Below are 71,476 nucleotides of genomic sequence, written 5' to 3'. Positions count from 1 at the left end.
GATCTGCTCCTTAATATAATAAAATCTAAAATAAAAAGAGATCATTGTTGAGCAACATCATATAGAACAATTCTATCATTTTCTGCTCCAGCATCTCTTAATACAATTGTACATGGATTTGTAGCAAGAAAACAATATGATAACAGCAATATTTGTGCTTCTCAACATTGAACAGTGTTTTATACACATTTTATACACAGATTTACTTCAGTTATGTAACAGAAGATGAAAGTGAAACTCACTGATGTTACTGGAGCTCATACAATTAATAATTACATTCATATTTAAACCAATCTCATTATTTATTGTTACACATTACAATTAATGTTTATAGAACAAACACAGAGTATTTATAATAAAATATTATACCTGTTTTTCAAGGTCTCTTCATGCTTAGACGTTTCTTTCCTTGTTTCCAACATGCAAGCAACTGAAGTTTTTGGGTGGAGTCGAGAAAAAAAAAAAAAAAAAAAAACTGTTTCTGTCTGTCTGGTCTGACAACAAATGCAGCAAAAAGTTCAAGCTATGTTTCCTGTGAGAATGATGAATAATTTGTGTAAATGACAAAGCCAGAAAGAAAAAGACCTTAAAGTCGTTCAACAACAAAAACAGATACAGATGGAGTAAAATCTGTCTATTCATTTTTATTAGAGAGTTTTCAGTGATATTGTGATAATTGATGACTGATGACTAGTTTGTGTTCTGTATATCATCTGACAGGTGTCCACTTTTCACATTGTCTTGTTTGAATATTAAATTTCTTCATGAGTAAAATCAGCAGAAAAACACGAGGAGAACAAGTGAGATGGACGTGAAGTCTTTTGATTCTCAGGTAATTATTACTTCAATTACACCAGTAAACAGAACGAAAAGCCCAATTAAGTTTCCTGCACATGAACCTTTTTAGTTTTGTATAAGACATTTTATATAAATCACTCATGCTTTAAATAAAAGAAAACCAAGTGTCATAACTGTAATGTTTAAGTTGCAAATAATGAAAGTGAAATAATGAAAATTTGCTCACTTGTGGTGAAGCTGTGGAACTGAAGCTCCAGATATTATAGTAGAAAAGCCTGCAGTTACACATAATGCAGTCATTATTCATTCACCACTAAAGTAACCGCTCTCTCATTATTTTTGATATCGTATAGCATGTTTTGTTATAGGACTATAATATGAATGTCTTACAGACAGAAGTGGAAAGAGTTCAATTGTTTTAAATGATAAATTCCAGTTATTTATGCTCATTATTTTTCTAGTTTTTAACATAGTCACTACTGAATCAGAAGTGTTGTACATTCAAAAAATAATAATAAAATAAGCTTCATAAAGCACTATTCATGTGGCTGTTGCATAATAGTTGTGTACTAGTGATGACTGACAGTATTTTTTTTATAAGGTGTCTGTACAGTGTAATTAAGTACTGAGTACTCTGTTAGGCCCTCTGCTATTTTCAATATATATGCTGCTATTATTAGAAAACATGGAATTAGTTTCCACTGCTATGCTGATGATACTCAGTTATATATTTCATCATGACCAGATGAAATCTCTAAATTATCCAAATTAACAGAGTGTATTAAAGAAGTAAAACATTGGATGACCAGTCACTTTCTTCTATTAAATTCAGATAAGACTGAAGTATTACTTATTGGGCCAAAAACCTGTACACAGAATCTCTCAGACTACAATCTGCATTTAGAAGGATGTGCTGTTACTCCATCCTCGACAGTTAAAGACCTGGGTGTTATATTAGACAGCAACTTGTGCTTTGAAAATCATTTCATATGTTACAAAAACAGCCTTCTTCCACCTCAGAAACATTGCTAAAATACGGAATATGTTATCTGTTTCTGATGCAGAAAAGTTAGTTCATGCTTTCATGACATCTCGACTAGATTAATGCATTATTAGCTGGTTGTCCTGCTTCCTCAATAAACAAGCTACAATTAGTACAAAATGCAGCTGCTAGAGTTCTTACCAGGTCAAGAAAATATGATCATATAACACCAATTTTATCATCTCTACACTGGTTACCCATTAAGCTCTGTATCGATTATAAAGTATTGCTAATGACCTATTAGACTCTAAATGGTTTAGCTCCTGTTTGCCAGAGGAGAACCGACTAAGCTTGGTTTCTCCCAAGGTTTTTTTTCTCCATTTTAACACCTGTTTTAACACTTAACTCACCCCTTATGCCTACAAATGACCACTTTTTAGCCACTTCACAAAAAAAGAAGCAATATACTGTAGATATATTTACAATGATTGTTATCTTAGTTAATATACTATCGTATAAAAAGTATAATTTTAAGCTCCCTACTCCACCCTATAACTTTAAGCATAACCATTTTGATATATTAAGTGTAACAGGCAGATAAATTAGTCACAATCATTTATTTAAAACATTACAAAAAGCAGTAAAAAGAACAGATAAAATGACACATGTGCTACATTACTTTTGGCTAATGTTTTAGATCTTGTTCTTTCTGTGTTTTAATAATTTGATTTGGTCTAGCTTGAGTTTTGTTCTGGGCATGTTTGAATTGTGAAGTCTGGCCAAGGTGGTTTCTCTCTGGGCTCTCTTTGTTACAGATACTTTAAGAAAAAAATGATAAAAGCTTTCACTGTGGTGGTATACCTTTTCAAAAGGTACACTTTTTTACCTTAAGGTACTAATATGTGCATTTGAGCTCAACAGTTTACATACCCTTGATTCTTAATACTTTGTGGTTGTGATCTGGATGATCCATGACTGTTTTTTTTTTTTTTTTTTTTTTTTTTTTGTGATGGTTGTTCATGAGTCTCTTGTTTGTCCTGAGCAGTTAAACTGAGCTCTGTTCTTCAGAAAAATCCTCCATCCATCCTAATAAAAAAGGTTCAAACATTCACTGATGCTCCAGAAGGAAACACGATGCATTAAGAGCCGGGGGTGAAAACCTTTAGAATTGGAAGAACAGGATAAATTGTACTCTTTTTTTGTCTTCTGGGAAATATGTAAGTATCTTCTGTACTTTACAAAGGGCAGTTAAAATAAAAACTGCACATTATCTTTTTGTTCAAAAGTTTTCACCCCGACTACATTGTGTTTTCTTCTGGAGCATCAGTGAATGTTTGAACCTTTTTTAATAGTGTGTTCGAGAACCAAGGATATGTAAACTTTTGAAGTGGGTCATTTTTATAAATTAAGTTTTTTTTTTGTTTGTTTGTTTGTTTTGTTTTGTTTTGTTTTGTTTTTGTTTTTTTGTTTGTTTGTTTTTTGTTTTGTTTGTCTTGGACTTTATATATACATCTGGGGGCAGTCGTGGCCTAATGGATAGAGAGTCAGACTTGTAACCCAAAGGTCATGGGTTCGAGTCTCAGGTCCGGCAGGGATTGTCGGTGAGGGGAGTGAATGTCCAGCGCTCTCCCCACCTTCAATACCATGACTGAGGTGAGACCCTTGAGTAAGGCACCGTACCCCCAACTGCTCCACGGGCGCCGCAGCAATGGCTGCCCACTGCTCTGGGTGTGTGTTCACGGTGTGTGTGTTCACTTGGATGGGTTAAATGCAGAGCACAAATTCTGAGTATGGGTCACCATACTTGGCCACAAGTCACTTCACTTCATCTGTTATGTGAAATCATTTATTCAGGACACTAAATAAAAATAACATTCAATTTTCATGATCCTTCTTATTTTGTTAAAATTATTAACTTTTTTGCATATTCTGCAAGGGGTATGTAAACTTTCAAGCTCAATATAGACCCTTCAGATACAAAGGTGCTGAATTATACCACAAATAACCCACAATGATACTGTAAGTGCACATTATCAGTAGACACAAAGATGGATTTTATTATTGTGATAAGAGCTTCATAATGCACTGTTCTTGCTTGCTATTGAATATGGATTTAAGGGCTTAAATAATAGTGATAGCTAAGTAAACAGCAGTAATTAGTTCAAAGATAATTTCATATATAATGCATAGGTGATCTGGTGATCATCTCTAAACTCTCTCAGTCTCTGATCATGGCTTCATAATCACCATACAAAATCACTGCTGTGAAATAAAAGTCAAATCAGAGTCGAGGAGGTAAACAGAAAGACCTGTGTAGGAAATGTTGAGGTTGAAGGTCACAAGCTAGAAGCTAAACACACACACACACACACACACACACACACACTTACTTTACAGCGTCTATGAGAGTTTTATCAGGTGATAAAATGACTGTAGCAGTGACTTTCTATATGAGTCTTGTTGTTTTATGAGGGGACAGGGGAATTAAACCCTTATAACCGTCTCATGTCTTCCTAACACAAAACTAGTTACACAACATAAAGGTCAGGTCACCTATGCTACATCCACTTTTACAAGATGTTTGGATATAAATGTGTGTTGGCAGTGTGTGAACACAACCACCCTACAATGATAAAAATTCACCCACTACTTTTTTTTTTAATCCCCATTAAACCAAAGCAGTCTCAGTCTCTTTTGATTCTCTGAGTAATGTGGCGTCACATTACTCATGCCCCGCCCCCTGACTGAAAGTTCTACCTTTCTTCCCTCACCAAAGAGTATAGAACCCAAGAGGCGACACTTTGATACTTTTTTGCTAACAGCCACTAGATGGCGCTCTGGTAGCACGGCCGCCATTATGGGGTGAAAATACTAACTGGACCATTGAATCCTTCACAATCCTTCACCCAAAAACGGCGAATTTCACTGCCAAATCAGAAGCGCAATAGAACAGTTTTTTTAAATTAAGACACCAGTAAATTGTATGGCTCCTACAGTAAATGTTGTATTGTCTTATATATGTTTTATTTTAACATTTGTGGAATCCAACCATTCATCCATCTGAGTAACGTAGTTAGCCTACTTTATTGAGTATTTCCATTTTATGCAACTTTACACATTTATTAATAGTAAATTAATAATTAATACATTTAAGATCATCATGTTTGCAGCAAACAATATATTTACAATATATTTCAGACTTAGTGGAGTAATAGTAATATTTAGGTCTGAATTTAAATATATATTGCGCGTTTTAATGGATCACGCTACAAACATAATGATTTTATAATACATGATGCATTGCTGTGTCCGTTATCGCATAATTCATACTTTTGGACACTTTTGCTTCAATGGACATTAGACAACACTGCAAAATCAAGCTGTTATATTCATATATTTATTGTCCAACATTCCCAATTTTTCTGATGCATGTCCTTAATTTAATTTCATATGTTGGTAATAATTCAGTGTTTATAAGCCTTTTAAAGAATTTTAACCCAAACCGACTGGGTTTCTAAAGAGCAAATGTTTTGTGAAAAAAGTGGAAGACTTAAACATAATGTGTGTAAAATAAACTGTTAAAAGGATTTGATGATCACTAGCAGTGCCGGCCCTAGCCTCTTTGCCGCCCTAGGCAAGATTTTTTTTGGCGCCCCCTTATATTGCGATTTATCCAAAGGGGCGAATCTAGAATATTATTTATAGGGTGGCAAAGGGGTGGCATGAGGTCTAAGAGGGGTGGCAACACCAAAGCCAGCGCTCATGCATAGTTTTTGGAGATTTATAGCCTTACACAATTGTGTTCACAAACATTGCATTACCAGAAAGTATCTATATACTGTTTAAAATTAATAAATAACAAAATTTCAATATCCATCTTGGCACCAAGTAAATAAACTATATGAAAAACTTCTAAATGAGTATCACTAAAGGAGATGAGCAGTTTTATCAATATTACACAGGCTACTTCAATGGTATAAATCACATTTTAGTGCAAGAGCAACAGAACAATTTTTGAGTTTCTGTTATTAACAGAGGTGGGAATGTCTGTGTGTGTTCACAAAAATCTTGCCTAGGGCGGCAAAGAGGCTAGGGCCGGCACTGCTAGTGATCATCAAATCCTTTTAACAGTTTATTTTACACACATTATGTTTAAGTTCGTAGTGGGGAAGGAAGTGGTCAGGGACGACGAACAACTGCTGACTGAGTCTTTATTGAATGTCAACAGAAGGACTGTGCAACGCACAACAAACGAAAATAAACAATCCACAAAGGGCTTCACTCCAGGTTCGGCATACGCTATCCACAAGGGCTTCACTCCACGTTGGGCTTACACTATCCACAAGGGCTTCACTCCACGAACCTCGACTCGACTCAGTCAACAGTTCCCCTCTCTCTCCCACACTCCTGCTTCTCACGGCGTTTTGTCCTGTCTCCGCGCCAATCACTGGAATGAGAAACAGGTGTTCGTGATTTGTATTCAACCCACTCACTTACCACGCGTCTCCCGCTATTCTCTCCGGTTGCAGACCTCGCTGAGCCACGCCCCCCTCGCCACATACCCCCACCGCCCGACTCAGGCCGGGGAGCCGTCCGGCCTGCAGCCCCCCCCCCCCCATTTCTGGAGAGGAAATCGGCCACAGCCATCCGAACACCCGGCCTGTGGACCACCTTGAACTTAAAAGGCTGTAGAGCCAGATACCAACGAGTGATCCGCGCGTTGGTATCCTTCATGCGGTGGAGCCACTGCAGGGGAGCATGGTCCGCACAGAGAGTGAATTCCCGTCCCAGGAGATAATAGCGGAGGGTGAGGACGGCCCACCTGATAGCCAGACACTCTTTTTCTACGGTACTGTACTTAGCTTCTCTCTTAGAGAGCTTACGGCTAATGTACAGTACCGGCCGCTCCTCACCCTCTATCTCCTGGGACAGGACAGCACCCAACCCCCTGTCCGACGCGTCAGTCTGCAACAGAAAAGGGAGAGAAAAGTCAGGAGAGTGAAGCAGTGGCCCGCCACACAGAGCAGCCTTTACTTGGGTGAAGGCCTGCTGGCACAGCTCCGTCCACTGGACCGTATCTGGAGCATCCTTTTTAGTTAGATCAGTCAACGAGCTGGTGAGGGCCGAATAGTTAGGTACAAACCTTCTGTAGTATCCCGCCAGCCCGAGGAACTGTCTAACCTCCTTTTTGGTCTTGGGGCGCGGACAGGTCGCAATCGCTGCCGTCTTATCAATTTGGGGACGCACCTGCCCATGCCCCAAGTGGAAGCCCAGATACTTTACCTCCACGCGCCCAATTGCACACTTCTTCGGGTTGGCCGTGAGCCCAGCCCCTCTCAGCGATCTCAGGACGGCTCTCACATGCTGCATATGCCGCTGCCAATCGTTACTATAGATAATAATATCATCTAGGTAGGCAGCCGCATACACAGCATGGGGCCGGAGAATCTTATCCATGAGTCGCTAAAAGGTAGCCGGTGCCCCGAACAGCCCGAACGGAAGCGTAACGAATTGGTGTAATCCGAACGGCGTCGTGAAAGCTGTCTTTTCTTTGGATAAAGGCGACAAGGGGATCTGCCAGTACCCTTTCATTAAGTCCAGTGTCGAATAAAATCGAGCCGCACCTAGCCGGTCAAGCAATTCGTCCACCCGCGGCATTGGATACGCGTCGAATTTCGACACTGCATTCACCCTGCGATAATCCACGCAGAAACGAACCGAGCCGTCGGTCTTAGGAACCAAAACTATCGGGCTCGCCCAGTTACTGCTGGACTCTTCTATTACTCCCATTTTCAGCATTGCCTCTAATTCGTCCTGAACTACCTTTTTTTTGTGTTCAGGTAACCTATACGGCTGGCTGCGAACAACCACGCCCGGCTCCGTCTCGACATGGTGCTGAATGAGGTTCGTACGTCCCGGCAGGGGAGAGAACACGTCTGCAAATTCCTTTTGCAATTTGGATAAATCAGTGAGCTGGGAGGGCGAGAGGTGATCTCCCCCCGGGACCAGAGCGAGAGATTGAGTTTTTACATTCGCCTCTGGTCCGAGATCATCCTCCCCACTAATCACCGTCGCCAGCATCACTGATTCTGCCTCATTCCATTTTTTTAGCAGGTTGAGGTGATAGATTTGACGTGCCCCCCTCCTGTCGGACCATACCACCTCGTAATCGAGCTCGCCGACTTGCCGTGTGACCTCAAAGGGTCCTTGCCACTTTGCAAGTAATTTCGAACTGGAAGTAGGGAGCAATACAAGCACTTTTTCCCCCGGTGCGAATTTACGTAGGTTAGACCGTCTGTTATACAGTTGGCTCTGTCTGTGCTGGGCCTGTAACAAATTCTCCATTGATAGCCGCCCCAAAGTGTGGAGTTTTGATCGCAAGTCCAGCACATACTGAATTTCATTTTTGGCCTGAGATGGTCCATCCTCCCAAGTTTCCCTGAGGACATCCAGCACCCCACGGGGCTGGCGCCCAAAGAGAAGCTCGAAGGGGGAAAACCCCGTGGAGGCTTGCGGGACCTCTCGCACTGCGAATAACAGAGGTTCTAACCACTTATCCCAATTTTTGGCGTCCTCTTGCACGAACTTACGAATCATGGATTTAAGCGTGCGATTAAAACGTTCGACCAGCCCGTCCGTTTGTGGGTGAAAGACGCTGGTACGAACCGATTTAATGCCCAATAATTCGTACAGTTCGCGTAACGTGCGTGACATAAACGCCGTGCCTTGATCAGTGAGGATTTCTTTTGGAATCCCCACCCGGGAGATTAAGCGAAACAGTGCATCCGCAACACTTTTAGCAGAAATGTTGCGGAGAGCCACTGCTTCAGGATATCGTGTTGCATAATCAACAATGACTAATGCAAAGCGATGTCCCCTTGCTGATCGTTCTAATGGCCCGATGAGGTCCATACCAATTCTCTCGAAGGGGACCTGCATTAAGGGAAGTGGGCGCAATGGCGCTTTTGGGGTGGCCGGTGGGTTCACCAACTGGCATTCACGACAAGACGCGCACCACCTGCGTACATTCTCGTGAATGCCCGGCCAGAAAAACCGGGTCATGAGACGATTTAGTGTCGCTGCCTGTCCCAAATGCCCCGCCATTGGATTAGAATGAGCCGCGTGGAAAAGCATTTTCATAATCGCGAAATATGGGTAAGCAAGCGGACGTCCAGGCTGGAGAGGCTGACCATCAATCATCGAGACCCTATCAAAAGCATTCTTTAATGTCTCATCCTGAGACTGCTCCAGGGGAAAATCATCGCGTTCCGGAAGAATTAGTCTTCCGGCTTCACTCAGATCCCCTGCAGCAGAACTCTCCGGTCTCTGATCAGTCTCTCCGACTTGTACTCGCGCTTGCTCACCCCGCGTTCTTTTCCCCCAAGAGGCATCCGAGCATAGACATCCCAATAATTGTTTAAACGCGGGCCAATCCGTCCCCAAAATTATCGGATGCCGGAGGTGCGGGTTAACTGCCACCTCAACACTATGCTTTTGTCCCCTAAATTTAATTATGACGGACATTACGGGATATCTTACCACATCCCCGTGCACGCACCGAACCCCAACCATGCGGCCTGTATCCAATGCCCCGGACGAAATCAGGCTTTGATGGAGAGAGGTTTGGTTACAGCCCGAGTCCACCAAAGCCTGATAGGTACCCCCCTTGATACTCACAGGTATTTGGTACCCGCCAGCCTGACCAGGGGCGGCCTGAGGATCGTCGGGGACCCGGATCACCGTCCCGACCTCCATAACCGGACATTTATCCACAAAATGATCCGGATCCCCGCACCGCCAACAGGCCGGCCCAGACCTGCCCGCCGCTCCAGTGGCAGAGAGTGGGCTGAATACATGGCGCGGAGAAAGGGGAGAAGCAGGAGCGGGGTCCGCCCCGGCAGCAGGGAGTCCCGCCCCCCTGGGCGGGGCTCTGGGTCCGTAGGAAGGTGCCTGTCCCGTTCCGCCCCGCCCTCGGGGCGGAACACGAGGTGGGCCGGGCGGACGAGACCTAGGGAGAGGGACAGGTCTAAAGAGAGAGGGGGACAAAAGAGAGGTAGAGAGAGAGGCAGCTGGAAGGGGTTCGCCGCCCCCTTGGCACACCACCAGATGATCCTCCGCCAGTTGGATGGCTGAGTCCAGCGACGTGGGGCGGTGGCACTGGACCCACTCGGCCGTCTTCTTTGGGAGCCGAGTGATGAATTGCTCCAGCACCACGCGATCGACGACCAGGTCCACGTCGCTTCCCTCAGCCAGCAACCATTTGCGGCACGAGTCCCGGAGCTGCTGGGCCAACGTGAAGGGCCGGCCGGACTCACCCAGGTCGAGGGAGCGGAAGCGCTGTCGGTGCTGCTCCGGGGTCCGACCGACCCGCTGGACGATGGCCCGCCGTAGGTCTTCATAGACCAGGAGGTTCGGGACGGGGAGCTGCTGTGCCGCCACCTGTGCTTCTCCTGAGAGGAGCGGGACCAGCCTCATCGACCACTGGTCCCGCGGCCATTTACACGCCTCCGCGGATCTCTCGAAGAGGTCTAAGAACACCTCTGGATCATCCAGTGGGCCCATCTTATTTAAGGGCAGGTGGACAGGCACAGCGGGCGGTTCGGTGGGCTCCCGGGGAACCTCCCGGTCAATCCAGCTCCGGAACGCCTCGCGGTCCTCCTGCTGGGTCTGTAGAATGGCTTGGAAACACCGCTCCTGGTCGCCTCTTAACTCCAGCAGGGCCTGTTGTTGTTCGCGGTGCAGGACCGCGAGGGACGCGATGATGTCCGCAAATGTGGCGGAGGACGACGATTGCATGACGACGTGCTCACCGACTTCCTTCCCGGGTTTCGGCACCAGTGTAGTAAACTTAAGTTCGTAGTGGGGAAGGAAGTGGTCAGGGACGACGAACAACTGCTGACTGAGTCTTTATTGAATGTCAACAGAAGGACTGTGCAACACACAACAAACGAAAATAAACAATCCACAAAGGGCTTCACTCCAGGTTCGGCATACGCTATCCACAAGGGCTTCACTCCACGTTGGGCTTACACTATCCACAAGGGCTTCACTCCACGAACCTCGACTCGACTCAGTCAACAGTTCCCCTCTCTCTCCCACACTCCTGCTTCTCACGGCGTTTTGTCCTGTCTCCGCGCCAATCACTGGAATGAGAAACAGGTGTTCGTGATTTGTATTCAACCCACTCACTTACCACGCGTCTCCCGCTATTCTCTCCGGTTGCAGACCTCGCTGAACCACGCCCCCCTCGCCACAGATTGGTGCATTGCAGAAATTGGGCATTAGGTTGCACAGTTCAATAATGTGAAAATGGATGTGTGTGAGAGTCTTATTTGAGGGTATGAAGTTCATCCAACAATGTCCAAAGTTGAAGTTGTCCCTTAGCCGATAAATAATCCAACTGCTGGTGATGAATTCACACCACACAATACCAGCTCCAGACTCTTCCGAATCAGGTACAGCCATAAGTAAGCCAAAAGCCACAAACTAACATCCATATGGGCTTCAATAACGTCAAAAAAGTTCAATAACGTCTTGGCAACAAACATCATCAACAGACAAGTGTTTAAATAACAGGAAAGAAAACACATCCTTATTTTAAACTGAGCTTGAAATGGAACATTTCCCAACCAGGACATAGCACAAATTCAGTCAAGCAATGCTTTCTACTGCTGCTACTATGCTAACTTCCTCTACTGCCTCACCTTTACTTAAGTAGCTCATTTAGGCACCATAGCACCCCTATGAGGAAGAAAACGTCTTGGGTTACGAGTGTAACCCTTGTTCCCTGAGTAAGGGAACGAGACGCTACGTCAGTGACGTGATGGGAATCCTCTGCATTTTTGTGTTCGTGAAGCACTATTGTATCTAACCAATGAGAGAACGCGACGTCAGAGGCGGGTGACGTCACGGACCGGAACCTATAAAGCATGCCCGGAAACAAAGAACGCTAGCTTCTGTAATATGTCTGAAGTAAGCGCTCCAGGCATGCTGGAGGTACGGCAACGTGACGTAGCGTCTCGTTCCCTTACTCAGGGAACAAGGGTTACACTCGTAACCCAAGACGTTCCCTTTCGTGGGAACTATCGACGCTACGTCAGTGACGTGATGGGAACGCTGTCCCAACTACGCCGAGCCTCCAGGTGCCTGGCTACTATCTTGTAAAACCAAAGCACCCGGAGTTCTATTCACATTAAAATTATAAAATCTGATGAAGATGTGCTGGGATGACCATCCAGCAGCACCACAAATGTCAGCCAAGGGAACCCCTGACATATGAGCTCTTGAAGCAGCCATACCTCTTGTTGAGTGTGCCCTAACATCCAAGGGGCACGGACGCCCCAGGGCTTTATAAGACAAAGTGATGGCCTCAACCACCCACTTACTCATCCTTTGCTTGGACGCTGGGCCCCCTCGACTCGGGGACCCATAACATACGAACAGCTGATCTGATTTCCTCCACAGGGCAGCTCTGTGGACATATGCGTCCAAGGCCCTCACAGGGCACAGCAAATTAAGTTTTTCCTGATCCGGATTAGTGAACGGAGGGGGATAAAAAGCCTCCAGAACAATAGGACCTGGGACCCTAGTGGGGACCTTAGGTATGTAACCAGGCCTTGTATGTAGAAAGGCCTTAACCATGCCTGGTGCAAACTCTAAACATGATGGTAGAACCGAAAGAGCTTGAAGGTCACCTATCCTTTTCAAGGATGAGACGGCCAATAAAAACACAGTCTTCAATGTGAGCATTTTATCTGACACATCTTCCAAAGGCTCGAAGGGCGCCTTAGCCAGCCCTTGTAACACAATGGCTAAGTCCCAGGTCGGAGATTTTTGGCGTACTGAAGGCCTCAACCTCAGTGCACCACGAAGGAAGCGAACAACTATGGGGTCTCGACCTACCGAGACACCACCCACAGGAATGTGATAAGCTGAAATAGCAGCCACATACACTTTTAGTGTGGAATGAGTTAAGCCTTCTGAAAGCTTTTCTTGAAGGAATCGAAGCACACAGCTGATAGAAGAATGGACAGGGTCCACCTTAAGATGACTACACCATGTAGAGAACACCTTCCACTTATACATATAAAGCTTCCTCGTAGACGGAGCTCTGGACTGAAGGATGGTCTCCACAACCTCGGTTGGGAGACCAGATTCTATGAGCCTTGCCCCCTCAGGGGCCAGGCCCACAGTTTCCACATTTCTGGACGGGGATGTAAAATCATGCCGCCCGCTTGGGACAGGAGATCCTGTCTGACTGGAAGCTCCAGAGGAGAGCCGTGAAGAAGCGATACTAGGTCCGCAAACCATATTCTCGTTGGCCAGAAAGGAGCCACCAATATCAGGTCTACCCCTTCCTGACGGACTTTGTCCAGAACCCCCGGGAGCAGAGAGACTGGGGGAAAAGCATACAGGCGTCGCCTCGGCCACGTCTGTAACATGGCATCCAACCCCAGAGGAGCTGGATGCCTCAGAGAGTACCACAGAGGGCATTGAGTTGACTCCTCTGAGGCAAAAAGATCGACTTCCGCTCGACCGAATGTTCTCCATATGAGCTCCACTACCTCTGAGTGAAGCTTCCATTCCCCCGGACTCGCGCTCTGCCTCGACAGAGCGTCCGCCCCCATATTCAAATACCCCGGAATATACGCCGCCCTTAGCGAGAGTAATTTCCCTTGGGTCCACAGGAGGATGTGACTGACCAGTTTGCATAGTGGACGAGACCGCAATCCCCCTTGGTGATTTATGTAGGAGACCACCGTAGTGTTGTCTGTCTGAACCAACACATGGTGGCCCCTCAGGTCGGGGAGGAAGTGCTTCAGAGCCTGAAACACTGCCAGCATCTCCAGCCGATTTATGTGCCAGGAGAGCTGGTGTACCTCCCAGTGACCTTGAGCTGAGCGACCACTCATGATCGCTCCCCAGCCCATGAGGGACGCATCTGTCGTAAGCATTACGCGACGACATGAAGTTCCCAACACGGGTCCCTGGGACAGGAACCAAGGCTTTTTCCACATGACCAGAGCACGAAGGCACCGCCGTGTGACTTTGATCATGCGAAAAGGATTTCCCCTCGGAGAAAACCCCTTGGTCCTGAGCCACCACTGTAAGGGTCTCATGTGCAGAAGGCCAAAAGTAACAACGTTGGACGCAGCTGCCATCAGACCCAACAGTCTCTGAAACTGTTTTACAGTGAGTGACCGGCCTAACTTCACCCCATTCACGGCCCCGAGAATGGAAGTCACACGAGCGGGAGTCAATTGCGCCCGCATCGTGATCGAATCCCAGATTACCCCAAGATAGTTGGCAACCTGACTCGGAACCAGCACACTTTTCTTGGCGTTGAGCCTCAGCCCAAGCTTCTTCATGTGCGACAACACAACATCTCGATGTTGAGCTGCCAGACGTTCTGTTTGAGCTAAAATCAACCAATCGTCGATATAGTTCAGCACGCGGATGCCCTGGAGTCTCAGAGGAGCCAAGGCTGCATCCACGCACTTCGTGAACGTGCGGGGTGATAGTGATAGGCCGAAGGGAAGAACCTTGTATTGGTATGCTTCGCCCCCGAAAGCAAACCTGAGGAACTTCCTGTGAGAAGGATGGATGGAAATGTGAAAATATGCGTCCTTCAGATCTATCGCCACAAACCAGTCCTCGGATCTGATCTGTGGAATAATCTGTTTGAGTGTAAGCATCTTGAACTTCAACTTCTTTACAGATCGATTTAGTATACGAAGATCTATGATCGGACGCAACCCCCCATCCTTCTTTGGAACAATGAAGTAGCGGCTGTAAAAGCCCGACATTTTGCTGGGAGAGGGAACCCGTTCTATAGCCCCTTTTTGCAAAAGCGTCGTAACCTCTTGTTCCATTACCAGAGACTGCTCTGGAGCTACCACTGTGTGAATCACTCCACTGAACCTGGGCGGACGAGAACCGAACTGAATTCTGTAGCCCTGTTCTACCATGAGCAGCACCCATTTCGAAATATTCGGAAGACATTTCCATTCCTCCAAAAATTCTACTAAGGGAACCAGCCTCTCGAGACTGGTCTCTGGTGTTTTTTGAGCACTTGGCTCGTTTATCTGACGCGGCGCACCGGCAGATAAGCGAATCACGTGCTGGCCGAACCTCCTCGGAGGATCGACAGAGACTGCTGCGCCCTGTCGCACACTGGGTGGCAGGGTTGGCAGAACAGTCCCTTGAGGGCGCCGATGGGGAACGATAGAAATTAATCGTCGAACCCCTTCGGAGGGGGCTGCCCTCAGAAACCCTGGCCCATGAGCGTCAGGATTTCTTTTGGGAAATGTCCTCAGATCCGCCCTACACCCGGAAGGCTTCGGCTGTGCAGCACGCTCTGGTCCCCAAGCTTTCCGCGGGGGAGCACGGGCGGCCACACTAGCCTTTTGCGGGGACCTGTGTCCCGAGGAGCCGGCTATCGGCTGAGGCTGCCCCCGCCCAGCAGCCTCAGGGGGATGAGATTTTCGGGGGAGGAACCTCTGGAACGCCGCTTTCTGCTTTTTCGCCTCCTCGAACCTGTCGACGACAGTATTAACTGCGTCGCCGAACAGGCCCTCGGAGGAAAGCGGCGCATCCATAAGGATGTGTTTATCCTTCTCCTTCATATCAGCTAGGTTGAGCCACAGATGTCTCTCCGTGGCCACCAGGGCTGCCATAGAGCGGCCTACTGACTTGGCCGTCTCCTTGGTGGCACGGAGAGCTAAATCTGTGGCCTTCCTCAACTCCTGAATGGTTTCGAAGGTTACCTCCCCACTTTCGTCAATCTCCCCCAGCAGGTCAGCTTGGTATGCCTGCAGTATTGACATAGTGTGCAGACATGCCGCAGCCTGACCCGCTGCCGAATAAGCCTTGCCCACCAGATTCGATGTTTGCTTTAAAGGTCTGGTGGGCAACGTCGGGGATTTCAGGGACGATGCAGACTCGGGCGAGAGATAGCTCGCAAGCGTCTCTTCAACCCGAGGCATCGCCCCATAACCGTGTTGCTTCAGCCCAGTAATATTGCTGTACATTGATGTCTGTGGGCTGAAGACACGGTACTGCACAGGTCTATTCCACGACCTCAACACCTCGGTGTGGAGGTCGGGAAAGAACGGCAGTCCTCGACGCTGGGGTAGTGACCTAGCTGGGAGGAAGCGTTCATCCAACTTGCTTTTGACTTTAGGAACGCTTTCCTCCGCGTGCCAGCTTATATTTAGTTTCTCTACTGCCCGGGTCACTACCTCCATAAGCTCCTCATGGGCTGGAGATGAGGATGACGGTCCCTCATCACCACCCTCGACACCTTCAACATCAACCTCCTCGGAGGAAGATATATTCAGTGCCGGTGCCTCCCTTTGAGGGGAAGAAACCGCAGCGCGTGCTTCCACCACCAAAGGAGAGACACTAGATCTAGCAGGTAAGGGGAGCGATAAGGCAAAGCCCGTCTCTCCCCCCTCTGCTAGATCCATTTGTGAACCCCACGAGTGCAGCCTTCGCTGTGCCTCGGCAGCAGCGGGACCAGACCCGCGGGGAACACTCGCCGCGGCGCCCTCCTCAAAGAGCGCCCGGCGTGAGCGCAGCGCCCTGAGAGTGAGCCGCTCGCAGTGCACACAGACAGCCCCCTCGAGAGCTGCCTGTGCGTGCTCAACTCCCAGGCACTTCACACACATGTCGTGTGTGTCCCCTGCCACGATGAATCGCGGACAGGGAGGCGCACACTTAGTGAAACGCTGGCTTTCCGTCATTATATATATATATATATATGTATGTGTCTTATTCACTTTCTGGAAACTCTTATCCTCAGACGAAGAGATCACTTTCTGGCGAGATGGTAGACAAACAACAGTAAATAAGACAGACAAGATACAAATAGCGCTTACTGAAGACAACAGAAGCTAGCGTTCTTTGTTTCCGGGCATGCTTTATAGGTTCCGGTCCGTGACGTCACCCGCCTCTGACGTCGCGTTCTCTCATTGGTTAGATACAATAGTGCTTCACGAACACAAAAATGCAGAGGATTCCCATCACGTCACTGACGTAGCGTCGATAGTTCCCACGAAAGGGAACTGCAGACAAAAGACTTAGTAACAAGCTTGTCTGTTACACCCTAAAGCACATTTTTTTAAATGGTAAAGATGATTGACAATTAGCATACAGTTTGTATCGGCGGCGATACTAAAGATTTTCACAGGGTATGATGGCTTTATATAGGCACTGTACACACAATAAGCATATCTGTTAAATCTCATTCTGAACAAATTCAAGCAGGTTAAAAAATGCAATGTTTCTAGGGTAAATAATCTGAAAGGACAGAAAAAGGTCTTTGTTCATTGCTGATCTAGGTTCATAACCAAACAGAGTTGTCAATGATTCTTCCTATTGAAAAGTTGTGTAATGTGTGACCCTGTTGCTAATCCGTCATATAGTTTGCACACAACAGCAACTAAGTGGTATTCCAGACATCCATGTGGTGTGAGAAGAACAGCACCTTTTGTAAAAAATAGAGGTGTAACCCAGTGTCCTGGCCAAATTCCCTCCATTGGCCTTATCATTCGTGTTCTCCTAATAATCCCCAACCAGTGAATTGGCTCGATTACTCTCTCTCCTCTCCACCTATAGCAGGTGTGTAGTGAGTGCACTGGCGCCAGCTCAGCTAGGAGGCCTTTCTGTGTGGAGTTTGCATGTTCTCCTTGTGTTTCCTCCAGGTGTTCTGGTTCCCCTCACAAACCAAAGCATAGGTCAAATGTAGACACCATATTGTGTGAATGTGTTTGTGTGTGTGAGCCCTGCGATTGATTGGACGTCCATCCAGGGTTTTTCCACACCTGTGGCCCAAGATGACTATTTTAACATAACACAGTGTAATAAAAATGCAACACTGAGTGATGCACTCCCATTAAACCACAACCAACCACAACTCCTATTAAAAATGTCACAACCAAAATAGTCTGTGTGCTAATTATGATAAATACAGTAATCATTTCTAAAATAATTTAGATGCTTTTCATTTCAACAAGTGTTCAGCAATCACCAGCCTTTAAAATAACACCAAAGCATATATTTTTTTTATGAAAAAAAAAAAAAAAATCCTATGAACTTTCTTAACTTCTTTCTTAAAAAGATTTCCGTGAACACTTTTAGATTGAATATGTTCTTTACCAGCTTGTATTTAGCGTACTCTGTGATGAGGTGTAGATGAGTTCAGAGTCTTGATCTGTGATCTTAAAAGAATCTGAGATGAGACATAATGGTCAGATATATTGAGCCAAACTCTGAATAGCTTCATGTTTTGAGTACTTTCTCCATTCATCTGGAATCTCACCATAACCCTCAAATGTTTTACTGTAGTATTTTTCCAGATCTTTCTGGAATCTGCACACAAACCACTTCCAGTAGGGCAGCTCAGAGAGGTCAGGAGTGATGCTCCAGTAGGAATAATCTCCTCCAGCTCTTCTGTAATCTTTATATGGAAACCTTCCTTCTGATGTATTAAAATGCTGATCACTTAAAACTAAATTTGTGCAAATATCAGAACAGAGATTGTGTGTTGAACGGTAATATGTGCCATTAACTCCTCTCACTCTGTGGAAGTGAACACTGTGTTTTCCATAATGGTCCATGTTTTTGGTGCAGATGGCTTTACAGAACGGACACTGAACCCAACAGTACCGACAGAAGTGATCGTTCAGAATCTCATTTGGCCTGAACTTGAGGTAAAGCTTTTCATCAAATATATCTGTGTTGAATCTACTGCAGATATCAGACATTATAACAGGAAGTTCTTTTCTCATCACATCTTCTAGGAGTTTGAAATCATCAACATCATCATGATTCACTCCACTGAGGTCTTTTTCAGAGAAGATCAGCACATCTGAGAGCTTCTGTGTGAAACTCTTCAACCACAAACCAACATCTCCTCTGTTCACTTGAACATGTTCAGTAGATTCATGTGCTGCTTTCATGATCTTCTGCTGCAGGAGTTCAATGTTCTCCTTCATCTTGTGTAAAACACCGACACTGAACTTATCAGAGATGTACTGACTGACTTCATCTCTGATGAAACTCTTGAAGTGATCTCTGGGATTATGAATGTAGTTCATGTATTTGTCAAAATCCTCCTGTTCTGCCAGTGTCTCCAGGATGTGTTTCTCCAGATTTGATCTGTTTCCATTCAGTGATTCACAGTTTGATCTCATTTCATCAGTCAGATCTCTGGCAATCTTCATGTAGACACTCTGCTCAATGGGCTCTTTCAGTTTCTGACAGATGATCTCACCAAAAATAGCAGCTGATGTTGATCCATCACAGTATTTCTGGAAAACACTATAGTACTCTTCTCTCTTCTTCTCAATATATCTTACAGGTTCAATGGCTTCCCTGAAGATTTTCAAATTGTCCCAGAACAAATCAAACTCTTTCTTCAGTGTTTGTTCATCATTTGTTTTGTCTTTGAGTTTTAAGGCAAGTTTTTTGCTTTTTTCATAGAGAGTGTTTTCATTATATGTCCTCTGACCATCAGTCTTTTTCTTCAGGTCTCGCTGCTGAAGAATCTCAGTTAATTTCCTCTTTGTTTGTCTCACAATATTATCCTGAAATCTTTTGATTTTGCTTTCAACGGATGTTTTCCACTGAATCAATATATATTTATCTTTGTCTTTCTCAAAGAATTCTAACATTGTTTTTTTCACTTCTTCACTTGTAGTCTTTAGTTCTCTTTGAAGATCAATTTCTTTAACTTCATGAATTACTTCATTTTCTATTTTATTGTATAGTTTGTTCTCAATTTCCATCATGGCACTGCTTAGCCTCCAGGACCATTTGCTGCATTCGGTCTCCAGTTTCCTGTAAGCTGTGACCTTTTAGAGTTGAAACCAACACAAACCATTCAGTAAGCAATGAATTAGAAAAGCTGAGAGACATTGATTGTCTTAGTTTGGAGCTGCTCTATTATTAGTATAGTATTAGTATTTTTACCACCTTTAATACCATTACTATTACTGCTTTACGAGTAAAAAATAAAAATAAAATAAGGCTAGTAACATGGACACTCACCTCTAGTAAATCATCAGTTTCAGAGCAGATCATCTTCATATCCTCTATCTGTCTTTCATATTCCTCTCTCCTCTCCACTTGTCTTCTCTTTAGTTCATCTTCATGTTGTTCTTCAAGGAGTTTTAGTTTCTCTTCAAAAGTCTTTTGTTGAGCTTCTCTTTCATTAAACTCTTTTTCTCTTTTCTTTCTCTCGTTCTCATTCATCAGTCTGTCTATTTCAGACTCATATTTGATCTGAAGTTTTTCTGTTTCTTTTTTTACCTTCTTGTTTTCTTGCCTCATTTCTTCTATTTCATGTTTAAATGTCTCTCGTTCTCGTCTCATCTCGTCTCGTATCTCTCTCTGGTGTTTCTCTTGTTCTCTTATTTCTCTTTTGAGTTCTTCTTCTCTTCTCTTTTTCTCTTTCTTCTGATTCTGTCTTTCTTCTTTCATCATCATCTTCATTCTCTCTTTCTCCTCTTCATGTTTCTTAATCAGTTCTTCTTTTTCTCTGATTCTGTCCATCAGGATCTTCATCTGTTGTTCTTGTTTTTCTCTCTCCATCTCTCTGAACATCTTACATGAGTAGAAACTCCCTCCGTTCGCTGTCACCATGTTGTCTATCTTCTCCAGTAGATCAGACACCTGTGTTCGGTCTCCAGTCTGATTATTATTGAACACATGGAATCTGTTTCCACACGCTTCAATCAGCTTCATCAAAGGAGATCCAGGTTTTCCCAAACACTGTTCAATAGTTTTGTCCTTCAGATAATCTCCTCTGGTGAAGAGCACCATGGTGTACATTAAAGACTTCTCACCAAACGTATCTTGGATGATCTTCACTGATGTTTCTTCTTCTTGAGTGAATCGTTGTCCTAAATTGAGCACAATGATGAACACATGTGGTCCAGGCAGGATCATGGAGATGCAGTGGCTGATTTCTCTCTGGATCTCCTCATTAGTAAGTTCAGGATCAAATAGTCCTGGAGTGTCGATCACAGTAACAAGTCGGCCTTTGATTTCCGTAGTTTCCCTCTGAATCTCTTTAGTGACTGTCTCTTGAGATGTTTCTGCTATAAATGCATCTCTTCCTAAGATTGTGTTTCCTGTTGCACTTTTCCCAACTCCAGTTTTTCCCAGAAGCACAATCCTCACATCATCTTCACTCTCTGTTAAACCAGTAAAAGGAAATTCATCAGTTTTAAATCCCAGTTACATTTTACAAATATTACAGACAAACATCTCCTCACACCTGAAAACCCCAAATACCTTCCACCTAGAAACACCAACCCGGACAGCACATATACATCTGCCCGATATCGGCCCACGAGTGGAACATCGGCCTCCAAACCTATACATCCAAGAAGTACCGGCCAGGCATAAATGGATATCTTCAGACAGTGCTCAATTTCCCAGCTCATCAGCTTTGGGTTGGCCCACTATTGGAGGCCGTTGCTGTGCTTAACTGTTTGTGCATGCCCAGTTATTCATCTCTTTGCAACCCACCAGAGAAAAGGTGACCCTGACAACATTCTGCTGCTCAGCGAGATTGCTTGGTCAGTCCCAGAATATTATATATATATATATATATATATATATATATATATATATATATATGTATATATATATATATATGTCTGTTAAGTTCTTATTTTGAGAAATTTTCTTCTCTTCTATGTCTGTCTCCTATGCTGTTTATGCAGTAAACACAGTGCAGCGGTTCCGTGTTCTACGTCAGAATGCCGACACTGTATTGGCCGACGCTGTTCATGTTCAGTAATGAGTCGGCATTCTAACATAGAATCTGGAAGCACTGAACGTGTAGAAGAATGACAGCGAGGAGATGGAATTGTTGAATAAAGTTGTTATTTTTGTTTTGTTTTTGTGCAAAATATAATACAGACCTCAACGGTTGGAGTTAAAAAAAATCATCATTTGTGTTCTACTGAAGAAACAAAGTCACCGTATCTTGGATGTCTTGGGGGTAAGCAGATAAACATCAAATTTTCATTTTTGGGTGAACTATCCCTTTAAGGTTGAACCACTGTAGTCACATGAACTGTTTTAAATGTTTTTAGTATCTTTATGGATCTTGAGGTGACATTGCTGGCAATAGAGGCCTCACTAAACCATCGAATTTCATCAAAAATATCTTAATTTGTGTTCCAAAGATGAACAGTCTTACTGTTGTAGAACGACATTAGAGTGAGTAATTAATGACAGAATTTTCATTTTGGGGTGAACTAACCCTTTAACTATTCAGTCCTTCAACCTCCATTTCTATTTTCAACCAGTCTATCCCCCCCTCCTACTCGGCCAGCTACAGCAGTCCATCACCCTTCTCCTGTCTCAGCAGCTATGCTCACAAATTAGCCGCAGTTTACAGCAATATGGCTCCTGTTTACTCTGGCATTTCTCAAACAGCTAACTCTTCTGTCCAAATAACATATTCAGCAACCCATGGGATTCTACCACACGCAGGGCAATCTGGACTCCTTCAACCTCCATTTCTATTTTTAACTGATCTATTCCTAAAAGAGAATAGTAAATAATCAACTTGTCTTCTCCCCACAGTGCTCACATTCCAAGCACTAACAGTATCATCTCAGCTCCAGTCTTCTCATGCAATATGCTACCATCGACCATGAAATTAAATACTAGCACTTCTAGGCCACCTCAGTTCCTTCCATCCATTCATCCATCCATCCATACATCCATACATCCATTCCCTAACCTTCCATCCCCCTATCTTTCCATCCCCCAATCCATCCATTCATCCGTCCATCCATCCGTCCGTTCAAAGTATCTGGATAATCACTCAGGGGAAGTCCTTCTTGTCCAATTTTCCTTTGAAAGCAGCAGCCATCCGCTCTCTCCACAACAGTCATGTTAGATGATGCATGCAAATGGAAATGTGCCTCTGGCAACAATTTCTCTCATCCTGGAACGGTATTACATTTTCTTTTCTACATTGACTACATCACTCATCCCAGTGACATTACATTTTACTCTGATGCAGCACCCTCTTGAGGCTTCAGCTTCAGCTTATAGTGGGCACTGATTTGCCTACGAATGGCCCCAGAGTCCAGTTCTTTTAACTCACAGTCAAGCATGTTCTCTTCTGCACTTAACATAATATACCCCATAATCATAGCCACCACCTCTTGGGGGCTTGAATGGTCTAGGAAATCAGTACTCACCCACTCAGACAACACAGCAGTAGCAGAAATCATCAATAAAGGCAGATCACGTTTTGCAGTTATCATCCAATTCGCAAGTTCACGCTTACAAATAATCAGATAGTAAATAGTATGCATAGTAGTATGTGTATTTGGCATGCTGTCCGAGGAGAGGGCTCCGAGCTTTGTATTTTGGCCCGAACCCAGAGTACTCCCCCCAAAATTGCAAACCAATGCAGGACAGCAGCCGGAAACGTTAATGATGACCCCCAAAAATTGCATTGTGTACGCTGAATGTGCTGTTTGGAGGTATAGGTTAACATCACTGCTGCGGCAGTGGAGAGAATAGCCAGAGGAACTGAGCTCCTGAGGTAGCCGAGGCGACATTACTTCTGCGGCAGTGGAGAAATTGGCCAGAAGAACTGAGCTCCTGCGGGAGCCGAGGTGACATCACTCCTCTTCATCGGGATGATGATCTTCTTGGCACAAGTTTACATTTGTCAAGCCTTCGTCATCCTCCATCACCTAGGAGACGGACTCTTTTCTTTATTTCCAGTTATCTTACTTTTAAGTTAAAACCTTGCTTTGGAAAACCCGCCGGAGAACGCCCTCCTGAAAAGGACCAATTGCTCCAAGCCAAGTGCATTGAAACTTTACGGAAAGGCAGTAACTACAGCACTCTGAACTTATGCAATTAACAACCTTTTAAAATTTGTGTAAACTGAGGTTCCTTGCTGGCTCTCAAAGGTTAACTGTTTGTAATTTGCTACTCTTTTGATCACCTCTGTTTCTTTGACTTTACTTTCGTTTTCCATATTTGTGTATTCTTAGTGTATATGTAGTCTATGTATTCGTAGTTTCATATATTAAATACATTATATTCATGGTCGATTGTTTCTGCTCCTTATTCAGAAAACCAAGTCACTTCTACGTTTCGTTTCTACAACATTGCTTTGCGCTTTGATGCTATAATAGGAATTTATTCTCGTGGCCAGAGAATAAAATTTATTTCAAAATAGTCTGAGAAAACCCATAGTTTGCTGGACAAGCTAGGATAGTTTTTCTAAACAACTATTAAACTAGAACTAATCATATACAGTTGGTACGGAAAGTATTCAGACCCCCTTAAATGTTTCCCTCTTTGTTATATTGCAGCCATTTGCTAAAATCATTTGTTCATTTTTTTTCCCTCATTAATGTACACACAGCACCCCATATTGACAGAAAAACACAGAATTGTTGACATTTTTGCAGATTTATTAAAAAAGAAAAACTGAAATATCACATGGTCCTAAGTATTCAGACCCTTTGCTCAGTATTTAGTAGAAGCACCTTTTGATCTAATACAGCCATGAGTCTTTTTGGGAAAGATGCAACAAGTTTTTCACTCCTGGATTTGGGGATCCTCTGCCATTCCTTGCAGATCCTCTCCAGTTCTGTCAGGTTGGATGGTAAACGTTGGTGGACAGCCATTTTTAAGTCTCTCCAGAGATGCTCAATTGGGTTTAAGTCTGGGCTTTGGCTGGGCCATTCAAGAACAGTCATGGAGTTGTTGTGAAGCCACTCTTTCATTATTTTAGCTGTGTGCTATCATTGTCTTGTTGGAAGGTAAACCTTCAGCCCAGTCTGAGGTCCTGAGCACTCTGGAGAAGGTTTTCGTCCAGGATATCCCTGTACTTGGCCGCATTCATCTTTCCCTCGATTGCAACAAGTCGTCCTGTCCCTGCAGCTGAAAAAACACCCCAACAGCATGATGCTGCCACCACCATGCTTTACTGTTGGGACTGTATTGGACAGGTGATGAGCAGTGCCTGGTTTTCTCCACACATACCACTTAGAATTAAGGCCAAAATGTTCTATCTTGGTCTCATCAGATCAGAGAATCTTATTTCACACCATCTTGGAGTCCTTCAGGTGTTTTTTAGCAAACTCCATGCAGGCTTTCATGTGTCTTGCACTGAGGAGAGGCTTCCGTCAGGCCACTCTGCCATAAAGCCCTGACTGGTGGAGGGCTGCCTGGATCAGATGGTTGACTTTCTACAACTTTCTCCCATCTCCAGACTACATCTCTGGAGCTCAGCCACAGTGATCTTTGAGTTCTTCTTTACCTCTCTCACAAAGGGTTCTTCCCCAATAGCTCCCTCATGATTCTCATTTGCTCTGACATGCACTGTGAGCTGGAAGGTCTTATATAGACAGGTGTGCAGCTTTCTTAATCAAGTCCAATCAGTATAATCAAACACAGCTGGACTCAAATGAAGGTGTAGAACCATCTCAAGGACGATCAGAAGAAATGGACAGCACATGAGTTAAATATATGAGTGTCACAGCAAAGGGTCTGAATACTTAGGACCATGTGATATTTCAGTTTTTCTTTTTTAATAAATCTGCAAAAATGTCAACATTAACAAATAAACAGACATCACCAGAACAAAACACTTCATTACAATTTAGTAGTGATGACTTTATGAATTTCTTTACTGAGAAAATCGAAAGTATCAGAAATACAATTGTAAATGTACAACCTTTAACAGATTTTTATGATTCAGCCTCAATTATCGCCCCTCAAGAACAGTTGCAGTGCTTTACAACTATAGGACAGGAAGAGCTAAATAAACTTATCACTAAACCAATCATCTAAACCAACAACATGTTTGCTAGATCCAATACCCACTAAACTACTGAAAGAATTGTTACCTGTAGCAGAAGAGCCTCTTCTCAATATTATCAACTGGTCTTTATCTCTAGGTCACGTCCCACGACCGTTCAAGTTAGCAGTTATTAAGCCTCTCATTAAGAAACCATTAAGAAATTAGATCCAAACGTATTAGCAAATTACAGACCCATCTCAAATCTTCCATTTATGTCTAAAATACTAGAAAAAGTAGTGTCGGTCTAATAATGCTCCTTCTTGCAAAAAAACGCTATCTATGAAAAATTTCAGTCAGGATTCAGATCTCATCATAGCACAGAAACTGCGCTCGTTAAAATTACAAACGACTTACTTCTAGCTTCTGACCAGGGCTGTGTCTCAATACTAGTGTTACTTGATCTCAGTGCTGCGTTCGACACTATAGATCATAAAATACTACTAGATCGACTACAAAATTACACTGGTATTCAGGGCCAGGCATTGCGGTGGTTTAGATCGTACCTATCAGACCGTCACAATTTTGTTTATATAAACAGGGAAAAATCTAAGATCACGATAGTAAACTATGGAGTGCCGCAAGGATCAGTGTTAGGCCCTCTGCTATTTTCAATCTACAGGCTGCCACTCGGCAATATTATAAGAAAACATGGAATTAGTTTCCACTGCTATGCCGATGATGCTAAGTTATATATTTCAACACAACCAGATGAAATCTCTAAATTATCCAATCTGACAGAATGTATTAAAGAAGTAAAACATTGGATGACTAGTAATTTTCTTCAATTAAATTCAGATAAGACTGAAGTATTACTTATTGGGCCAAAAACCTGTACACAGAATCTCTCAGACTACAATCTGCATTTAGAAGGATGTACTGTTACTCCATCCTCGACAGTTAAAGACCTGGGTGTTATATTAGACAGCAACTTGTCCTTTGAAAATCATATTTCATATCTTACAAAAACAGCCTTCTTCCACCTCAGAAACATTGCTAAGATTCGGAATATGTTATCTATTTCTGATGCAGAAAAGTTAGTTCATGCTTTCATGACATCTCGACTAGATTAATGCATTATTAGCTGGTTGTCCTGCTTCCTCAATAAATAAGCTACAATTAGTACAAAATGCAGCTGCTAGAGTTCTTACCAGGTCAAGAAAATATGATCATATAACACCAATTTTATTATCTCTACACTGGTTACCTATTAAGTTCTGTATTGATTATAAAGTATTGCTAATGACCTATAAGGCTCTAAATGGTTTAGCTCCTGTGTACTTAACCGATCTTCTATCACCCTACAATCATTCACGCTCTTTATGGACTTCTGGTTGTACCTAGGATAGCTAAGTCCACTAAAGGAGGGAGAGCATTTTCACATTTGGCTCCAAAACTCTGGAATAGCCTTCCTGATAATGTTGGGGGCTCAGACTCGCTCACCCAGTTTAAATCTAGATTAAAGACACATCTCTTTAGCCAAGCATTCACATAATGCATCTCATATCAGATCAATTGCACATGACTATCTTTGCTTAATGTTATGAACAGCAGCTACGCTAATTATTCTCCATTTGCTTTTCTGTTTTGCCTCGGGACACCCGTCCCGAGGTGACTAGAGAGGACTTCAGCTTCAGTTTGGATCCAGCCTCTTAAGAAGACCTCAGATGACCAACACCTATGAAGAGACGGCGCCAACTCCTGCGAGGACTTCAGAAGACGCAATCATCTGGATCAACATGCACATTCCCAAATTTCTATATCCTAATTATTGTTAATGTAATTCATTTTTCAGGAGCTCATTGCTTCTACGTTCAGTTGAACTGCTGAACAGTGATTGTAAATCAATTGCCTAAGTTATTACATTATTTGCTAACTGGATTCTTTAAATTGTAATGTTGACATGCATTCTCTGTAAAGCTGCTTTGAAATGATATGTATCGTGAAAAGCGCTATACAAATAAATGTGAATTGAATTGAATAAAACAACGTCAATGAAATTGACCTATATTTATAGCCTTGCGTGATGTCATTGGAATGCGTCGTAGCGAGGCTATAATTAGATGTGCCACCTGTGCATCAGCAGGTCTTTTGTCTTCAGAGTCCACTCTGTGAAGTTGTGTGTAAAGTCTGTGTGTTTCAAACAGCACTATTACAGTCTGTTCAAAGAAAAAGCAAGCCCTGTCATCTTTCTTTCCCCTACTCTGTTAGGAGTTAGATTCGATAGGCAGCGCGCAGAACTTTTCTCTCATCTGTTCCTCTTTCATCTCTGCTTGCTGCAAGTGAAATTGAACACTCATATATATATATATATATATATATATATATATATATATATATATATATATATATATATATATATATCTTTATTGAGAGAAAAGTATGAGCGGACACACACCAGTATTGCTTTGTTTGTTTAGGGGAAGAGCACGCTGCTCTTGCGTTCGTTAGAAAGCGGTGAGTGCGAGCACTCTGATCTCCTCACAGTTTAAATGCTCCGCACTCGTTTGGCTTACTTCCAAGAGTCATCACCTACGGTACGTTCGTGGGGCTCGCAGTTGGATTTGGCTGACAAGCGGGAGACGGGTCCTCCCCTTTCGCCCGCTCTGTCACCTGATCAACGCGTCCCTTCGCACGATCCTGAAGCGCGCTCCGGTGCTTCTTCAGTTCGTGCGGGGGATGACAAATCTCTTTTCGAGTGTGCTGCCTCTGAGCATTCCTCACGTGATGATAAAGCAGTTGAGGAATTACTCAAGGTAGTAACTCGAGCTGTGGCCAGATTACAGCTAGACTGGCCACAGGAAAAAGAAACCCCCAAACGCTCAAAGTTAGAGGATAGGTTTCTGTCTGGTGGCCAGGGGGAGGGATCTCAACGTCAATCTCTCCCCTTCTTTGAGGACCTCCATGATGAATTAACTAAATCATGGAGAAAACCGTATACTTCTCGGATCTTTGTGCCCTCAACGTGGATTTATTCGACTATCGTGGGCACTGAGGAACGGGGGTATACGACGATGCCCCAGGTTGAAGAGACGCTTGCGAGCTATCTCTCGCCTGGATCAGCATCGTCATTAAAGAAACCTACCCTCCCCACAAAGTCCTGCAGAACCACCTCAGCGCTTGTGGGTAAAGCTTTTCAAGCTGTGGGTCAGGCTGGTGCTGCTTTGCACACCATGGTGGTGTTGCAAGCATATCAGGCTGACCTGCTAAAGGATTTGAGTGCGGGTACCACCATCGACGAGGAAGCGTCCTCAGAACTTCGTCGTGCCACAGATCTGTCTCTCTGTGCCACCAAGCAGACGGTCCGTGCTATCAGCCATTCAATGGCTGCTATGGTCAGCACGGAGAGGCACCTGTAGCTCAATCTCACTGGCATCAAAGACAAAGACCGAGTTTTTATGCTTGATGCGCCAGTGACACCTTTCGGCCTGTTTGGCACAGTCGTCAACAGGTTTCGGGAGGTGAAGAAGTCTGAGGAAGCATTCGTGCAGTTCCTTCCTCGCCGCACTCAAGGGGAGGGGCCGTCAGCCACCCAGCCCCAACCCGGTCCTTCGAAAAGGGAGGTACAGAAACAAAGTGTGGCGAGTCGAGCTCCCCCTCGTAAGGATTTGGGACCGTCTCGCCGCCTGCAGCAACCTCCCAGGCAAGACCTCAGGAACATTCTACAGAAAAGAAGTCGTGCTGATGGTCTTGAGCCCAGCCCCGTGGGGATGGCCCCCCTCAGGACGGGGCGCGTACTACCCCTAAAACCCGCCCCTTCTCGACATCTCCACGTAAACCCTCCTTCCCCACCACCTCTGGTGCTTCAGAGGGCAGCGGTTTCCAGCGAAATGTTCCGTTGCTTCCTGTAACACATCAGGACGCGGAACACCTAACATCCCCTCAAAGGGAAGTATCAAAATTAGTGCCCATTTCAGAAAACCTGGCAGCGTGGAAACTACTGCCAGGGGTATCTGTGTGGGTTCTAAAGACAGTAGAATTAGGATACAGAATCCAATTTATTCGTCGTCCTCCGCGTTTCAACGGCGTGGTCTCCACTACTGTGAAGCCGGGGCAAGCGACATCACTGTCACGAGAGCTGCAATCTCTTCTGGAGAAAGGGGCTATAGAACGTGTTTCCCCTCTAGAGAGAGAGTCAGGTTATTACAGCAGATACTTCCTAGCTCCCAAGAAGGACGGGGGGTTGCGTCCAATCTTAGATCTTCGAGGCTTGAACCGTTCAGTCAAAGTTTAAAATGTTAACAGTAAAGATGGTCGTGTCGCAAATCCAACAGTGCGATTGGTTCATCATGATCGATCTCAAGGACGCATATTTTCACATCGAAATACTGCCACAACACAAGAGGTTCCTGAGGTTCGCTTTCGGGGGCGAAGCCTACCAGTATCGGGTTCTTCCATTCGGCCTAGCCCTATCACCCCGCACATACACAAAATGCATGGATGCAGCACTGACTCCATTGTGACTTCAGGGCATTCGCATTTTGAATTACATAGACGACTGGCTAATATTAGCGCAGTCGCGAGAGATGGCACCATGCGCCATGTCGTCGCAGATTGCTAACGACAGATGCCTCCCTGATGGGCTGGGGAGCGGTCTTAAATGGCCGTCCAGCCCAAGGGGAATGGGAGGGCCATCAGCTCGTCTGGCACATCAACTGCCTAGAGCTGATGGCTGTATTTCTGGCCCTGAAATACTTTCTCCAGCAGCTGAGAGGCTGCCATGTCCTAGTGCAGATGGACAACACAACAGCAGTCTCTTATATAAATCGTCTGGGAGGTCTGCGTTCACACCATCTAAACAAGATAGCACGACAGATTTTCCTCTGGGCCAAGAACAAGTTCCTGTCACTGAGGGCAGTGTACATTCCTGGGTACCAGAATGTGGGAGCGGATTTACTGTCCAGACAGAAACTACTGAGCGGGGAGTGGAAACTTAACCCCGACGTAGTGAAACAGATATGGCTGAGATTCTACGAGGCGGAGGTGGACCTCTTCGCCTCCCATCAGACAGTGCAATGTCCCCTTTACTTCTCTCAGAGTCACCCAGCCCCCCAGGTCTGGATGCGATGGCGCATACATGGCCTTCGATGCGCCTGTATGCCTTTCCTCCAGTTGCTCTGCTCCCGGGAGTTCTAGCCAGGGTTCGCTAATAAGGGATAATATCTCCCCTCAACGGCTCGCCCTGGGCGATACCGAGCAGGAGGGAACTTCTGTCTCAGGCACAGGGGACAATATTTCATCCCCGGCCAGAGATGTGGAATCTTCATGTTTGGCCCTTGAGGGGAACCAACTGAGGGATACAGGGCTTTCACCTCAAGTTATCGAGACTATTTTAAATGCTAGAGCTCCCTCTACTAGAGCAAGTTATACCAACAAATGGGGTGTTTTTGAAAGATGGTGTACTGCACACAATGCAGATCCAGTAAACTGCCAAATTGCTACAGTTCTGGACTTCCTGCAGGAAAAGTTATTGACAGGTACATGCCCCGCCACTCTCAGGGTTTATGTGGCCGCTCTCTTGGCTTGCCACGCTCTGATTGACAGGGTACTGTTGGGCAAGCATGTCCTGCTCTCTCGTTTTGTTCGAGGAGCCAGGTGGCTTAAGCCTCCTTCTAGAACTAGGATCCCTTCATGGGACCTAGCAATAGTCTTAGAAGGCCTGGTTGAGACCCCATTTGAACCATTAGAGTCAGTTTCTGACAAGCTGTTAACTCTGAAAATGTTTTTTCTTATGGCTATAACTTCTCTGAAAAGAATTGGGGATTTGCAGGCTCTGTCCATTGTGCCATCCTGCTTAGACTTTGCCCCAGGAATGGTGAAAGCTATTTTGCATCCTCATCTGCCTAAAGTTCCTTTCTCGAACTTGCATCCGGTCACTCTTGAAGCCTTCTGCCCTCCGCCGTTCACAACGCCAGAGCAGGAGAGACTTCACAGACTGTGTCCAGTCCGTGCTCTTCAGACTTATGTCCACTGCACTAGCCAGTGGCGTAAGTCAGAGCAACTTGTTGTTTGTCATGGCGGCCATAACAGGGGTGCGGCCGCCACGAAACAGATCATGTCACATTGGGTGAGAGATGCTATCGCCCTTGCTTATGAGGCGCATGGTTAAACTTCACCAACGGGCATCAGGGCTCATTCCACCAGGGGGGTTGCCTCTTCTAGAGCTTTGGCGGGGGGCGCCCCCTTACAAAATGTTTGTGATGCGGCAGGTTGGTCCTCTCTGCACATATTCATAAAGTTTTATAGTTTGGATGTTCATGTTAGTCCGGGCTCTCATGTCCTTGAGTCGACATCACAAGCTAGCGTCTGAGACTCTCTGTGCTTGTGACACACTTGACAGCCTGGGGGTCCGGACACACAGTGCGGCGGCGTGGGTATTCTCGTTCCCATAGCGCTGAATAAAGCGCAGCTTAGAGTGTAGCCTTTGAAAGGGAACGCCATGGGTTACTTCACTGTAACCCTGTTCCCTGAAAAGGCGGGAACGAGAAGCTGCGCTTCTTTGCCGCACTGAAACTGCTCTTCAGACAAAATATCTGCTGATGCACAGGTGGCACATCTATGTGGCATTTCAATGACGTCACGCGAGGCTATAAATAGGTAAATTTCATTGACGTTGTTTTACACATATATTCACACGACTGATCACGACTAAAGACATTCCCATAGCGCTGAATAAAGCACAGCTTCACGTTCCCGCCTTTTCAGGGAACAGGGTTACAGTGAGTAACCTGGGGCGTTACACATCTTCAACTAACCAAGCAAGCCAGAAATATCACTTCTATAATTGCCTTGCCCCAAGCTCTCTTTCAGCTTTCTTAATGGGCTGGAACTGTTTCAAAGGTTATCTCGCCACTACAAATGCCTTCTACTAACCTATGACTGACTTAGCCTCTGCATCCTGTCCCTTTACTGAAGCTATTTAGAGTCCATCCCTGCATCCCAATGTGCATACTATCCACCCTATCCGCCCTAAATAGTATTGAATATTACTAGTGTCACAAACTATTTAGGATGGATAGTATGCACATTGAGACGCAGGCCATGTTCCTCCTTGCCTTTTGTTGGCATCCTACGATGTTCAATATTTTGCCCCTACTTCATCCACATTCAATCCGTCTATCTATCCCTGCATCTCTAACATTTCCACCCACTCTCAATATACTCTCATATTTACTCTTTGGAGAAGCAAAACAGAACACTTAGGAGCATCATACCCTATTTACATCTTCCATTTAAACTCCTTCCTCAGCCCATTCTAACCTAATATTAAATATGTTTTCTCCAGACACGTTGCCTGAGCATCTCCCAAAGATCCACTCTTTCTTACTGAAACCAGAAAACTGGCCACAAGATTCACTTCATCAAATCCTCCACTGAACTAGTTAACTGAGGTTCAGGACCCAGCCACACCTCAACCAATTACCTGATTTCTCAAAACCTTCTTATATTGGGACACGCCTAACAGTACTCTGTCTCTTTCTCTCAAACCATCCCTTTTCCTTCCTTCTCTCATCAATTCAACTATCCTTACCATCCTCTGTTCTCTTCCCTTCCAGGTTGTATAGGGGGTCCTAATCACTCGTCTTACATTTAACTGAGATGATTCCCCCACTTTAAGTCTCCTGGCTGCCAACACCAGATGCCCGGGTCAACCTGATTACCATCCCTTTCCCCCTTCCTCTTTATTCTTTCCCTATTCATCCCTAACTTTATTTAATAGTTCTCCAACATTTAGGGATGTGGTGTAGCACTTTCTCATGAAATGAAACTGAAATTTAAATTTGTCATTTTTATAGCCCTTTAAAGGGGAATTTAGTAGTTCTTTAGCAAGCATGAGCAGCTCTGTTCTTTATGTATTTTAAGTACCAATACCATGTTGGCAGCAGCTAATGAGTGAGAGGATTGTTTTTAACACTTTTTTTTTTAAGTACAGTTTTTGTCAGGGTACACCATTCATGTGACTCTTCATGCCAAACATATCCTCAATGTGTAAGATATTTAATTAGCTCCAAACTACAGAATTAACATTTAAGACCAAATTAATTTTCTGGTCATTACCTGGTGACAGTAAATGTGTCTCCAGTGAATTAATTTTCTTCTTCATGTCTTCAAATTGCAGTAATTTTTTCATCTGTGCCTCCAGAAATGTCTCTGTGGAGTAAAACTCTCCTCTGTTTTCTTCCAGCATCTGCTCAACGTTCTCCATCAATGTGGACACTTGTGTATTGGGACCAAAGAAATGATGTCGTCCTCCAAAACTCTCAATGACAGACTGTGTTTCTTCATTGAGTTCTGCTGTCTGATGCTCTGAACTCTGCATTATGAGGATCATCACGTGTTTGTTGATTCTGGAGCTGAAGGTCCTCTGGATCTCCTCCATTTCTGCTTTGTCTTCATCAGTCAGTGGAGTGTCAGGAATAATGAGGAGGAAAACACGAACTCCAGGATCACAGAGAGACACACAGCGGAGACTCAGACGCATCACTTCCTCCTCTGAGAGACGAGTGTTGAAAAGAACTGGAAGCTCCACCAGACTGATCTGACGTCTATGAAGATCCACATCTGATTTTCTGTCTGTCTGCTGCAGGATCAGCTCTGATATGGAGGATTTTAATGTCCTGTCACTTCCACACACAACCAGATTCAGCTTCACATCCTCTGAAACTGAGAAGAACATTTCATGAGTTTGCCTGTCTGTTCAGCCTTGACAGTTAATAGTAAAATTAACTTGAACTTCATTTAAAAATGGTCCGTTTATCATTAGACACATCAAATATCATCACACTCACGTCTTTCTGTGGCTTGTTTCTCCATTGAGAAATACTGTGAAGCTTCAGCACAATCCAGGTGACATCCATTATTAATTTTCATAATGTCCTCAAGCATCTGCAGAAGATCATCAGGAGAGCTTCTTCTCTGAAGACTGAAGTGTCTGTTGAAGCATTTCTGAATGATCTTCTGTAGGATGTCATTGGTTTCAGTGGGCTCTTGTGTGGTGAGCACCATGGTGTGTTGATAAACTCTCTCAGAGAAAGAGTCCAGCACCTTCTCCACACACTCCTGATCTTCCGCTGAACACTGATCATGTTTGAGGACCAGAACAATCACATGAGGTCCTGGATCAGACAGAGACAAACACTCTTTCACTGTCTGTGTGATCTGACGGAGTGACAGATGTGTCTGGAGTAGCTGAGGACTGTTGATGACCATCACATGTCTGTCCTTCAATCTTCCTCCAACTCTCTCTACAACACCTGGAGGAGCTTCACTGTCAAGCGCTGCTCCTCCCAACAGGAAGTTTCCCACCTGACTGTTTTCTGACACGCTCTTCCCCAGCAGAACAATCCTCACTGTAAAGAGTGAGATTCACAATCCTCACTTCATACATTATCACAGAGCTCATGTGATATGTAACATGTTACGATGCCAAGATCTTGAACTTAATCCAACATCACTATTCAAAATGGACAATAATACACCAGTAGGAGACACCAGAGAATATTTTTGGTGCACCAAAAAAAAACAAAATAACGAGTTATTTAGTGATGGCCGATTTCAAAACACTGCTTCAGGAAGATTCAGAGCATAAATGAATCAGTATGTCGAATCATGAATCGGATCATGGGTCAAACTGCCAAACTGCTGAAATCACATGACTTTGGTGCTCCGAACAGATGATTCGACACGCTGATTCATTTATGCTCTGAATCTTTCTGAAGCAGTGTTTTGAAATCGGCCATCACTAAATAAGTAGTTATTTTGTTTTTTTTGGGCACACCAAAAATATTCTCGTCGCTTTATAATATTAATATTGAACCACTGTACTCACATGAACTGATTTAAATATGCTTTTAGTACCTTTATGGATCTTGATAGAGGAAATGTCATTGCTGTCTATGCAGGCCTCACTGAGCCATCGGAACTAAAATATCTTAATTTGTGTTAATTTGTAATTAACAAAGGTCTTGTGGGTGTAGAACAGCATGAGGGTAGTTAATAAATGACAGAATTTTCATTTTTTGGTGAACTAACCCTTCAACTGCGGCACGCTGCTCTCAGCAGGGTCTATGAACATATAATTCACTTACTTTCATTTGATTTGTGGTTTTAGACTGCTGAGGCAGCTCAGATGAGAAGGTTGGTTATCTTGGCACTGTGCAATTCATTGCAGCACCAATCAAAATAGAGTTAATATTAGGCTATTATTTCTCAACCTTTATTATAAACACCTGAAAAATACATAGGACCTCAATGGTGGGCACAGCCCTGCTCTCAACACTGAAAGACAGTGTCTTTAACACTGATTTGTTCCTGATACAGTACATTCATAATTAAACTAAACTTATGTTGTGTTGTATGCTACTCTACATTAATTACTGTAGACTTTAGACGTTTAGAGGTTATACGCCATATTGAATTTAACATGGATGAAAGTGATTCTGTGAGGGATCGTCATACAATCAGTCATCATCATATGTATTCACAATGACACACACAGTATAAAGGTCCTAAATCACACTTCACAACTTACAGTACAACTTTTGAAATTGTTTTATTCAATTTCTGTCTACTGAAAGTTTTTTTTTTTTTTTTTTGGAAACACATTTCATTAGATAAATAATTGGCATAATGTTAAACAACAGTACAATCCATTTAACACAATTTAGGCATACTTCTGTGTCCATTACAGCCTCATTTTCACTTTTCATTTGCACTACCCTGACTAAGGCCTATTTCATATAACAAACAATGTATTTAAAATGAAATGTGATACCTGGTTTAGAAGTCATTCTTGGAAGTTTATGTCCTCATTGCTGTATGAGAGCAAGATGAAATCTGTATGTGCGGGTGGAGGGTGGAGTCGTCATGATACAAAGGTCAAAAACTTTTACTGTTTATCTTTAACAACAGGTGTGGGTAAAAGTTCAACGTACAGTTCCTTTGGGAATGAGGCATAATGTAAATCACAAAGACATTCAGAGAACAGTACATCTACTCATCACCATTATCTTGAATCATCTGCAGTTTTTATTTCAATAAAATGGTCTAAGGTGATGATGCTGATAGCCCTCATCATAATTCTCAGGTATTTGTTACTTCATTAAAACTTTATATTTTTTGCATTGAGCATTTTGTATCAACCTCATTTAAAAAGCGTATATATCATCTACATACATACATAAAAAACAAATGTTAAATTTCATTTTGTGTTTGCAAATTCATTGGCTTAAAGAGTGTCATTCATTCATTCATTCATTCATTCATTCATTCAATTCCCTTACCCTATTTATTCCCAGCTGTGTCTATTGTCAGTTGATCACTATGTTGTGTCGCGTGGATGTGTTTTTGTCTGTGCTCTCTACCTTGTGTTTTTTGCTCTTGTGACTTATCTGCTTGATTGTTATTGTGCTCAGGACTCTAAGATGAGTTTGTAGTGGGACATTAACTCTTGCTGAAATCCTGCTTGCATCTCCTCTCGGTGGTCTCCTCAGTCTGTGTCCGCTTATGGTGTGCGGAGAACACGGGAGCCACCATACAGAGGTTCTTCATCTTCACTGTCACATATTGTTCACGTTTGTTCCTCAAGTTTTCCTAATAAGCTTTTCACATTTGTTCACTGCATTTGACTCCATTTATCTGATTTCCATTTATTTGAAGCCTGACCGAGTTTGCATGTTCTTTCCCTGTTGGCGTGGGTTTCACTAAACTGTATGTGAGTGTTAATGTGTACGTCTCTGTGTGAGTTTTCCCTGTAACTGACTGGCATCCGATCAGTGTGTTTCCCTGCCTATGGTTCAAGACCATGGTTTAGGCTCTGCTTGAGGCTCCCTATGTAGGAGAATGAACCGATGGAAGTCAATAGTATCCAGCTGCAGAGCCAAACATCATACTTTTTAGTGTGTAGCAGAAGAGTATTCAAGCTTTGTGACATACAATCACATAAAAAACAGTTGAACCAGTTCTTCAACAGGTTTGATATAGGGCCTCCTGCTGCTCTCCAATGCCCATCCCAACAATCAATATCTGTTTTTCCATTGTCGGCCCAGTGTAAGCCAGGGCTTTCAACAGGCCATGCCGGGATGGGCTAATAGCCTCAGACTTGTAGCACCAAGCCCAAAACCACGCTGCGTTTCCACCGTTGGGCTAGAAGCTCTACAGCTCTTCACTAAAAAATGCCTCTGGAACAATGTCACACAAACCCATCATTTCACCAACAAATAGAAGTTTAATCAGAAAACTAATCAGAAAGAAATTACTGGAAACTAGCGAGATCACAAAAAAAATGAACATGATAAAAGGGGCCGTTTGTTTGCATTTTTTGTTGTTTAGTTTAAGATTTAAAACCCAATCATCAATGTTTTATTATAGTTTTACAATAAATAAAGTCACAAATAAATAAAGTGGTATTTACCATTATTTTACAAAAGAAAGAGGACACTTGTACTTATTCAGTCGCATCTGTTTATTTGTTGTCACAGGATAATATGTTTACAACACATTTAGAAAGAATGAAAAATTCTACAAAATTTCCACCAGAAATACAACCTGAGCAGCTTTAGCACTCTTTCCAGTGACAGTCCCAATACAGTTATATTTTCAGTCAGAGAAACAGAGGAAGCTCCCAGAAAAAAAAAAAAAAAAAAAGTTGCTATCATCATCCTGCACATGCCACACAAGTGTATTCATTTTTCAGAACCACAGAACAGGAATGACTCGTTTAATGTTTTTATATGAATTGAGTAAACATTAATCTGATTGCCTTTCTTATTGTAGCACATCTTCTAATAAAATAAAATAAGATTAATATAGTGGTACATAACAATTAATATAACTGATTAAATACTAATTCACTTATGCCATATAACATAATTGCTATGAAATAAAGAAACATGTAGAAACCCACAACCAGTGTAGCATCAATGCCACCTTCATTAAAATGGCATTAGATAATATGCATCTTAAATGTTGTCAGTTTTCTTGTTGAAATATACTAAAAGATGATAAAGACACTCATCAGAGGAACAAGAAACACCATCAGGGAAGCACACAGACAAGAAGCTTCAGATACCTTCACTTGCACTGGGACCAACTTATCTGTGAACAGGGAATATAATGCAATGCAGCGAAATGTAATGTGTTCATGACAGAAAATTTTTCTTATTAATGATTAAAATTAAGTGAAATGTTCACCTGTTTTTCCTTCAGACAACATCAGAGGACCCATGGATATAGAAGCACTGTCATGGAAGTCCAGAGACCTGCGCTCTCTCCAGTGCGGTCCAGAGGTACAGTTCTACAGGAGAAAAAGACAAAGTCCAGCTGTGTAAATCCCTGTTGAATATCACTGAACAAGCATGAAACATGAAGGAGTGCAATAAGTCTCCAGAAGAGGGCAGCAAAAACAACTACTGTGGCATACCTGACATTAAACTTTATCGCTATGGGTATGAAGGGTGATATTCCTTTTGATATTTAGTTTAGTGTTTGATCAACAGGATTTTTTCAATGGCAGAATCTTAAACCTTTACATTTATAACCATCCATTATAACCGTCACATTTAACAAACAATAGATAGATAGATAGATAGATAGATAGATAGATAGATAGATAGATAGATAGATAGATAGATAGATAGATAGATAGATCGATAGATAGGGTTAATATAATTGGTAAATTACATTACTAGAGGTTTTGTAAACTCACTGTTGAGCAGCGATTGCTTGACAGAAGGCAAAGGTGAACAGCACAGTGCAGGTAAAGCTTAGTGGAGTTTGCAGTGAAGATAAACATCCTGAAGGAGAAACGGCTGGATGTTGAGACGCCGTTCTGCTGCAGCTGCACTGTATCGTCATCTGGATTGGGACACCTGAGAATATCAATAATGATAATTATCAAATTCTCTCATGAAAGACATCTACTATAAATTTGCATTCCATGTATAAAAAAAAATGGAATCCTGTGTTTTAGTACAGATTGTGATATGGTTTATTTTTTATGTGCAGATTAAAAAGTTTTGTTTTTTTTTTACATGTTACAGTGACATAAAACTGATCATTTTTGAATAGAAAAGAAGCATTTCTTTACTCTTGAATGACAAGATCCCAGCGTAGATCATAATTGGGATCATTCACAGGTGTAGCCCAACACTTGTCCATCACCAGGGCAAACTGTCGGCTGTCGACCCCCTCAACACGAACTTCCACATGCATCTCCTGGTTGAGCTCTGCATCCACTGCACCAGTGAAGGGCTGCGTGAACTGATCATCCTGATAAGGAATCATACGAACACGATATCTCCCTTCACCTGCCGGAAGGCTCTTGTGCACAATGCTGTCAAAATGGTGAATAGATCTGTGTTAGAATGACCCTGTTTTATGGTAGTTTTTATGAGTACACCATATATTCTTAGTTTAGAAATGTTTACCATATTTGCTTTTTTATATATTCATTTGTGTTTTTCATTTTGTTGTCATCTCGCAATTCTGACTCTTTAACTTTTACCTCTTTTACCTTTTTTCTCACAATTCTGATTTTTTTTTCTCACAATTGCGATTTATAAAATTAACAGTTCTGAGATATAAACTTGCAGTTGCATGATATAAAGTCAGAATTGCAAGGAAAAAAGTCAGAATTTTGACTATCACACAATTGTAAGTTTATATCTCACAATTCTGACTTTTTTTTCACAATTCTGATTTTTTCTCACAGTTGCATGATATAAAGTCAGAATTATGAGATATAAACTCGCAATTGCGAGAAAAAAGTCAGAATTGCGAGAAAAAAAGTTTAAAAAAATGGAATCCTGTGTTTTAGTACAGATTGTGATATGGTTTATGTTTTATGTGCAGATCAAAAAGTATTTTTTTACGTTACAGTGACGTAAAAAATTATAATTTTTGAATAGAAAAGAAGCATTTCTTTACTCTGAGTTTATATCTCACAATTGTAAGAACAAAAGTCAGAATTGTGAAAAAAGTCAGAATTATGACTATATCACGAAATTGTGAGTTTATATCTCAGAATTCGGACTTTTTTTCTCACAATTCTGATTTTTTTCTCACAATTGCGAGTTATAAAGTCACAATTCTGAGATATAAACTCACAATTGCGTGATATAAAGTCAGAATTCCTGAGATATAAACTTGAAATTGCGAGAAAATGTCAGAATTGCGAGAAAAAAAAGTTTCACACAATTGTGTTTATATCTTACAATTGTGAGAAAAGTCAGAATTGTGAGAAAAAGTCAGAATTGTGACTTTATATCATGCAATTGTGAGTTATATCTCAAAATTCTGACTTTATAACTCGCAATTGTAAGAAAAAGTCAGAATTGCGAGAAAAGTCAGAATTGACTATATCATTCAATTGCAAGTTTTTATCTCAGAATTCTGACTTTTTTTCTCAGAAAGAAAGAAAGAAAATTATTTTATTGATCACAGAAAATGTTGACATCTGCACTAGCTCTTTTTGGCATGTTTATGATAGTACAACTGAAATGAGTGAAATCCGCACCTCTCCAGTGAGTTGATTTCCACATTCATGGAAAGTGTTTGTGTTTGGGGGTAAGCGCAACTGAAAGAAAGCTTCAGAACTTTCTCTCTGCTGATGAGGCCTTCTGATTTTGGTGTCCCCAGAATAAAGTTATCATAGATGAAGTGGGTGCCGTTGGCCTGTGGAAAAAAAAAAGTGTTGGACAAAATGATGTGAACATCTGGGAAATATGCAAGGAGTTACTAAAATTTGCCTTTAATACAGCTTCCAAACATATTAGAGTAGATTAATACAACTTCTGAATAGTTTCCAGTTGAGTGTCGTCTATCCGAACTTTTGCTAGTTTGTTCAGAGATGTTGAAGGAGGAATCTATTTCTCACACTTCTCTCAAAACATTGACCTCAAGAGTTCATTAATATTTAAGTCAGGTGATTAAGCTGACCAGGGCAGATGATAAAGTTTATTTTAGTGCTCCAACACTGTCCGTGTTTTATGATCACATTTTATGATGGCAATTGCAGTTCTTTTACTGATTTTGGCTTTGTGAAGTTCCCTTTCGTGGGAACTATCGACGCTACGTCGAATGACGTGATGGGAACCCTCTGTATTTTGTGTTCGTGAAGCACCTCTGTATCCAACCAATGAAGAAACATGACGTCAGAGGCGGGTGACGTCACGGATCAGGAAGCTATAAAGCACACCTGAACACAAAGCACGCCAGCTTCTGTTGTCTTCAGCAAGCGCTCTCTGTATCTTGTGTGTCTTATTTGGTGTTGTTTGTCTTATTACATATAAACAAGTCAAGATCTCTTCGTCTGAGGACAAGAGTATCTCACACCAATCCATATATTTATATATAAAAAAGACACGTATTATGGCGAGAAACAGCAGTGAAATGGGAGTGAGCTCAGGCAGCTCTCGAGGGAGCGTCTGTGTGCACTGTAAAAACTCGCTCTCAGGACACTGCTGCAGTGTTCCCCGCGGATCGGGTCCCGCTTCTGCTGAGGCAGGGCGGAGGCTCCGTTCATGGGTTTCACAAATGGATCTGACAGAGGGATTAGAGACGGGCGCGCCTTTTCTCTGCCCTCACCAGCCAGGTTCAGCGCCGTCTCCCAGGTGGAAGCACGCTCTGCGGTTTCTTCCCCCGGGTTGAGGCACCGATACTCACATGTCCAGCTCTGAGGAGGTGGATATTGTGATATCGATCTGAGGATCGCCACCTCACAGTCACACACACATATCGTGTTTCAAAATCACACGTTTATAACAAATCAATCGTGAACAGCAGTTTGATTTTTCCCCCCTGTGCTACACTACAAAGCGAGTTGGGATACACACGATTTATGTGTTGTTTGCTGGGAGTGGAGCTCACAACTGACAGTGACCGTGTTCATTCATAAAAATGTCCCGAAGAAAAGTATGCACTAGCGGGAGTTTTGTAGCTCCACTCCAGTTGGCTTTATTCTCGAGGGAATAAAAGTCTATTGCAAAGCTCGAATCTCGCGCTTGCCGAGGCAGCGCGTGGATTGAGTTTTCATTAAAGAATATAGCTCAGATCTCGCGCTTGCCGAGGCAGCGCGTAGACTGAGTTTTCATTAAAGAATATATGGCTCGGATCTCGCGTTGCCGAGGCAGCGCGTAAATTAAGTCTGCAAGAATGAAAATACGGCTCGGGTCTTGCGTTTGCCGAGGCTGCGCATATATCACGTGTCCGTAATTATGCATGTGTGTGTATGTGTATGTATATATTAAGGGATCTGAGTAGACGGGAGTTCCCTTTCTCTATTTCCCTAAAATACCTTGCGAATTATTACGAGCTATAATTCTTTGTATTCTAAATATATTCAGTCTGTTCAAAAATATAAGAACTGGCTGCATTTAATTTGAGGATTAAATGAAATATTGAATACATTAAATTCTGAGGAATTTAAAAGCCTCCGGACTAGGATGGATCTGAGGACCGTCATTATCTCTCGGAAGGCTTCAAAGAAGAGGTCCTGACATAGTGCAGGATCTCTCGAGGGCAGCCCCCTCCGGGGGGGTTCGGATATCGGGTCCTCCTCGGTGCCCTCAGGGGACCGTTCTGTCAACCCTGCCACCAAGCGTGAGTCAGGGCACAGCAGTTTCCACCGATCCTCCGAGGAGAGTCGGCCAGCACGTGATTCGTCTGTCTGCCGGTGCGCCGCGTCAGATAGACGAGCCAAGTGCTCAAAAAACACCAGAGACCAGTCCCGAGAGACTGGTTCCCTTAGTAGAATATTTGGAAGAGTGGAAAAATCCCGAATGTTTCGAAGTGGGTGCTGCTCATGATAGAACAGGGCTACAGAATTCAGTTTGGTTCACGACCGCGCAAGTTCAATGGGGTGCTTCCTACGGTGGTAACCCCAGAGCAGTCTCTGATGATGGAGCAAGAAGTAACGACGCTTTTGCAAAAAGGGGCTATAGAAAGGGTTTCCCCTCCCAGCAAAATGTCGGGCTTTTACAGCCGCTACTTCATTGTTCCGAAGAAGGATGGAGGGTTGCGTCCGATCATAGATTTACGTGTGCTAAATCGATCCATAAAGAAGCTGAAGCTCAAAATGCGTACACTCAGACAGATCATCCCTCAGATCAAGTCCGAGGACTGGTTTGTAGCGACAGATCTGAAAGATGCATACTTTCATGTATCCATCCATCCTTCACACAGGAAGTTCCTCAGGTTTGCTTTCGGGGGCGAAGCTTACCAACACAGGGTTCTTCCGTTCGGCCTATCCCTCTCACCCCGCACGTTCACGAAGCGCGTGGATGCAGCGCTGGCTCCGCTGAGACTCCAGGGCATCCGCGTGCTGAACTATATCGACGATTGGTTGATATTAGCTCAAACAGAACAACTGGCAGTTCAACATCGAGATGTTGTCCTGTCGCACATGAAGTGGCTTGGGCTGAGGCTCAACGCCAAAAAGAGTGTGCTGGTCCCGAGTCAGGTTGCAAACTACTTAGGTGTAATCTGGGATTCCACCACGATGCAGGCGCAGTTGTCCCCTGCTCGTTTGAGTTCCATTCTCGGGGCCGTGAAAGGGGTGAAGTTAGGCCAGTCACTCACTGTAAAACAGTTTCAGAGACTGGTGGGTCTGATGGCAGCTGCGTCCAACGTTATTACTTTTGGCCTTCTGCACATGAGACCCCTACAGTGGTGGCTCAGGACCAAGGGGTTTTCCCCAAGGGGAAATCCTTTTCGCATGATCAAAGTCACGCGGCGATGCCTTCGTGCTCTGGTTAATAACCCAGGGACCCGTGCTGGGGACTTCTGGTCGTCGTGTAATGCTTACGACAGATGCTTTCCTCACGGGCTGGGGAGCGGTCATGAGTGGCCGCTCAGCTCAGGGTCTGTGGGAGGACCATCAGCGCTCCTGGCACATAAATCGGCTGGAGATGATGGCGGTGTCTCTAGCACTGAAACACTTCCTCCCAGACCTGAGGGGCCACCACATGTTGGTCCATACGGACAACATGACGGTGGTCTCTTATGACCAGTCACTCACTGTAAAACAGTTTCAGAGACTGTTGGGTCTTATGGCAGCTGCGTCCAACGTTATTACTTTTGGCCTTCTGCACATGAGACCCCTGCAGTGGTGGCTCAGGGCCAAGGGGTTTTCCCCGAGGGGAAATCCTTTTTCGCATGATCAAAGTCACGCGGCGATGCCTTCGTGCTCTGGTCATGTGGAAAAAGCCTTGGTTCCTGTCCCAGAACCCATGTTGGGGTACTTCTCGTCGTCGCGTAATGCTTACGACGGATGCTTCCCTCACGGGCTGGGGGCGATCATGAGTGGTCGCTCGGCTCAGGGTCTCTGGGAGGACCATCAGTGCTCCTGGCACATAAATCGGCTGGAGATGATGGCGGTGTTTCTTGCATTAAAACACTTCCTCCCAGACCTGAGAGATCACCATGGGTTGGGCCGCACGGACAACACTGCGGTGGTCTCATACATCAACCATCAGGGGGGCTTGCGGTCTCGCCTGTTATTCAGGCTGGCCAGTCGCATCCTCCTCTGGTCCCAGGGAAAGCTCCTCTCGCTGAGAGCAGCTTACATCCCCGGGCGGTTGAATGTGGGAGCGGACGCCCTGTCGAGGCAGGGCGCGAGACCGGGGGAATGGAAACTCCACACTGAGGTGGTGGAGTTGATATGGAAAACTTTCGGTCGAGCTCAAGTCGATCTATTTGCCACAGAGGAGTCAGCTCAGTGCCCTCTGTGGTACTCACTTCAGCACCCAGCACCTCTAGGGCTGGATGCCATGCTACAGACGTGGCCGAGGCTACGTCTGTATGTGTTCCCCCCAGTCTCAATGCTCCTGGGAGTTCTGGAGAAGGTTCGCCAGGAGAAGGTCGACCTAATATTGGTGGCCCCGTACTGGCCGACCAGAATATGGTTTTTCGGACATAATGTCTCTACTTCAAGGCTCTCCCTTAGAGCTTCCTCTCAGGCAGGATCTCCTGTCTCAAGCGGGCGGCACAATTCTCTATCCCCGCCCAGAAATGTGGAAACTGTGGGCCTGGCCCCTGAGGGGGCAAGGCTCATAGGAACTGGTCTCTCAACCGAGGTTGTAGAGACCATCCTTCACTCCAGAGCTCCCTCCACGAGGAAGTTGTACTTATGTAAATGGAAATTGTTCTCTGTGTGGTGTGAACAGCATAATTTGGACCCGGTCCATTCTTCTGTCTTTGACATGCTTCAGTTCCTTCAGGAAAAGTTTTCGGAAGGTTTAACCCCTTCCACGCTGAAAGCATATGTGGCCGCTATTTCGGCTCATCATATCCCTGTAGGGGGCTCCTCGCTGGGTCGAGACCCCCTAGTAGTACGCTTCCTCCGTGGTGCACTCAGGTTGAGACCTGTGGTGCGCACAAAGACCCCGACCTGGGACCTCACTATTGTGCTCCAAGGGCTGGCTGAGGCTCCCTTCGAGCCAATAGAGGAGGTGTCAGACAAGTTCTTGACACTTAAAACTATCTTTCTCTTGCCGTCTCTTCTTTGAAGAGAATTGGTGATTTACAAGCGCTCCATCTTGTCTTGAGTTTGCGCCTGGTATGGTGAAAGCCTTTCTGCATACCAGGCCGGGCTATGTTCCGAAGGTTCCGACGAGGGTCCCAGGTCCCATTGTACTCGAGGCTTTCTGCCTGCCTCCTTTTACGAGTTCGGATCAGGAAAGAAAGTGGATAAGCAAGTGGGTGGTCGAGGCCATCTCACTTGCATATGAGACAGTGGGATGTCCGTGTCCCTTAGTGGTGCGCGCTCATTCCACGAGAGGTATGGCCGCGTCCAGAGCTCTCTTATCTGGAGTCTCCATGGACGACATTTGTGGTGCGGCTGGATGGTCATCCCAGCACACCTTCATCAGATTTTATAATCTTAATCTTAATATCACTTCGGGGGCCAGGGTCCTACAAGATAGCAGCCAGGCACTCGGAGACACGGCATAGTTGGGATTGCGTTCCCATCACGTCATTCGACGTAGCGTCGATAGTTCCCACGAAAGGGAACGTCTCGGGTTACGAGTGTAACCCCTGTTCCCTGAGTAAGGGAACGAGACGCTACGTCACGTGGCCGTATCTCCTGCATACCTGGTGCGCTTGCTTCAGACATTTTACAGAAGCTGGCGTGCTTTGTGTTCAGGTGTGCTTTATAGCTTCCTGATCCGTGACGTCACCCGCCTCTGACGTCACGTTTCTTCATTGGTTGGATACAGAGGTGCTTCACGAACACAAAATACAGAGGGTTCCCATCACGTCATTCGACGTAGCGTCTCGTTCCCTTACTCAGGGAACAGGGGTTACACTCGTAACCCGAGACGTTTTCTGTGGTCAGTTTTTGTGAAAACATGATCTTCAGGGTAAATACTGAGATATGCTGTCAATTTGCAGTGTGTCTGTGTTGTTTGGACACAGTCCTTCTTATTGCTCATTGTGCATCCCTGTAATTTACTTTCAGTTTTTACCCTTTATTTTTCTTAGCTGATGAACTCTTGCCATGCTTTGTATACGTTCATTTTGTGTAAAAATTGTATAGGGTTGCAAACGACCCGAGGTGTGTATGAGTGTACGTATATTTTTTTCTGCAAAACAATAATTGAATCTTAGATGACAGAAAAAGTGCAATTCACCTTTATTCCACAAGGTGGCAATGTCTGAAACACAATGATGAAGTGACAACTCATTTAGACAGAAAACGGAATAATAAAAGAAACATGAAATGGCTCAGTGATTTACTGCAGAGCAAGTACTGAACGCAATCAAATATGACTGTAACTGTTACTGGATGGATCTGGTGAAGCTGTTAGCGATCAAAATATTGATTTTGAAGATGTTGAAAATTATATAGTTTTCAGAATACGTTTGAGATCGCGAATGGGCTCATATTCGTGACCTCAAACATAAAACTAGCCTATTATTTGCTGAATTTACTGGGAAATGAGCTCTGATGAGGACAGTGATGATGGCATAAAACATCTGCTCAAACGGAGCCCTTTCGAGCTCCAAAAGGTAACAAAATATGCTTTATTTTATTCTTCTGTAATTGTTACTCTAATATCAGAGGAGTTTTATATTATCGCGACAGGTAGAGATCCTTCCATGTTAGATATTGATCCGGGTCGATAAAGACCCGAATATGTAAGAATGATTGGCGAAACAGTCATGCATTTAAGGGTTAACTGGTCTCAGATGTCTAACAAGTCGCCCATCTTACACAAGGCTCTTACACTTCACTGATACAAACTAGAGAAAATAAAACAACAAATATAAATAATAGATAAATTGCAATGTAATTTTTTTTTCACTGTAACCTTCACAAATGGTATTAATCCATATGATAATGGGTTTTCGCATTTTTTTGTCCAACCAGTAAATCACTGATATTAGGGAATATTCCTAGAAACTGCTCTAGAGAGGTACATATTTTAGGGCCCTTTCTTTTGAAGTTACAGAGTTTGACCCCCATGACTGGATGATTGGATGATGTACTTGAGTCTTGAATAGACTATACTTAGTGAATCTTACCACAAGATTTGTACCACAGATGTGTTGATCGTTATCAAAATGAAATTCCACTCTGCCGTTCCGGACCGTTCCTCTGCAGCTCGGATCATTGAGGTGTAAGATGTCAGCTGAAAAACCAGCCTCAAAGAGCTGACAGCGAGACACAGACATGGAGCCAGAGCTGCTTTCACAGGTTTCTGAGAAATCTGAAAGAAAACATTCATAAGATTGACAGAATCATTTAAAATGTCATTAAAAAAACACATTTGTTTATTGTTAAACAATACCAACCAAAAGAGTCAGAATTTGATCTGTGGGTGTTGTTGTTGTTGTTGCATAAACAGCCATAAACACCATTTCTCTTCCCACAGTGTTCATCCTCAGAGCAGCTGAGTTCAGAACAGTGATCTTTCACACCTAAGAGAAGTACAGATAAATATGATACAACACGAAAAGACACTGAGTCGTGTGAACAGGCCATAGTCCCCACAGAATCCCCCAATGCTTGAAGTCCCCCAATGTAATAAAATAGTTTTTTTTGTAGCGAACTGTAGGGATAATTTCATCATTTTGATCATGTCCCAGACTTTTTTTTATCCACTTGACCTTTAGAATTACATTGAGAAGCAATTCTTACTTTCTACTAGGAATTGATAGCAGTGGCATTGCTAAAACTTTGTTCATTATGTTAAAATTTTCAGGAGTTCTCCTCTGACCATTGTCTGTCACATGCTTTGATTTATGAAGGGCAGAATACTCTGCTGTGATGCCACTGTATTACACACACAATATATGGATTTCCCATGGGATGCACGTTTATTGAACCTTGAACAAGCCAATTTGCCACATCTACTAATAGTAACTTCTTGGATTGAATCTGACCTCAGAGTATTTTCATTGAGTTTCGCTGGGCCTTAAGAGCAAAATTCCAAGCAAGCTCCCACAAGCTCCTGAGGAAGATCAAAGCATCCTTGTCACATCTGGCTAACTGTCACTCTTCTTCCATCTGAATGTGTCTTCGCTGCAGCTAAGTCACATTTTCCTTCTATCCTCATTGATTGTTTTAACAACATGCTTGTTGTTCAACCTTTTCTGGTTATTATTGCCAACATGCTTGTTGCTTTAAGCTTTCTGGATACTATTGGAAATATGCTTTTTACTTTAATTGCAGGGTGAGGGTGAGTAAATCATGGGATAATTAATTTTTTTGGGTAAACTATCCCTTTACGCTTTTCTGGTTGTTATTGGGAACATGCATATTGCTTAAGCTCATTCAGGTAACTGAGTAACTAAAGGGGCATACTGCTCTTCTCCACATTGTAAAAAAAATATTCGCTTAACACACTTTAGTTATCTTTTTGCACTGACTCAGTTAAGTTGTATTTACGTAGAATATTAAGTATTCAACTTGACAAATTTATTGTTGTTTGAACTTAAAAAGTTCACCTTACTTTCACAAAGTTACCCCAACTAAACTTTTAAAGTTTTCAGTACAAACAGTAAAATGTTTTTTGTTCACTCAACTTAACTTTTTGAGGTGCTAATTTCTACTGACTTATTTAAGTTTTAATGACTTAGAATGTTATGTATTTCACCTTCACAAATTTAGGTAATTGAGTTTATAAAGTTTAGTTGGAATAACTTTATGGAATTAAGGTGAACTTAATTTTTGAGTTATTATTTTTCACTGAATCAGTTAAGTTAAAAATTACTTAAAATATTATGTATTTTCAACTTGACAATTTTAGTTATTTGAACTTAGTTCAATAGTCTTCAATACAAAAGTTAATGTTCATGTGACCTATTTTGGCTTATTTTATTAATTCAATAAATTAAATAATTATTTTATTTATTTATAATTATATTTTTATTTCAAATGTTTCAGCCATGTTTCGTTTGAGAACTTTATTCCCATTTAAATTAATTTCTCCTGCAAATAATAATTGATCTGATTTCAGCCGCTGAATCATCAACTGCAATCAAATCAATTAAATTTCTCAAGATCTGAGCAGAGGATGATTAAACAACTCCAAAAACAGGCAGCATTACAAAAACTTATTACAGACCAGACTGACTTTATTTCTTTACTGAATGAACACTGAGCACTGTGCCTTTGTACGTCCAACTGACTGCACTTTATCTTATCTATACACCATAGAATTTATAAAGGTTTAGCTCTAATTAATGTTGTTTTTTGCTTGTTTTTTTATTGAAAAATTAATTAGAAGTCACCATCATAGTGAAAAGTGTTTGCTTTAGTTGAGCACTTGACCCTTGACTTTTCTTAAATGACTTCTTTATACCAATTGCAGCAGTGTTTCATTAAGATCACTTGTGCTTTGATAAAGTAGATCAGCTGAAGTTGTCTGCTTTTACCACATTCAAATGCTTGTCGTATAGTGGTTTAAATGACTGTTTCAATAGTATTAGTAAGGTTGAGGCTCTACTGATATGAAAATATCTTTTTTTTACTAAGCAAATTTTGCTGTGAGAGAAAGAGGACTAGTGCATTAACTGAGAATATCCGAAACATATCGCTGTAAGTTTGTTGTTGGCAGATGTCGGCATATGGTTTTGTTTTGGGGATTATCGCTGTACTCCCTGTTCTTACCCATGATAGGCTCCTTTTCCTGCCCAGAACTGAACAATACCACCAATACAAACTGTATGTTCATCTTTGACAGAAGAGGTCCTGACAGACATTACTTTTTCTTTGAATTGACTACACGCATGTGTAACCATGGGATGAACAGAAAAATGTTGAGAGTGAATGTAATTAAAATGCATATTCAAAAAGATTGAATTCATGAAGTATGCAAGATGATACTTTACCAGTGGCTGTGATTTGTGGAGTAATAGTTGTCGTTGCTGTTGTTTGTGTTCTTGGTGTTGTTGCTGTTCCTAATGCAGTTCTTGTTGATGTTGCTGTTGATGGTGTTCTTGATGTTGTTGCTGTTGTTGATGGTGTTATTGCAGTTCTTGTTGTTGCTGTTGTTGATGGTGTTCTTGAAGTTGTTGCTGTTGTTGATGGTGTTATTGCAGTTCTTGTTGTTGTTGCTGTTGTTGATGGTGTTATTGCAGTTCTTGTTGATGTTGCTGTTGTTGATGGTGTTATTGCAGTTCTTGTTGTTGTTGCTGTTGTTGATGGTGTTATTGCAGTTCTTGTTGATGTTGCTGTTGATGCTGTTCTTGGTGTTGTTGTTGTTGCTGTTGTTGATGGTGTTATTGCAGTTCTTGTTGTTGTTGCTGTTGTTGATGGTGTTATTGCAGTTCTTGTTGATGTTGCTGTTGATGCTGTTCTTGGTGTTGTTGCTGTTGTTAGTGTTGCTGGTGTTGCTGTTGTCGAAGGGGCTGTGACATCTGATATTAGGAACAATTGTTTTTATCAATATCAATTTAATAATAACCCGAAAGGTAAATAACTGAAATACATTTGAGTAAATGCTCACTTGCACAATAAGCTCCACAAAATATTGGTCTGACAAACTCATAAACATAGTAATTTCCTGGACAGGCTTTGACTTGAATAGGGAGGGATTTGTAATTACAGCAGCCAGTCCATGCGGAACCACAGATCTGACGGGTGACCACTCCATCTCCCAGCTGTGGATGAGAGCCGTTGAGCCACATTGGGATGTAAGTGCCACACATGTACTGATTAACACAGGATTCTGTCATCTGGACACTCTGACCATTGTAGAACAGCCTGTACCAGCCTGAGCTCTGGAAGTTATCACACCTTAAATTGTTACTATCATAACGATTGTTTGTGGCTCTCCAAGGCTCATCCAGACTGTTGTAGTTAAAGCAGGGGTCGATGCTTGGGGTGGTGAAACGTACTATTATGAAAAAGTAGAGAGAGAACATTTTATACTGCAGATTAATTTATTCAAGATAGTAATATGAAATCCTACAATGTAATTCATGATAAGCATGTCAAATTCAGTATAAAGAACAATGAATGTACCTGCACAATATACAGGAGCTGGGATTGAAAGAGGAGGCCTAGTAAATTTGTAGACATAATAATTTCCAGGACAAGCTTTGACTTGGATTGGGTTGGATCTGTAGTATCTGCACTCCTCAAAGTGAGAGCCGTAAATGTCACGAGTAACAACTCCATCTCCTAACTGAGGATGAGAGCCGGCAAGCCACAGAGAACTAAAACCTCCACATGGCAAGTAAGACACACACCATTCAGGCATCTGAGCACTCAAGCCATTAATGTAGAGTCGATACCAGCCATCCCAGCTAACACGAGTGTCATCATAATCAGAATTGAGTCCATATTGATGCCCGTAATCAAGTATGTTTCTCCAATAGTTGTTGAGTGTGTTGTAGTTATTGCACGGGTCATAATCTGTGAGTGATGATATGATGAGATTAAAACAAACAAGGCATTTTCATTGAGAAACTTCATGGCTATGTTCTGTCATTCCAAATTTGATTATTTGTGTATGCATTTGGAATCTGATCTAAAATTATTGATGTCCACACTGTGTATCATAACTGTTCAGATCTGTATGATCAGATTTGTATGTCCATTTTTCGGAATGTCTGCATTGGTTTCTATGGCAATGATGTTTCGTTGGTAGGTATACGCCAAAACAACAACAACAACCGCAACACAGAGGGGTTTGCAGTACAGATGACACAACATGAAAATGTGTAGCCGCTGACACTGGACTACTGCGTAAAACCCCATTGATACCGCCAGCGACTACCGTCGCTGCATGTCGCTTGTCTCTGTGAAGTCGCTTTTGGGCATTCCTAGTGCTGTTGCTCTAATGTTACTGGTACACTGCATATCTGCTCATATCTATAGAAAATGCAATCACAAATGATATATAAAACTAAGAAATCATTCTAATTTGACTAGGAATTAGGCTTGAAATCCTAGCATAGGCTTTCTGTGGCAGTTTCTTTTCCATGCATCATTAATTATATGTATGCAGTGAAATTGTGGAATCCTCTCTTGCCTGCACTCGAGACGGTGACGTGAGCTCCAGAGAGCCTTCACTCCTATTGGTTGTCGCTAGGGAAATTCGTTACTCATTTGCATAAAGTTGAATTTTCTGAACTTGTCACGTGTCTCTCGATGCCTACGGTCACTGTTGCTCATGTCACTGTTGGAAGTCGTCAGCGCTCCATTGAAATGAATGGGATCATGTCGCCTTGTCACTGGTGGTGAACGGGGCTTCAGCAGCAGAAACACAGGAGGCTGATATGAGCGGCTTTATTCCATGCTGTCGTCTCCCCCGGTCTCAAAACATGTCTCCGCTGCATTGCCAATTTCTTTTCGTCCAGCACTTTGCAACAACATAACCTTTGTTTCTGCAGCGACTTTCTGCATGTTCTTTGGAGCCCTGCACATGACATGCAAGAAAAAAATTCAATCGTGTGCACAATTTACTATTTCGTTCCCTCGATTTATAAAACATGTGCATGATTTATAAATCGAGGGAACAAATTAGTAAATTGTGTGCATGTGTCACAGTTCCCTTGTCTCCCGGACTCCATTTCCCAAGATCCTCCTGTTTCCACACCTGCACTCACTTCCTCGTCATCTCCCCTTCATCACGGATTACCTGCACCTGTTCCTGATCATCTCCACTCCCTTTATTATGGACTCACTCCCTGCACTCCTTGTCTAATCTTAATGTTATCTAAATGTGTTTGGTTGTGTGTTATTCTCCTTCATTTATTAAATACATGTATATTGTGGAAATCCGTATACGCCTCATTTCTTGAACAGCCACACGTAACAGAAGATAAGACCTAACCATTGGATTTCTACAAAACTAATATGGGTATCTTCCTCGTCTCCATGCCTTCTAGAAAACGTCAGCCCAAGCTCTCAGCGGAGGACCGCATATGGACTGTTAAGCAGGACGGCTGCCCGCTGGAGAGATATGTTGAGGAATTTGCAGAGCTGTCTTGTAAGCTGGCCAGATACAGTTTTGAACTCCTGCTTTCTGAGGGGTCTGGATGAGGATACGATCTGCTATTGTGAACCTGAATGCCTCTATTCCTTAGTCGAATCTATTAATCTGGTTCTGTTCCTCAATGGTTCCGAGTTTGGAATTGAAGAGGTTCATAGGTGATCGTATCTTCCTTGTCCGGCTCCCTCAGAAGCACAGGTGGCCTGGCCAGTTCACCAGCCACCGACTTCCTCCACCTATCGCTCCAGTGGGCATTCTCCTATGGCCCTATCTGACCTTCAGCCTAAGCCATCCAAGAAGAGGTCCAGACGGCCCAAGAAAGTGGCCGATGCATCCCCAGAAACTCCTATGAAGCCTGCCTTCGCCGAGCCCGCTCCTGCCTTCGCCGAGTCTGCTCCAGTACCAGTGGGGCTTTTGATAGAATATGAGGGTATGTCTTGGATCCCGTCTCCAGACCCCTCACCAGCCTACCATGAGCACTCATCAGCCTTCTCCAAGCCCGCTCCAGCCTTCCACGAACTCACTCCAGCCTTCCATGTGCCCGCTCCAGTCTTCGCCGCTGAGCCCGCTCCAGCCCACCTACCAGTTCCAGCCCACAAGTCCTGCCCTACCACCAGGGACTTATACCCGCATATACCCGTGAGTGGGGAACTCCTGGGCGGGGTCTTGATGTCTCCAGGGCCTGCTAAGGCTCCAGACCCGCCATGGCCAGCCGAGGTTCCAGACCCGCCATGGCCTGCTGAGGCTCCAGTCCCGCCATGGCTGCCCACGGCCTCTGACCCGCCATGGTCGCCTGGATCCATGGACACACCCTGGAGACCTCCGTCCTTGTCCGCTCCTCTCCCTGCACCTGCGTGAGGTCTCCAGGGCACCCCTCCCCCCTCCCCGGTTGTTCCATCTACGGCGCGAGGCTGCGCCTACCGGGAGGGGGAGGTACTGTCACAGTTCCCTTGTCTCCCGGACTCCATTTCCCAAGATCTTCCTGTTTCCACACCTGCACTCACTTCCTCGTCATCTCCCCTTCATCACGGATTACCCGCACCTGTTCCTGATCATCTGCACTCCCTTTATTATGGACTCACTCCCTGCACTCCTTGTCTAATCTTAATGTAATCTCAATGTGTTTGGTTGTGTGTTATTCTCCTTCATTTATTAAATACCTGTATATTGTGGAAATCCCTATACACCTCATCTCTTGAACAGCCACACGTAACAGCATGATTTAGACTACTATTTTTTTTTTTCTGCATGTCATTTCCGGGGCTCCATATGTTTCCTATGACAACGTCTGACATTTACGATTTATGTGGCGTGAAACAGTCACATAAACCACACGAAATCTGATCAGAGAGGTAAGACTGAAACGGATTTCCAGAAATGCGATTTGAATAGGATTTCAAAATGGATTTGTAAAAATCGCATTTCATGTGATTTTTGGCCATTCAGACTGGCTAAATCTGATCAGATTTCAATCGGATATGCACAAAAATCGGATTTGGACTGACAGTCTGAACGTGGCCCATGAGTACAAATCTGAATATGTCAAACATAAAGATCACAAGATTCTAAAAAAAAAAATAATACTCAACATGTTTTAGTGATGCCACATGTGACACAACACAATGTTTTATTTATTTGTAATAACTAATTTATTCGTTTACATACTACGATTAACAACTTACTCAAATTGTTGGATCCAGTGATTATGGTGGGACTTATAGAGGGAACTGGCTGTGAAACGGTGCTGATATCTGAAAAAGGAAATTATATGAAATATGACAAAAAATTATGAAAAATTATTTTAAATTGTTTTAAAGACTTTGTCAAAAAAATGGACTAAATCATAGTACTTGTGCAGTATCCCGCACACCACACATCTGGTTTCACAAGTTCATAGACGTAGTAATTTCCTGGACATGCTTTCACTCTGATGGGTCTTGTTCTGTATTCACAGCAGCGAGTCCCATAAGTCCCTCCACAGACCTCCCTGGTCACCACTCCATCCCCTATCCGAGGGTGAGGACCGTTGAGGTACAGCGTGATCCATGCGTTACAGCTGTCTGAACCAACACAGGTCTCTGGCATCTGGATGTTCATTCCATAGTAGAAAAACCGGTACCAGCCATTCCAGGAGAAATAATAATCACAAATGCTGTCTACACTTTCATTGTTGGCTCTCCAGGGGCGATCCAGAGACTGATAGTTGTAGCACGGATCACTGCTGATGTTTTGGAAAGCAACTGTCATGGAGTTTGCAAAAGTACAGTTAAAACACTGCATTAACATTGAAGACAATTTAGAGTATTCTAAAACGTATAAGCATGGTTACTTTCATGATTTTGAAATCAGCAGTTATATTCTAACCAGTGCCATGCAGTCTGATCCAAAGGTCCAAGAGGACTGTGTGGTAATATTACCCCGTGCTCACATACTGTGTCATCTGTGTCTGTGTTTCTTGAAGACTCTTAAGTTGATTTTGTTTGGTTTTATGTTTTGTGTTTCTATTTCCTTTATTGAGGGAGCGCTACAGTAATGATGGGTGGGTGTGATGAGCTAATGTTTAATGGAATGCACAGCACTGATTCTAACTGTTTAAAACATGTTTAATACATAGAGCATTTACTCTTCATATTGACTTTTAAAATTCACCTGCACAATACGTTGGTTTGGGGATTGATGCATTGGGTTTGACAAATTCATAGACGTAATAATCTCCTGGACAGGCTTTGACTCGAATGGAGGTGGACTTGTAGCTGCCACAAGAAGACGATGACCACAACCACCACCATGCATTAGTTCCCACAACTTTACGGGTCACCACTCCATTCTCAATTCGTGGATGAGAACCATTAAGAGACAGTCCAGTTTCACCACCACAATGCGTAGTACTCACACACCACTCAGACATCTGAGCACTTTTTCCTCTTAGATACAGCCGATACCAGCCACTCCATTCAACAAGAGTGTCATCATGTGTGTTAATGTAGTAATTCGGCTGTATGTCTCTCCAGTATTGATCAAGAATGGTATAATTATAGCATGGATCAGAGCCGGAAGTTGTAGAACCTGATGTTGAATAAAACAACAGAAACAATCAGTTCTGTGATGATACATTCTCAATCACTGATTATTATTCATAATACAGAGAGCAAAAAAAAAAAACTAACAGTACAATACAGGTAAACATTTGTGTCTGCATGACAGAGAAGATGTGGATTGAGAACCTCAAATGTATCATTTATACTCATCTCTAATAAAAACCTATTAATTTTCTAGAAACTTTATCTGAATTTGTTTCCCCAAAGGTAAAGCTAAGCTTAGTTTTGTGCTGAAAAGTATTCACTGCAGAAAGTTTATTTATGAATATTGTTAGTATGACATAAACTTATAGACCTCTAAACCTAATGTGTAGTATACAAAGTTGGGCTTGTTTCTCAAAAAATTAAGGCAATTTATTACTTGTTGTCACTCTTTTAAAAGTAATATTATTACTTATTACTTCCTTGTAGCAGTAATTTGCTAAATAACTGTCGTAACTGAGTATTTTCTTTTCAAAATTCTGACTTCGCATGTGTGCCTTTTTGTTATGCTAGGTTTTACATATTTTATTTTTTATTTCTTTATACAGAACTATTATAGCTATGCATTTTCCACTGAATTATGTGATCTGGTGAGCATAGTTGCTTCCAGCACTGTCTCCCTGTGTTTTCATTTGTACAACAGCTATTATAACTCTGAGGAAGATTTGCATTGCGTGTCACTCATATTACTCTTCCAATGATGAAGTTCCACTACGTTTCTGAGTTCAGTTTCATACATACTATGCATACTAACTGGGACTAGTCACAGCACTTGAATATTGTTGCCCTATTGTTGGCTTGATTGCTTCTATTGCTCTCCTTATTTGGATAAAAGTGTCTGCTAAATGATTATATGTAAAATGTACTAACCCAGAGAAGCATTTCTACATATGAAACAAGAAGCTAATATATAAACGATTACAACAGCATGGTATTTTTATGCAATTTTCAAGTGATTTGGTCTATTGTTGTTTTTTTTATAAGAATAAAGAATGTTTACATGGGAAATACTAAGCAGGGGTAGGACTTAGCTTATTCTAAAATGCTACAACATATTTTTTGCCTCATCATATGACCAAAATCCACATTACACTGTAAACACGAATAAGTTGGACTAACTCAAAAAAATTTTGGTAATCAGCTACATCAAAAGTTTTGAGTTATGTTCCCAATTTTAAGTAAGCAGAACTATCAAGTTTTGAGTTTGTAGTACTCATGTTTGATACTCATACATTTTGATAGCAATTAACATAAAAGATTTAATTGATTAACTTTTTTAGTTCTTGCAAATCAAATGATTCATTTACTTCACTGTTTGAGTACTATACATTTAACTTAAAGGTGCAATATGTAGAATTTTATGTCCGCTTCAAAACAAAACAAAACAAAGGTGTAGCTTGATGACGCCAAGTTTGAGAGCGGAATCTTGGGACATGTGATCTTCACCTCACAGCCAGTGGAAAAGAATTGGGATAGGACTCAGGAAGAAATCATGTTCATGTGATTATTAATGTTACTGTACTATGAAGCAGAGCAGGGCCAAGTGTTGTGGGAGCTGAACGAGGCCGCTGGAGCACTGAAGTGCAACACACACCTTACGAGCAGCAGAACTTTTATTATGTCACAGTCGCCGGCGCTGCTTCCGCTTTTCCGGTCATGAGTATGAGGTAACGCAGCTCTGTTTATCATATTAGATACATTGAGTGGCGGCTGCTGTGAGACACTTGTTTGAGACACACTGCTGTAAGATAGATCGATTTGAGAATATCATATTAAATGCTGGATGGCTTATGTTGATAAATGGCATGCAATTAATTTTAAAACGTATTGTATGATGGAGAAAATTATGTATTACTGTTAATAAAAATAAAGCTGCATCTAATTAAGCTATGTTAGCTATTTGACAAAATAGTGTTTTTCCCTGAGGCATGGTAAAACATGTTACTCGCAAAAAAATCAAGAAAATAGATTTAAACAAGACTAAATGTGTTGAGCTATATAACAATAATTAGTTTTCTGTCCATAAATATATCAAAACAGTTATTTCATTGTCTATTAAAACATGTAATATATTAAAGCGTCTTTGGTGTTTCCATGATTTCTACAAAATAAAACCGGAAACCGAGGGTAACGCAGGTATGAAGCAATTGACAGGCGACTCCTCACACGTCCCGGAGCCTTGGTTAAAATTTTCTCACGATTTACAAATAGTTGGAAACATTTGAGATATTGTAAGTAGTCAAGTGAACAAAATATAACACTGGCTAGCTATAATATTAGCATAACAAAACATTAATCACTACTAAAGCTCCCTTACCATTAATCTTACACAATAAACATTATATAACAATTAATTTGAGCATTTACCCTCCCTTTGGAGTGCCATGGGTAAAGCATTCTGGGAAACAGAAATCCCATCTCAGTTTCAATTAAACTTAAGTTATTCTAAATTAAAAGAAATTAATTCATACAACTCAAAACAATGAAACGTTCAGTGTTCAGTTTACTTAAAATATGTCAGTGATGTGAACTCAAAAATTTCTAAATACTCATAACAGTTAATTTAACTGGACTAATTTGTTTCATTTAAGTTTGTCCTACTCAAACCAATTAAGTATTTTGAGCATTAGGGTTTACAGTGTAGATCAGTAGGAAGTGACGTCACATGCACGTGCGAGTTGTGAATGTTACAAAAATTAATCTAGGAATGGATGGATTGTTGGATTTCAAATCAGATTTCAAATCATGAGGCATCAAAATTAATCAAAATTAAGGCATCAAAATTAACACTAACTGTAAAGAGCTGTAAAATTATTACAGAAATCTTGTTAGTAAATAGTTACACTACTAGTTACACAAAGTAATAGTATTACTTATTATTACTAATTTAACAACAGACATCTTTCTAGATAATGCTGAAATTAAAAGTTGTGCTGATTTGTTTATTCTTGCTATGTTTTTAAAAGTACTAAAGCAACTTTGACTAAAAACATTTACAAAATGTAAATGCTTATTGATAACATAAACTGAATACAAGGAATCTTTTTGAAAACTCTCTTTTGAAACACTGAAATATTTCTCTTTGAAATAAAAATATTTCATTTGCTTAAAATTTCATGTAATTGATGCTTAAAATTTGATAACCGTCATGTCTGCTTTGTCTTTCACTTTTTGGTTTCCAGGTCCTGCTCTGACCACCAGGGGAAGATGTTGTTACTGTTCTGCTGTCTATCAGGGATCCTCTCACATGTAACCCCGCCCATTTCACCTGTTCATCATCTTGCCTTCTTATCGTTCTGATCGTTCAATATCATAGTGACAATCGTTGCCTTCTTATCGTTCTGATCGTTCCTTGTTTTTCTTATGTGTTTAACATCAAGACATTCCTATTCAAGTCATTACCTTCATCTGACATCTGAGATTTCTCTTTTAGCAATAACAACATATTAAGTCACAACTTTGCCAAATGAAGTAATAATTAACAGAAATAAAGTTGAAATTGTAATTGTAAATATGAAAAATAAGAACGCAACTGCAAGAAATAAAATAACCCAAAACATTTTTTTTTCTTTATTCAAGGCAAATCTTCTATACATTAGATGCAAATTCAAGAAGTTAATTTTGCTTTGATGACCGACCTACATTACTTATCCCTTAAAATATATTGCTACTGATCTTAAAACAATGCATTACATACTCTTAAAATGACCATGTGAGAAAGGCCATACTAACAGTTCATACACCAATTTCAGCTTTAATTTGATCAGCACCCTTAATGAATACCAACCAATATCCGAGAGGCTTTAATATGGCAGGTGTGAATTATTCCTACCAAATTTTTAATAAAAAGCAAAGGATGGAAAGATTCAATAAAGTGACAAAACATAAGAAACATGTTTGTCCATGAATCATTTCACATGTTAAATACAAAAGCATAATGTTTTAATACTGTCCGTTGGTTCAACCTGTAGATCCATCCACATGACAGATTATAAAATACTCACAATTAATCATCAGCATCAGCAGCGACACACAGAGTGAGATCAGAAACCTCATAGTGACAAACTCCTACACCTGCACACATACACACAATACCCTTACAAAAAAAGTTTAAGTGTGCAATTGTATACATTTAGTTTTGAAGTAAAAATAAAAGCATACTTTTCAGTCTACTTTTTATGTACTTCTCAGAAATACCAACACTATCTTACGAAGTTGCAAATTCATACAAATTCGTATGACCTCGCTCATAGAGCAGTTGTTTCAACTTATGTTTTTGAGTTAAAACAACAATTATACTTGTTCACTTAACTCAGTCTAGTTGAGGACAAGAAAACTTAAAATTTATTGTTGTCTGGACAATCTAGTTATCTGGAAGAAATAAGTTGAGATAACTAAATCGCAAAAATATTTTGGTTGAACGAATTCATACAAATTAGCCACTTCATAAAATATGTACGAATTTGCCATGAGATCAGATTGGTATTTCTGAGAAGTACATAAAATGTAGACTGACTTTTGTACTTCTTAGAAAATTATTTACAATTGACATACTTGTAGTCAGTCTTTTAATAGAGATATACTTAAAAGTATAATGAAGTATTCTAAGTATACTTGGCTTGTAGTTGTGTTTACTCTTTTGATTGAGGAGCCTTTTTTTTTCACATAGATTTACATAATGTCTTATAAACTTACCTGTTTGAGTTTATATAGTAACAATTCAGCTTTGGGGTGCAAAGTATGAAAATAATACATAAATAGTAAACTATAACTTAAGAATGATGTTAAGTCCACTTAAAGAGAACTTTCAAGTATACTTGCAGTATTAAACTACTAAGAGTATACTTCAAAGTGTACTTTCATTAACTAAAACAGTATACATATAAGTTCACTTGTAGTACAGTTGCAGTACAAATGAAAATGTATACTCAAAGTTTACTACTGTTACACTTAAAGTCTACTTAAGTGTAGCATACTTTCATACACTAAAAAGTGGGCCAATTTATTCCCAAGCAGTGTAGAAACAGTACACTTAAAAGTGAACTACTAGTACATTGACATTTTTTGCTTACTACATAAAGTATACTTAAAATATACTTTAACTTTAAGTATACTTAATACAATGAACTTTAAGTATACTTAGTTTTTTTGCGATGGATACACATATAGGTAGACCTGAATTATGTCTCTTTTAATTATTTTGCTAGATTTTGTTTATGGTGCACATTTGTTAAAGCAAAGTTGTTGTTTTTTTTTATAAAAAAAAAAAAAAAAACTTGATTTAACATTCAGAGATATTTATAAAAGATTAATGTTTACAAAATTATCTCAGTCCATCAAAGTCAATAATTTAAAGAGTGATTTGGGATAAAATGAAGATAAATACTTTTACCTGAGATGAAATGCATCTGCAGAGCAAACTCAGGGAGATTCAGAGTTCAGTGATGCTGAACTGAAGCTCTCACAGTCTCAACAGCCTTTATTAACACGTGTAGGTGGACCAACACTGAAATCACCAGTAATCTCTAAACATCTTAAACCAGTTTTTCATTTTCATGTGTGCTTAAGATTTTCTTTGTTTAAAATGAGAGATAAATAAAACATGTAAATAAACATCATAAAAATGTGCACATTCCTTTATGTCTAACTGATCAAGATCAGTCACTATGTTAACCCTAAACAGGGCCACGTGAGGCAGGTGATACAAACATTTGAGGCTTATATATATATATATATATATATATATATATATATATATATATATATATATATATATATATATATATATATGCATTTCATTGTAAATCAATAACAATTGGGAGATGGACAAATAAATGTTCCCCAAAAGTCTGTTGTCATACAGGTGCTGGTCATATAATTAGAATATTGTGAAAAGTTTTTTTTTTATTGTAATTTATTTTAAAAAAATGAAACTTTCATATATTCTAGATTCCCTACATGTAAAGTAAAACATTTCAAAAGTTAATGACCATCCCTACAGTATAAATTCCGGGTATCTCTTGTTCTTTGAAACCACACTAATGGGGAAGACTGCTGACTTGGCAATGGTCCAGGAGACAATCATTGACACCCTCCACAAAGAGAGTAAGTTACAGATGGTCATTACTGAATGTGGTGGCTGTTTACAGAGTGATGTATCAAAGCATATTAAATGCAAAGTTGACTGGAAGGAAGAAATTGGGTAGGCAAAGGTGCACAAGCAACAGGGATGACAACAAGCTTGAGAATACTGTCAAGTAAAGCCGATTCAGACACTTGGGAGAGCTTCACAATGAGTCAAATGAAGCCGGAGTCAGCGCATCAAGAGTCACCACACTCAGACATCTTCAGGAAAAGGACTACCAAGCCACTTCTGAAACAGAAACAACGTCAGAAGCATCTTACCTAAGGAGGGGCTAAGGAGAAAAAGAACTGGACAGTGAACAGTGGTCAAAAGTCCTCTTTTCAGATAAAAGTAAATTTCATGTTGAAATCATGGTCCCAGAGTCTGAAGGAAGACTGGAGAGGCACAAAATCCAAGCTGACCCCTGAATCTATGAGATATTTTCAAGAGAAAGATGAGAAACAGTCGATCCAACAATATACAGATGATCTGAAGGCTCAATAGTGCCTCAGCAGTGCCACAGGCTGATCACTTCCATACCACACTTCACTGATGCTGTAATTTGTGCTAGAGCAAGTCATTTGCTGTAATATGTGCTGCCGACCAAGTATTGAGTGCACAAATGAACATACTTTAAAGAACTTGAACTTTTCTGTTTTGAAAATCCATTTTTTGATTGATCTTAGGAAATATTCTTATATTTTGAGATACTGGATTTTGGACTTTCATGAGCTGTACGCTCTAATCATCAAAATAAAAAAAATAATAAAAAAAACTTTTGAAATGTTTTACTTTACATGTAGGGAATATAGAATATATGAAAGTTTCATTTTTTAAAATAATTTACAATAAAAAAAATGAACTTTTTCACGATATTCTAATTATATGACCAGCACCTGTATTTTACATTTACATTGAACATGAAAAAAAGTCAAAATATTTTATAATTTTTAACATTAAAAAATGTGTGAATAATCAAGTAAACCCATGTTGCTTCAATAAATGTTTATCTTACATTTACTTTATAAAAATCATTAAGGATTTCTGTGCAAAAAAATAAAAATTATTTAATAATAATAAAAAAAAAAGTCTGAATTATCAATCAGGGCAGAAGACATGAAGTAGATTGTGTACAACACGTTTTCCTCAGTTTTGGTTATATTGATAATTTATAGGCCCTAGAAATTTGCGTAATATTAAATATTATACAGCATTATACAATATATTCATACATAGGCATTATACTTATTGTTCAACAGAATTTTACAAAGAATGTTTATTTTAAGTTATGAGAGAATAAATGTTTTTAAAAATGTGGCTAAAATGTTGTAATATGCATTGCCAAACAAGATGATACAAACATTAAAATCAAAAATAAAAGTCATGTTTTAAAAAATCATGAAAATGTATTATTGTTTATATTATAAACAATTATTTGTGTCCTAAGAAGATGGAAAATAGCAATACATTAATTTTCTGATGTCTCTTTATGGTCTTGCCCTATTTAGGGTTAATTTGCTTCTCTAAATGTGCAATACATTTTTGGGTAACAGGTTCAACTGGTTCAGCATTAGTTAATACATTGGGTCTCATGAACAAACAATCAACACACTTTTACAGCATTTATTATTCAAGGTTACTGTTATTTCTACATATTTTATAGAATTAATCATCATTAATGTATTACAAACAATTGTATATATTTTTAATTAACATTAAGCTTGATTCTTTAATTCTGTAAAAGAAATTAAACTTTATTGTAAAGTATTATCTATAGTTTTGATGCACACATGCAGCAGTACACATATACAGTACACAACATATTCTGCTGTGTTTTAATTGCACTGAATCTGCATAATCCTTCCTAAACAAAAAAGCTTTGTACTGAGATGTAATGGGGAAAAAGTCATCTGATGTATAGTATGATTTTATCTCTTCATGTCAAGCTCACTTACGTATTTAGTCAAACTCGATATCAGCAATGTTATCATTTTTGTTCATTACCATGCTTGGGCCAGTATAACTTTTTAAAAAACAATCTGTAACAAACAATCTAAGTATTAAAAAAAATCTAGCCTAAGCTACTGTACAGTGCCTTGTGAAAGTATTCTTATACCCTTATTTTTTCATATTTTGTTACATTGCAGCCTTATGCTAAACTACCTTACTTTTTTCAGTCTACACTCCACACCCCATAATGACAAAGCAAAAAAAAAAAAAAAAAAAAAAAAAATTTTTCAAATGACTTAAGAAAACTTAAAACTGGAAGCATTTCATTGCATTAGTTTTCATACTCCTTTATTAAGATAATTAATAATAATAATAATACAAAAAAAAAAAAACTGGAATAAGTACATTGCATAAATATTAATGCTCTTTTCTGTGACATTTCAGCTCAGGATCATTCCAATTTCACCGGATCACATTTGAGATGTTACTACGCTTTGATCTGGGAAAAGTCAAGCGTCAAACTGCCCAACTAAAGGAAACACAAATATTTTCAATAAAACATCAACATCTAAATATCTGTTAATTCTCAAAAAGAACTTTTGTAGATGACTGGAAGAAATCAATCTGGTTAGTAGCAAGTGAAGCTGGTAATGCTGTTTGTGGAGTTATGTAATCCTCCTCTGCTGCAGATCATGAGATTTAATTTTATCTTCAGTTCATTTCATCAACTGTGAAATCAAATGAAGATAAAAGGTGTGGCTGAAGTCACATGTAGTTGTGCATTATGTTTTCTTTTTTCCATGTCAGTGTTTTTAGATTGTGTGGCTGATTTAGATGTTTGACTTTCTGCATAGTGAATTCTCTAATTCAAATGAGCTGCATATCTTATCACATTTTTGGAGCATGCTGGTGAAAAAGCACACAGTATCGCATGTCATTCATTGCACATTTTAGCATGAGAAACTTTGCCTTTATCTTACAAGCTCTGAACACATTAGAAATATATATATATATATATATATAAAATTAACCCATAATTCTACATGTTTCTATGAATCATGGTAAAAATATTGGGGGTTGCCCTCGCTAATGTGGTTTATTTAGAGGGTTACTCTCAGTGAACACAAACCTCATTCAGAGATAGAGATATGTGCTGCAGAGGAGTTCTGTAACACATCAGCACACTGACAATGTTCATTATCAGCTTGCTGGTGTGAGTCTAAAGTAAACGGTTGTAAAATGAAAAATTAGATCTAAAGTACATCTTGCACATTAATTGGTGTATCATATTACCATGACCACGTTTTTCAAACACTGGTTACACCTATTGAATATATTTGACTATATTACACCCTGATATAAGTATCAGACTATAGTGTCTTTCACATATTAACCCTCACAGTCCAATAGTACTACAATCTTGTCTGTATTAGATTAAACTAAACAACAACAGCTGCTCACCCTTTCAGAACAACTCAACCAGTGCGGCAACATTCTTCAAAATTGAAAGTAAAATAGCAAGACACTTCTCATGCATGTTATCGTAAATCATCACAATGGAAAATGAGTGAAACGATCGCAAACAATAAAAATGATAACACTATGATCGATAGTCTTTCTCTCTTTCTTACACTTTCTCTTACTTAAAAGAAAAACACTGTTCCCTTTCATGGGAACATCGACGCTGCGTAGTCGCTTTGGGAACGCCTCTGTGTGATTACGTCTTGAAGCACTCGTGAAATCAAACCAATAGTGTAGCGGGACGTCAGAGCGGGTGACGTCACGGACCAGGAAACTATAAAGCACCCCTGAGAACAAAGAACGCCAGCTTCTGTGTCTTCAGCAAGCGCTCTGTGTATTGTGTGTCTTATTTGGTGTTGTCTGTCATTATTCACAGCAAACAAAATATCTCTTCGTCCGAGGACAAGAGTATTTTAGTCACCAAGCATATATATTAGTTCCATATATATATATTGCAAAGACACGATTATGGCGGAAAAAGACAAGCAACAGTTCACTAGATGTGCTCCTCCCTGCCCTCGTTTCATCACGGGCGGGGATACACACGATATGTGCGTTGCTTGTATGGGAGTGAAGCATGCACAGGCAGCTCTCGAGGGAGCATTGTGTGAGAAGTTAACGCTCTGTGTACTCCGATCACGCCGTGCGTTCTTTGATAAAAAGGAGGACGCCGCGGCGAGTGTTCCCCAGGGCACGGGTCCCGCTGCTGCCGAGGCACAGCGTAGACTTCATTCTTGGGGTTCACAAATGGATCTGGTGGAGGGGTTAGAGACGGGTTCTGCCCTATCTCGACCCTCACCTGCCAGGTCTGCTGCCTCTTCTCTGGCCGCGGAAGCACGCGTAGCGGTTTCTTCCCCCAGAGTGGAGGCACCGGAGCTTCGCTTATCTGTCTCCGAGGAGATGGATATAGCGTGCGCCGGCGCTGGAGATGAGGCTCCGCCACCCGCGTCTCCAGCATATGAGGAGCTTTTTGAGGTGCTGACTCGGGCAGTGGCTAAATTAAACATTGAATGGCCAGAAGAAAGACCAGAAGCGCGAGTTAAAAGCAAACTAGATGAGCGCTTTCTCCCTGCCCGAGCACAACCTCAGCCCCGGGGATTGCCGTTCTTTCCGGATCTCCACACCGAGGTGTCGAGATCGTGGCAGAGTCCGGCGCATTTCCGTGTTCATAACCCAATGACATCTCTGTATAGTAACATCATGGGAGGGAAAGAATACGGTTATACGGCGATGCCTCAGGTCGAAGAGACACTCGCGAGCTATCTCTCGCCTGAGTCAGCATCATCATTAAAATCCCCGACTTTGCCCACCAGACCCCTGCGTACAACATCACAGTTGGTGGGCAGGGATTACACCTCAGCGGGTCAGGCGGCTTCATGCCTCCATACTATGTCGATCCTCCAGGCATACCAAGCTGACCTGCTGGGGGAAATAGATCAGAGTGGCGAGGCGTCTTTTGAATGCATTCAAGAATTGAGAAAGGCGACTGACTTAGCTCTCCGGGAGACGGCAAAAGCAATCGGCCGGTCTATGGCAGCCCTGGTGGCCACGGAGAGGCATTTATGGCTGAACTTGTCAGATATCAAAGAACGCGATAAGGCAGTCCTTCTTGATGCACCAGTGTCTGTTCAGGGCCTCTTCGGCGACTCCGTAACATCGGTCGTCGAGAGGTTCCAGGAGGCAAAACGTCAGTCTGCAGCCTTTCAGAAGTTCTTCCCTCGCCGCTCTGCTGAGGCTGCTGAGCGGGAGCAGCCTCAGCCATCTACAAGCTCCTCATCTGCGCATAGAGCGCAGCAAAAACAAAGTGTTGCCACCCGTGCTCCCCCGAAAAAATCTTGGGGACCGGGTAAGACAGCACAAGTGAAGCCTTCCCGGGGTAAAACAGATCTGCGGGCTGTTATTATTGCCAGGAAGGCTGCGAAAAAGTCCTGACACATGGGGTCCAGGACTTCCGAGGGCAGCCCCCACTGGAGTGGGTCCAGAAAAATTAAAATCCATAAAGTTGACCCATCTTCGGTGCCCTCAGGGGGCCGTTCTGTCAACCCCGCCACCTCGTGTGTCTCGGGGCACGGCAGCCCCCTCCGATCCTCTGAGGAGGGTCGGCCAGCACCTGATTCGACTGTTCCCTGCCGGCGCGCCGCTTCAGGGCGTCGAGCCAAGTGCTCAAAAAACACCAGAGACCAGTCTCGAGAGACTGGTCCCCTTAGTAGAATATTTAGAAGAATGGAAAAGTCTTCCCAATATTTCTCAATGGGTGCTGCAAATGATAGAAAGGGGGTACAAAATACAATTCGGGTTTCGCCCGCCCCAGTTCAACGGGGTCCTCGCTACAGTAGTGGACCCCCAGCAGTCTCTGGTTATGGAACAAGAAGTGATGACACTTTTGCAAAAGGGGGCTATAGAGAGGGTTCCTCCCGCCAGCATACAGTCAGGGTTTTACAGCTGATACTTCATAGTTCCGAAGAAGGATGGAGGGTTGCGTCCTATTCTAGATTTATGCATGTTAAATCGTTCAGTGCAAAGGCTCAAGTTCAAGATGCTAACACTCAAACAGATCACTACACAGATCAGGTCCGAGGACTGGTTTGTGACAATAGATCTGAAATACGCGTACTTCCATGTATCAATCCATCCTTCACATTGGAAGTTCCTCAGGTTTGCTTTCGGGGGCGAAGCTTACCAATACAAGGTTCTTCCGTTTGGCCTATCCCTTTCACCCCGAACCTTTACGAAGTGCGTGGATGCAGCGCTGGCTCCTCTGAGACTCCAGGGCATCCGCGTACTGAATTATATCGACGATTGGTTGATTCTAGCTCAATCAGAGCAACAGGCAGTTCAACATCGAGATGTAGTTCTGTCCCACATGAAGAAGTTAGGGTTGAGACTCAATGCCAAGAAAAGTGTGCTTTTACCGGCTCAGACTACCAATTACCTAGGGGTAGTTTGGGATTCCACTTCAATGCAGGCACATTTGTCCCCTGCTCGGGTGAATTCCATTCTCTCAACCGTGAAAGGGGTGAAATTAGGCCAGTCACTCACTGTGAAGCAAATTCAGAGACTGTTGGGTCTCATGGCAGCAGCTTCCAACGGGATACCTTTTGGACTACTGCACATGAGGCCCCTGCAGTGGTGGCTCAGGACCAGAGGGTTTTCCCCGAGGGGCAACCCATTTCGCACAATCAAGGTCACGCGGCGATGCCTTCGTGCTCTGGCGGTGTGGAAGAAGCCCTGGTTTCTATCCCAAGGTCTTGTGCTAGGAGCTCCTTGTCGTCGCAAAATGCTAACGACGGATGCTTCTCTCACAGGGTGGGGAGCGATCATGAGTGGTCACTCAGCTCAGGGTCTTTGGGAGGACCATCATCGATCTCGGCATATAAATCAGCTGGAGATGATGGCGGTATTTCGAGCACTCAAATACTTCCTCCCAGACCTGAGGGGCCATCACGTGTTAGTTCAGTCAGACAACATGTCGGTGGTCTCTTATATCAACCATCAGGGGGGTCTGAGGTCTCGCCAATTGTGCAAGTTAGCTCATCAGATCCTCCTGTGGTCCCAGGGCAAGCTTATCTTGCTGAGAGCAGCTTATATCCCGGGACGTCAAAATGTGGGAGCAGACATCCTGTCGAGGCAGGGGCCGAGGCCCGGGGAATGGAGGCTCCACCCCGAAGTGGTGGAACTGATTTGGAAAAAGTTCGGTCGTGCACAAGTCGACCTATTTGCCTCGAAAGAGACGTCTCACTGCCCGTTGTGGTTTTCTCTGACCCATCCAGCCCCTCTGGGGTTGAATGCTATGGTACAGACGTGGCCGAGGCTGCGTCTGTATGCATTTCCCCCGATCGCTCTGCTCCCCGGAGTTCTGGAGAGGGTTCGCCGGGACGGGGTCCGTCTAATATTGGTAGCCCCGTTCTGGCCGGCCCGAGTATGGTTCACGGATCTAGTATCCCTCTTAGAAGACTCCCCCATGGAGATTCCTGTCAGACAAGACCTCTTGTCTCAGTTGGGCGGCGCAATAGTTCACCCGCACCCAGAAATATGGAAACTGTGGGCCTGGCCCCTGAGGGGGCAGAGCTCGTAGAATCTGGTCTCTCAACTGAGGTTGTAGAGACCATTCTCCACTCCAGAGCTCCAACCACGAGAAAACTGTACGCGTATAAGTGGAAATTGTTTGCTACTTGGTGTAGCCACTCTCAGGTGGATCCGGTCCACTCTTCTATCAGTCAAGTACTGCAATTTCTCCAAGAGAAGTTCTCGGAGGGTTTAACTCCTTCTACATTGAAGGTTTATATTGCCGCTATTTCCGCTTATCACGCGAAAATAGAAGGTCTTTCTGTTGGTAGAAACCCTTTAGTTGTACGTTTTCTCCGTGGCACTCAGAGGCTGAGGCCTGTTGTACGCACAAAAATGCCTTCCTGGGACTTAGCCATTGTGTTGGAAGGGTTAGCTGCGGCTCCCTTTGAACATCTAGAGGAGGCATCTGAGAAGATCCTTACTCTCAAAACCGTATTTCTTCTGGCCATAACATCCCTCAAAAGAATCGGGGACTTACAAGCACTATCGGTTGCTCCTTCATGTTTAGACTTTGCACCTGGTATGGTCAAAGCCTTTCTACATCCTAGACCTGGATATGTTCCTAAGGTCCCTACTAATGTCCCAGGGCCTATTGTGCTGCAGGCCTTCTGTCCTCCACCTTTTACAAATCCGGATCAGGAGAAACTGAAT

General features: G+C 42.3%; 2 protein-coding genes across 2 annotated transcripts; both read right to left on the bottom strand.

Annotated features, from left to right (window-relative positions):
* Positions 1–10,805: 10,805 nt before the first annotated feature.
* On the bottom strand, positions 10,806–36,441 carry LOC137017148 (uncharacterized). The gene is made up of 7 exons (XM_067381122.1): positions 36,412–36,441; positions 34,427–34,987; positions 33,696–34,301; positions 19,832–20,979; positions 18,102–19,635; positions 17,939–18,011; positions 10,806–10,923 (listed from the first exon to the last, which is right to left on the bottom strand). The coding sequence occupies exons 1-7, from the start codon at positions 36,425–36,427 to the stop codon at positions 10,851–10,853; spliced, it is 4,011 nt and encodes a 1,336-aa protein (XP_067237223.1). The 5' UTR covers positions 36,428–36,441; the 3' UTR covers positions 10,806–10,850.
* A 2,187-nt stretch (positions 36,442–38,628) lies between these two features.
* Positions 38,629–60,425, bottom strand: LOC137003609 (uncharacterized). The gene is made up of 13 exons (XM_067363820.1): positions 60,380–60,425; positions 56,732–57,148; positions 55,933–56,322; positions 55,765–55,833; positions 52,108–52,500; positions 51,572–51,979; positions 48,432–48,599; positions 48,162–48,346; positions 41,152–41,309; positions 39,724–39,969; positions 39,343–39,505; positions 38,829–38,931; positions 38,629–38,732 (listed from the first exon to the last, which is right to left on the bottom strand). The coding sequence occupies exons 1-13, from the start codon at positions 60,423–60,425 to the stop codon at positions 38,629–38,631; spliced, it is 2,850 nt and encodes a 949-aa protein (XP_067219921.1).
* Between the last annotated feature and the right edge of the window lie 11,051 nt (positions 60,426–71,476).

The sequence above is a fragment of the Chanodichthys erythropterus genome, chromosome 3, assembly GCF_024489055.1.
Source record: "Chanodichthys erythropterus isolate Z2021 chromosome 3, ASM2448905v1, whole genome shotgun sequence".
NCBI classification, from domain to species: domain Eukaryota; kingdom Metazoa; phylum Chordata; class Actinopteri; order Cypriniformes; family Xenocyprididae; genus Chanodichthys; species Chanodichthys erythropterus.
Note: the sequence above shows the minus strand (reverse complement) of the source record. Positions and strands in the feature narration are given on the sequence as shown.

Coding starts and splice junctions, on each gene's coding strand:
- LOC137017148 (XM_067381122.1), bottom strand. Junction 34,302..34,426: donor GAAACAAGCCACAGAAAGAC/GTGAGTGTGATG, acceptor TGTTCTTCTCAG/TTTCAGAGGATGTGAAGCTG. Junction 19,636..19,831: donor AAACTGATGATTTACTAGAG/GTGAGTGTCCAT, acceptor CAACTCTAAAAG/GTCACAGCTTACAGGAAACT.
- LOC137003609 (XM_067363820.1), bottom strand. CDS start 60,425: ATGGGCGGGGTTACATGTGAGAGGATCCCTGATAGACAGCAGAACA. Junction 51,980..52,107: donor AGCTCCTGTATATTGTGCAG/GTACATTCATTG, acceptor TTTTCATAATAG/TACGTTTCACCACCCCAAGC. Junction 38,932..39,342: donor CAAGCAATCGCTGCTCAACA/GTGAGTTTACAA, acceptor TTTCTCCTGTAG/AACTGTACCTCTGGACCGCA.